The sequence below is a fragment of the Amia ocellicauda genome, chromosome 12 (genome assembly GCF_036373705.1).
Source record: "Amia ocellicauda isolate fAmiCal2 chromosome 12, fAmiCal2.hap1, whole genome shotgun sequence".
In the NCBI taxonomy this organism is placed as follows: Eukaryota; Metazoa; Chordata; class Actinopteri; order Amiiformes; family Amiidae; genus Amia; species Amia ocellicauda.
In genome coordinates this window covers 37,261,224-37,333,312 of record NC_089861.1, presented here as the reverse complement: position 1 = coordinate 37,333,312, position 72,089 = coordinate 37,261,224, and the positions used below count along the sequence as shown (strand labels likewise).

Genomic DNA, 72,089 nt, shown 5'->3' with positions numbered 1-72,089 from the left:
CAAACAATGCAACAAGGGAGAGACAGAGTCGTGGTCGGAAAGTCAGGCGAGGGTTCAAGGAAACATGTATATCAGGCACAGAGATAAAGGGCTCTAGGAAAGGACACGGGAAGGCTCAGGATTGCAGTGACTATTGGCAAAACGTCGCCCTGAGTGAGGGAAGTGAGGGGATTATATAGGGCACAGGAAACCAGGTGGGAAGGTGCAGGACGAATAGGAACATAGGGAGAGTGAACAAGTGCACATGGGAGACCGGAATGTTAATAGACTGATTGACAGGAGCTGGGAGAAGGGAGAGGGAAAGACGGGGTGATAGCGGCCTCTAGTGGAGAGAGAGGGTGAGTACTGGGGAACCGTGACACTTACATAGTACTGCCGATGTATTTGTCGAAGTCAAAACAGCAGAGTCCTTGACCTCATTCCGGCACTTAAGACGCATCTTTTCAGACAGTATTTGTAATATTAGTCCTTTTATCCCCGCGAGATAGCACTTCACAGTTTTATTATGCTTCTTGTGTTTTCGATTTGTTTTCCTCCTTGCTCCCTTTCCCATAGCCCTTGACTGTGACTGATCTTGACAGCACTTAGCTTTTAGTTTCCAGGATGTATGACCTCACTTACTGTACTTAACTGTGTAAATTGGAAGTTGTAAAATGTATTATATTTTGAATTGCTATGTTTAATGTAAATTTGAATTTGTAATGTCTGATGCCTTGTACTTAACTGTATTCTTGCACTTTGTATTGCACTTATGTTGTAAGTTGCCCTGGATAAGGGTGTCTGCCAAGAAATATTATTATTATTATTATTATTATTATTATTATTATTATTATTATTATTATTATTATTAATAATAACCATACATTTGTAATTATTTTCATATAATCATTAGGAACAATTCCTATTGTCATTATTATTATCATAATTTTAATTGTTTCTCTAATATTTCCTTCCAACATTGCCATTTTCAATGTGTACCCACTTACAGTTACATTGAAACATTACATATAATTTCACATTTCAGTCATACAGCCAAACAGCACAATTATTTAAATCCAGTAGTCAATCTATAAAACTATGGAAAGGAAAGTTAATGTAATGCCCATAGTCCCTCCAGACTCTGTATCCTTTAGTTGTGCTTAGATTTAAAGCTAGGGTATGCAATCCTTTGAAGCCAGCAGTTCGCAGCTTGTTTTGAAAGCATAGAGCCCGCCCTCGCTTCAGAGGCGTCTCCAAAGCCACGCCTCCTCTATCACACATGCGCGCACACACACAGAGCAGAGTCCACTAAAATTATTGATTGCTATCAGGATGTGAAGAGACTTTCAACCAAGTATAACAAAAAAAAAATCTGGAAAAGATTGCATACCCTACCTTTAAAAGAGGTTGGAGTTGTATGACTATTTCCATAATTATTTGTTAGTATACACAGCATTTCCCTTTTAAATGTATTGTCTTTTTCTGAGATTTCTTTTGGCCTTCCTCCAATTTTCCTGAAAGATAAAATTATGTTATTTTCAGCACCTGAAGAAATTAATTGTTAATGCTCTGTCCATCTATTCCTGGGCATCCGCACCCTCCTGTTAGAATCAGCAGAGTTAGTTTCTTTGTTACTTTTACCAGAGTATGGTATCCCCCTCCCTCCTGTCCGACCACATAGACACTGGCATCAGTGGCCATGGGGACGGTATCTGGGCCGCACCACTATGAGGCCAATGTGATAGGGGAGAATATGCGCTTTAATGTGTCATGGCATGTAGGTAGGGAGATGTGTGAGAGATATTCAGTGTTGTTGGCTCCTGTGAAGACAGATAATAGTAGTTATTTGTCTAATAATCTGTATCAACATCAATAGTATTAACATTAGTAATGTAACTATCCTTTATTTCACAGGACAGTACTGGTTTTAGACACCGTTTCTCTGTTTGTAGTAGAACACTTGAATTTACTTTTAAGGCAGCTCTCTATTCTCTGTCCCTTACACTGTTTTATTTATGTATTTCCTCTTAGAGTGCTGACTAAGGCTAGCATGGGAAGCTCAAGCCACAGACAATTTCACCCCCCCACACCCCCCTTTCCTGGGGGGTGGTTCCTTCCTCTATCTGACTGATAGAGTATTTCTGTTTGTGACAAGACTATATTCATAGAGTTTCAGGACTTAAACTTGCCAAGACTATGTCTCATTCAATTATTTTACATCGTTATACCATAAGTAAATTCCTTATTGTCCCTCATATTCTATTCAATCACCATCAGAAACTCTCGTGCTGAATGTGGCAGCACAATCCTTTCACACATACCAAACTTCCCATTCTTAGCTTTTTAAGCCTTTTAATGTTTCTATTTTGTTGTAATGCAATTTTCTTTTTTTTTCTGTTTTTTTAACTTAATCTAATATCTTTTCCTAATCTAATTTTTTTCCTACTTTTCTCCTTTAAATTATTTAATATTATTTGAGCTCATGTATTCTAAACTTGTAATGTTATGCTTCTACAGCATCCTTAAGGGTCAAACCATTAAAACCAGGGTTTTATTTTATTTCAGGTATTTTATGCTAGGCACCAATAACCAAACATTTTCTGAAAGAATATAATATGTCACTAAACTGTTTATATTCTCCTTCCTGGATTTTACATCAGGCTGTCTGTCTCATATTTCCTGTTTTCACAAGCTTTCAGGGCTATTATTTGTAATAGGTCATTATTGGTTACTTCCGTTCTTAGTCTTATTCTGGGCTATGGAAATATTAAAAATACAATACTTCCAAAACATAGATATATTACCTTCAGACTATACATATACATAAACACACAAAGTACATACACATTGATATCCAAACATAATTCAGATATCAGATTTGTGGCATATTTTATTATCTCAAACAGCCCTTATCATGTTTTATTTATGTATCACTTTATTTATTTATTTAATGAAGCTTCTTATTATTTAGAATCAAATCTAATCTCTCAATCCATTGATCCATGGTGTTCAATTTCTTCTCTTCATTCTTATTATTCTGACAAAGACTTATGGAAACATTGTCGGTTTTATCTTGTTTCCTTGATTTCAGTGCTGTCTATGAGTGTCCATCCAGACCTTGTGCCCTGAGTGCAACTGCACATCGGGCACCCACTCTCTTTAACTTTTCTCTCCACTATTCCTGTCCTACTAACTTGTTTTTACCTCCTTCAATTAAGCCTTGAGCTTCTCAACCTCGGCACACAACACACACAATTGTTTATGCTGTTCGTCTTTCAACACTTGACTTCTATCCTTCAAATTTGCATTCACTTGACATATTATTACAACAGCTTTCTCTAATTTATTCATTTTCTGCTTATTCCACCAGTCCCTATAATCTGTGGAGACCATTATTTTTCCATCCATTCTATAACATTTTCTTTTCAGTTTTCTGTCTTTTATCCTGTAGGAACTCTATAATACTTTTATCTGCCATTCCTATTATCCCTAGAGGATGACTAAGCACTACTGAAAACAACCATTCTGATTCTGTACTCTCATAACACAGTTACACAACACAACACAACAACTTTTACAGTACTGTGGTCACATAACACATCTACACAGTACAGAAACACTTATGATACTGTGGTCTCAGACACCCATCTACACAGTATATCGAAAACACTTATGATACTGTGGTCTCAGACACCCATCCACACAGTACATCGAAAACACCCCAGGGAACAATAGAATATCACTTCTTCTGCACACTCTCCACAGTCTATCAAATTTAGTTTAATTTTATATTGCGTTTATAATGAGTTTGGGCAATCACCCAAATACTGCTTTCTATGACTATTAGACGGTAAATGAAAAATACTAACCCATGATTTAAGCAGTATTTAGGGGAATGCCTTCACTCAAGCAATATCCTGCCGACTACACCAATTGAAGAAAAGGAAGAAACGGATGCAACCGTACAGCCAGGTGTTTCCCTTCAATAAGTCAGACTGGAGAGGTAGAGTGCGTTGATCAGAGTTTATTCATAAACAAGCAGCTTGGGAGGATTTAACACAGAGGTCTCAGTGTAGTTTCGCAAAAGTTTGATTCTACAGTCAGGCATAGTTATACATAAATGCTTGTGACACGACAGACTTCTGTCCACTCCTGAAGAGGCACGGATGGCTGTTTTCAAATGTCCAGAGGGTCTGCTCCACCTGGGGTACAGACAGTTTAGGCAGCCTTGACTCACGTTGGCAATACACGAGGCCAGACACATATATATATACAATCTTTCAGTTCCTCTTTAGCTGCAGACCTCGTAGTACACATACACTTTAAGAAAAACAACTCCATGTAAGGCATTTCTTATTGATATACAATCTTTCATAGAACTTGTCTGTTCCCATTTACCCTCTTTATAGAACAAGTTCCTTTTCCCACCCAAGACTGAGGCACATACATTCTGTTCTTTACCCATAGTCAGACAACTGTTTTTAGTCCTATGATTCTCTGTGCACTTCCTCCTTGTGGTTGCCATGTTATTGCTGGCAGTCCGTCACAGGAGACTCGGTAACCAGATGTAGCATCAGACATTTAACAGTCTACAACGATCCCTGAGCATCCCGTGGTCCCCTCAATTCCTATTATTTTACCCCATCTTCAATTGCCAATGTCAATTGTTGTCATAATTAAATGTATTGCTGCTCATTGTCAATCACCTGAATGCTTTTATTGCCAATGTACATTCTATTGATTAACACCTGAATCTGTGTCTATGTTTAGGAACACAACATACCCAAATACCTGGACTATTTCACTAGTGGGAGTGGTTTCATCTCATAGCGTGAAATATTGACTGATCCTGTTCTGCGGTCTCGGTCAAGTCTCGGCCAAGACATCTAGTCCTCAGGTACTGATTCCGAGACGAGACCGAGACCATTCAAATCCGGTCTCGAGTACTACAGCTCTGATATGTAATCATATATGCTGTGTTTATGTGACAAAATATATTGACAATAAATATATATATATATATATATATATATATATTTAAAATATTTAAAATATATTAAAGCATACTGCAATACATATTTGTATATGTTATTAACCCTTGTGTGATGTTCGGGTCTGTGGGACCCGTTTTCAATGTTTACTAAAATACAAATTATACAGTTATTATATTATAGTTATTTTTTCAACATGAGACTCATTGGCCTTGGCTCATTTTCTGTGAAGAACATGTAAAATAACATATTTTCATTGAGTGCACACTATGCATCCCCCTACACATTTATATTACATATAGGATGTTCGGGTCCACTAGACCCCAGGGTAATAAAACAGGTGAAAACAATTAAAGATGGTGCAATATGAAACAAAAAGGTTTGCCATGTACCTTCACTCTGTCTTCCTCCTACCTGGGGCTGCTGTGTGTGTGTGTGTGTGTGTGTGTGTGTGTGTGTGTGTGTGCGTGTGCAACCCCCCCACACACACACACACTGCCAGTCCATAAGTACTTATTTATATATTTTCCTTTCAAAATCAGAAATCACCTTCCAATTTCTCTGTGGACAACACACACACACACACACACACACACACACACACACACACACCAGGTTTCAACATAGCACCGAGAACCTGTCTGCTCCTGTTTTTCCCGCACTCTTTACCCTCTCTAGTGTAACTACACACACACACACAGACAAGGTTTCAACTTTGTTACATTTCAAACATCGAGAACCTGGCTGCTCCCGTACTCTTCCCACACTCTTCCTCCTCTGTAGTGTGTGAAACTACACAATGTCTTGCGGGAATCTGCACAATGTTATTTCAAAACATTCAATACTCTACCCCAGCAGCCAGCCACAGGACCAGGCCATCAACACCCTACAGGAGAAGAATTTGGTCTTCTTGCCCAAGGAATGAGCCACCCCGCATGGCTGCCAATGTGATAACAATGCAACCAGGGCAGACGCGGATGGCAGTTACTCATGTGCAGGACATAAAGTCTTCTTTTCAACTTTTCATTGCAGACACCATACAGAAAATCATTCTGGACTGCACTAATTTGGAGGGAAGGCGTGTTTTTGGAGAGATGGAAGGAGATGGACCAAACCCATTTACATGCATACTTTGGGCTTCTTATCCTTGCTGGTGTTTTCAGATCCAATGGGGAATCCACAGAATCCTTGTGGGATGCAGAAACTGGCAGAGAACTTTTCCATGCAACAATGTCTCTGGAAAACTTCCACATCATTTCCAGCATTATCCGCTTCGATAACCAAGACACCAGACCAGTTCGGCGTCAGAGAGACAAGTTAGCTGCAATCAGGTCAGTGTGGGACAAGTGGGTGGACCGCCTTCCCCTGTTTTACAACCCTGGGCCCAATGTTACTGTTGATGAGCAGCTTATGTCATTTAGGGGCTGCTGCCCCTTCAGGCAGTACATACCAGCTAAACCTGCAAAATATGGAATCAAGATCTGGTCTGCCTGTGATGCTGCTTCATCATATGCGTGGAACTTGGAAGTTTATATAGGAAAGCCAGAGGGAGGAGCCCCTGAGAAGAACCAAGGGATGCGGTTGTCCTGGACATGACACAGGGACTCCGTGGCCACAACATCGCATGTGATAACTTTTTTACTTCAAGATCGACGGGACCAACACGGGCACCCGGAGCTGGGAGGAGGCCATATCTAAGGTCCAAAAGAAGATCCACGGCTGGAGCACAAGGACCTTGACGATGGCTGGTAAGGTGCTGGTCGTAAAGGCCATCCTCTTCCCGATACTCCTCTACGTAGGAATGATCTTCCCCCCAGACAAGGTCATCGCAAAACTAGTGACCCGAATTATATTTCGGTTTGTCTGGGGGAGCAAAATGGAGAGGCTGAAAAGAGTGCAGATGGTGAAGGGTACCCTGGATGGAGGCAGATGGGTCCCGGACGTTGTGCGGCTGATAAAGGCGCAGGGGCTGGCCTATGTGGTCAAGAACATCCAGGCTGCTGGCAAGAAAGTAAGTTTTATGAACCGCTTTTATTTTGCCAGCAGCCTGAGACCATTCGGCCTCTGCGCCATGGATAACACCAGGCCGCACTCATGGGATCCCCCGCCGTTCTACAGGGCGCTCCGAGCCTTTGCGCTCGAAGTAGGCCTCCATAAAGTCGTGCTGGCCTCCTGGCATTATAAGACCATCTGTAGCCAGATGAGATCTACCCAGGAGACCAGCCGGATAGAAGATTTCCCTCCCGAAACCTGCCGGTTTATCTGGGCTAACGCTACGCACGTTTGCCTCACGAACACGCAGAAAGATGTCTCCTGGATGGCTGTGAGTCGGTGTCTCCCCACCCGAGTGTTCATGCACAGAAGGGGCATAGCTCCTTATGACACCTGCCCCTATAAGGGTTGCCTGGGGAAGGAGACGGAGGCTCATATCTTTAGGGATTGCCCCTCCGCCTGCAGGGTCTGGCTCCTGTTTTTCCCGTTCCTCCGCAGGTTTGCCGTTCCTGTGCGGACGACCGCCCAGCGGATCCTTTATGGCCCTGCCAAAGGAATAACATCTCCCTCCCTGAGGTGCTGGTGTCGTGTCGTCTGCGCAGTGAAGCAGGCCCTGTGGGAGGGACGGAACATCTGCCTTTTTAATAAGCAGGAGCTGGACCTGATTGTCACTGCGCGGAGGGGCATGGTACTCATTCGTGAGTATGTCAATCTGGAGGTCCATCAGAGGGGCCTATAAGAACTGGCATATACAAGATCTGGGGGAGCTTAGGATCCCTTGATGGGACCCACCTCCGGGGACGGTCATCTCCCCCTGCTGGAGCCCGAGTCCAAGATCTTTTAACTCTTTTAACTATTTTATGAATGATTAAATTTTAAAATGAATTTTAAAAATGAATTTTAATTGTTTTTAAAGATTTAGTTGTTTTTAAAAACACTAGTTTGATTGTTTTTTGGGTTGTTTTTGTTATATTTCTTTGTCAAATGCATTGGCCGTTTGGTTTTAATTTTAAATGAATTGGACTGTTTTGGTTTGTTTTTTATTTTTCTTGTTTTATTTTCTTTTTTTGATTTGTCCGATTCATTTTCAGTTATTTTCAATGTATTTGACATTTTTTGTTGGTTAGCAGGTTTGCTTTTAGCACATTTGTTTTTCTTTTTATGCACATGTTCAGTTATTTTGAATTTAATCACTTTGAGATTTAAAAAAAATGTTAAGTGATTTTAGTAATTGATTTAAAAAAAATTTAATCACAAGAATTAAAATTTTGAATGTTTTTATCTGTAAAATGTAAAATACGTTCACCTAATAAACAGTATTTTTTACTTCAAGAAGCTGGGACAGGAGCTCCTCAAGAGGAAGCTGATGATGGTAGGAACACTAAGAAAAAAAAAGCCAGAGCTCCCACCTCAGCTGTTGGAATACACAGAACAGGCCTGTCAATTCATCTAAGTTTGTGTTCACAGCAGACACGTCCCTGGTGTCCTAAATGTCAAAGAAAAGCAAAAATGTGGTACTCCGCAATGAGTAAAAATGAGTACGCTGCATAGAGATGGTAGAATCTGTGGCCAGGAGCATCAAAAAACAGAAATCATAATGGATTACAAAGCCACAAAAGGAGGGGTGGACAATTTAGACAAGCTGGTGACTGGCTTGTGATATTCTTCAACATATTGGACATCTCGGCGTACAACGCTTTTGTCATCTGGATGGCATTGAACCCAGAGTGGAACAGAGAGAGGCTCCAGCGGAGACGGCTCTTTCTCGAGGAGCTGGGCAAGGCATTAGTAAGACCTCAAATCCAGAAGAGACAACACATCCCAAGGACCCCAGCTTCTCCAGCCATCGTGAGGAGGATTCAGGAGGAGGATGCAGGTGCTCCACCAGCCCGACCCACAGAACCAAGTCCAGTACCTGAAGTAAGTGTGAGTGATGTTGTTGCATATGTGCGTGTCTGACTCTCCTACCTTGGCCTGCTGTAACTATGTGTGTGAGTGAGTAAAAGAGATAGAGAGAGAGAGAGAGAGAGAGAGAGAGAGAGAGAGAGAGAGAGAGAGGTGTTAGTAAAATTTCTGAACTAACTAGGTGTTTTCATCATTCTAGGTTGCAGCCGGTAGCAAAAAGAAAAAGCGCTGCGATGTGTGTGGACCCAAGAAGGACAGGAAGACACAGTACACATGCATCAAATGCAAGAAATACATTTGCAACACACACACAGTAAAACTCTGTCCTTCATGTGGTGTGTAGACCGGCATGCATTTGTGTTCAATGGGACTCATTTATCATTTCCATAAAATACTGTATGTAAAATGTGTCTCTCCAATTTGTTCAGTTCAAAGCAAAACATCAATAGTGATGAAAACCTTGTTTCATTTATATTTGTTAAAAATAAACATGATTTATTCCACCATGTGTAGATTATAATTCATATCTTTTTACAAAAATCACATTTTATTACAAAAAACTAATAGCACCTAGCAGAGGTAAATGGCAAATATAAACCATATAAGCTTACTATATTGCTTGTAATTGTTGTAAATCAAACATCTGTAAAGAATTTTTACATAAATTATTATAGCTGTATTGTTTTAAAAAATAAATAATGTTGTGGCTCCACCAGACCCGCGAACATTGGGTCAATAACAAGAAAATGAACATCACACAACGGTTAATATATGATACTTCCAAATGGGTCAATATAACTAAAGGCTGCCCTATCTGAAGCATGTATGCAGCATTAACTGATGGTGCATGCTCATGGTTGGCTGGCGTTGGGCCAGGGGCAGGATAGCCTGGCTAAGTGTTATCTCTATACAATACATTACACACATTAGACCTTTCTTTATTAGGTAGTTTTGTTCTGGAATTTGCTCTTTTCAGTTTTCCCATTGTTTGCATGTAGCAGGATGTGTAAACACAAAATCTAAAGCCTAGCACTCTGATCTGTGTTAAATTATGGATTGATTGTACCACCACTTTGTTTGGATTAATTATTTGTAGTTACCTACAAGTTACCCTGTAGGACGTCAGGCAATTGGTTTGAGACATTATATATTTATAGTGTTTCTGTTGTTTATTTTTACAGGTGTGCACAAGATATGTGTCACGTATGCACACGTATGCACAGGAGAAGACATTAATATAAATATTTTTTCTGCACCCACACAAAATATTAATTCCTACAAACAATTAAAAATCTAAACAAAGATAAAACTAATGAATTAAATACATTGTGATTTTAAATATTAAATTAGCCATACAATTGAAATGTTGTCATTTTCCTTAGATCTGAATACTGTAAAGATTATTACTAATGTATTATAGACTAATGTAAGACTTTCTGCATCTGTTCCTGCATCATTCCAGATATTTTAGGCTTTATGTGTGGGTGGGGGTGGGGTATTTACGGGACAGGATGCTTACAGCTGTATGTCTTATTCTTCAGTTTAAACATCAATTTTTATAATTTCTGCTTATTATTATTATAATTATAGTAGGCCCTTTAAATTACATTTTGTTACCTACTTAACTGAAACAAAAACTAGACCATTATGCATTCATATATTAATGATAAGCAAAAGATTCTGTAACATAAAAGAACGGTCTGCTTTATGTATTGTTAGATTCTGTTGTCCTAGCAGGTTGGTAAATGCTTTTATTTACATGTGTGTAGCCTCTTGCAGTTTCCACCCTCCATTTTAGTTAGAATTACAACTAATTTGATTGTCTCTCAGTGGCTTTCTTGCTGCCTACCCATCTTCCTCCAGTTTGCAGCTTGGGTTAATACAACCAGAAATGGTGCCACAATATTCAGACACAGATTCAGACACAGATTCTCACAGATTCTCACATTTGCGGCATGCAAACATTTTTGATTTAGAGCCGGATTCAATGAAAACTTTGACCCACCCGTTAATAGCAAACTACGAACCTATACATGATAGCGGTTACATTTATGATTAGAATAATGTGTGATCTTACTGAAAATGAAGCCGTAACTGAGTACAATTGTGTAGTTTTCTATTAGCGGGTGGGTCAAATTTTTGATTTAATCTGGCTCCATGTCAATAATGTCAGTAATACAAAAAGTTTTCCTCATCTATGCCCATTCATATTGCTCTATATTATTTGTTTTAAACTTGTTTTTTATATACTTTTCTGATTTGTACTTGTCCCTTCTCAGGTTTTGTAAGGACGAGGATCACCGGGTGTGTGAACCCAGGTGCAGAGCACACTGGACAAGTCAGGTCGGGCAAGGGGTCGAATGCCGGCAAACGGGAACAAGGGCAAAGCAAAACTCCAGGTCAAGAGCACTAGCGGGTGGTGAAGAGATCGGGCAAACAGGCTGGTCAGGAAAATCCAAGGCATTTAGCGGAGATCCTGGGAACTGTCAGGTAGCGGGTGTAACAAGTTTTAACAAGTATTTGTTTTGTATTTTATGGGTACAAATATTGCACTAATATAACATTCTTTCATGTTTATATGTACAATTAAAAATACATACAAGGGTTACAAGGGTTGTCCCTTAGTTTTGCTGTCATTACCATCATAATGCACAAACTACAGAATAATAATGTTGTATCAAGATGTATCTATTTGGTCACATGCAATTGAGGAAGTCCCAACAAAGCACATGGAGATGATAGAGGGAGCTTCTTGATACCATGTAATTAATAGGTAAATATTTGTATGGGGTTATGTTTATTATGTGTCATTACCAATCATGTCATAACTTGTGTACATTAATTAGAATTAAAACATATATGGTATATTTATTTTGATAAAATTAAAGTTTACCAAGAGATACTTATTCCTAGATTTTAGGCCTAAAAAAGTGTTAAATGTCATTACCACAATGTGTCATTACCATCAAAGTTTGGTAATGTAATGGTAATGACACCACCATGCTGGTAATGACAATAATATAATTAATCACTGTTTTTATTGTGAATTAACTTTACTGTGGAGAAATAATTATGCTTAAAAGGTGATTCAAGGTATCAAAATGACTTATATAGCAAATCCATGCTAAAATCCAACAGGTAAATAATTAAGGTAAAATAAAATAAATAAATAAATAAAAATCTAATTATATATTTTTTTAAATAATGTAAAGGGTTATTAATAAAAAAAATAATCTTAGAAAAACACAAAAAGTGCCATATTTAATATTAAAACAATATTTTTTTAAAGCAGTATCCCTTATATTTGAAAATAATTAAAGTTTCATTCTTTATTACATTGATTTTAACTTTATATATTTAATTAAAACAGATGTTTTCAATTGTGATGGTAATTACTTTTTTCACATAGACTTCATGAAAATGTTTTAAAATGTATGTATGTAGCTACAGTAAGGGAAAAAAGTATTTTATCCGCTGCCGATTTTGTACGTTTGCCCACTGACAAAGAAATGATCAGTCTATAATTTTAATGGTAGGTGTATTTTAACAGTGAGAGACAGAATAACAACAAAAAAATCCAGAAAAACGTATTTCAAAAAAGTTATAAATTGATTGCATGTTAATGAGGGAAATAAGTATTTGATCCCCTATCAATCAGCAAGATTTCTGGCTCCCAGGTGTCTTTTATACAGGTAACGAACTGAGATTAGGAGCACTCTCTTAAAGGGAGTGCTCCTAATCTCAGCTCGTTACCTGTATAAAAGACACCTGTCCACAGAAGCAATCAATCAATCAGATTCCAAACTCTCCACCATGGCCAAGACCAAAGAGCTGTCCAAGGATGTCAGGGACAAGATTGTAGACCTACACAAGGCTGGAATGGGCTACAAGACCATCGCCAAGAAGCTTGGTGAGAAGGTGATAACAGTTGGTGCGATTATTCGCAAATGGAAGAAACACAAAATAACTGTCAGTCTCCCTCGGTCTGGGGCTCCATGCAAGATCTCACCTCGTGGAGTTTCAACGATCATGAGAACGGTGAGGAATCAGCCCAGAACTACACGGGAGGATCTTGTTAATGATCTCAAGGCAGCTGGGACCATAGTCACCAAGAAAACAATTGGTAACACACTACGCCGTGAAGGACTGAAATCCTGCAGCGCCCGCAAGGTCCCCCTGCTCAAGAAAGCACATGTACAGGCCCGTCTGAAGTTTGCCAGTGAACATCTGAATGATTCAGAGGAGAACTGGGTGAAAGTGTTGTGGTCAGATGAGACCAAAATCAAGCTCTTTGGCATCAACTTAACTCGCTGTTTGGAGGAGGAGGAATGCTGCCTATGACCCCAAGAACACCATCCCCACCGTCAAACAAGGAGGTGGAAACATTATGCTTTGGGGGGGTTTTTCTGCTAAGGGGACATGACAACTGCACCGCATCAAAGGGACGATGGACGGGGCCATGTACCGTCAAATCTTTGGTGAGAACCTCCTTCCCTCAGCCAGGGCATTGAAAATGGGTTGTGGATGGGTATCCCAGCATGACAATTACCCAAAACACACAGCCAAGGCAACAAAGGAGTGGCTCAAGAAGAAGCACATTAAGGTCCTGGAGTGGCCTAGCCAGTCTCCAGACCTTATGCCCATAGAAAATCTGTGGAGGCAGCTGAAGGTTCGAGTTGCCAAACGTCAGCCTCGAAACCTTAATGACTTGGAGAGGATCTGCAAAGAGGAGTGGGACAAAATCCCTCCTGAGATGTGTGTAAACCTGGTGGCCAACTACAAGAAACATCTGACCTCTGTGATTGCCAACAAGGGTTTTGCCACCAAGTACTAAGTCGAAGGGGTCAAATACTAATTTCCCTTATTAACATGCAAATCAATTCATAACTTTTTTGAAATGTGTTTCTCTGGATTGTTTTGTTGTTATTCTGTCTCTCACTGTTAAAATACACCTACCATTAAAATTATAGACTGATCATTTCTTTGTCAGTGGGCAAACATTCAAAATCAGCAGGGGATCAAATACTTTTTTCCCTCACTGTACATATTTGAATGGATATATTCTATTTTGAACCATTTGATTTGTAATCATTATGTGTTGGTCAAAATGCTTGTAGTTGAAGAATCACCCAATGACATACACTGAAACACACATATACATACACACAAATGTAATTGTTCATCTCACTGCATCTGAAACTATTATAATAAATATTTTTTGTAAATCTGGGTTTAATTCAAAACAAGTACAAAATGCAAATAACCTGTATGTTGCCACACATCAGATTTGAAGGACAACTGAATCTTAACACATATGGAGCACACAAATATAATTGATTGTTATACAATCTCTTAGTTCAGTTTGGTAACTGTCTTTCTCATTGAAGAGGACCAAACAAAGCGTAAGCTCAGAGGGGATCGTGCCTTTGCTGTGGCAGCTCCTAAACTGTGGAATGATTTGCCTTTGTTTATTAGACAGTCCCCATCATTGTCTTTTTTTAAACATTTCTTAAAACCCACCATTTTTCTTTGGCCTTTGACAATTGACATTGATATATATTTTATGTGTATTTATATTTCTGTACAGCACTTTAAAACAACCAAACTAGACCAAAGTACTTCATAAATAAAGTTTGATTGATTGATTGATTGATTATTTGTCTTGGAGAAATTAACAATTTCTTATGCAAAATGTACAAAATTCAACACAAGGTGGTAAACTCTCTTCAGGCACATGTTTGTGTGCTGGAAATGTATATATTTGTACCTACAATTTTAAGAAATGCTCATTAACAAAATTACAAGTCCATTAATTCTGATTGTGGAATCATTGTTGACAAAAGCTGAGTTCGTCAATTAACCGTTTTTAATTTTAGGGTAACCAAAAGAAAGACGAAAAGCTGACTACAATCATCCAAGATGACGACTAAATGTTTAGCCTTTTTTTTTGCAAAAATGTGACGAGAAGAAATCGTCAGTTTGACTAAAACTCAGAAGTTCTGAGTTTGTTGACAAGATTGATGATGAAAATTTTACCATTTACCTCCCCCACCCGATTGATAATTCATCAGCTCCCACCACCACCACCCCGCTTTACTTAACTAAAATGAAATTAAATGTATGCAGGTTTTTGATCAATATGACAAAATGAGATAGCATGACTATATCTGATTGACATTTTAGTTGACCTGACCTAGACAATGACTAAATCAAAAACGTAAAAAATTGATATGAAGTCACCATCCACAGCAAATCATGTAACATGTGAAAGGTTGTTGGGTCATTGTTTTGATTTCAAGCCTACATGTAAAAAATCCACATATCAGGCACAAATGAAAAAGACAACTGGCCATTTGAAAGATAGAAAAAGAGAATACAAGTTTTATTAATGCAAGTAGCTTTGATTAGTCTCTTTTATTTGAAATATTCCATGTTAATATTCAATCAATGGCCTCCTTTTTGCAGCCACTCTCCTCAGTATTCAATGTGGAATGGATAGTCCTTGTGCTTTACACCCCTGAAAAGAAAAAAAAAACTTGTAAGGTCACTTTCCTGGATTAGAATAGACTTGCTAGACTGTCAGGAGGTATTTGATGAAAAAAAAAACAATTTAAGTGCTTTAATGTGGCGTATGCCCACTTTGCACACAACATTGTTTGGTCGGGGTCCAATGGCAAGTTGTTCCGTGACAATTCGTGCCCATGACAATTATTATTAATTGTTGTTTCCTATGGGATTTGTTTTGGATACGCTGTTAAAAAAAAAATAAGACGCTGATACAATGGTCCCAAACAGATAATTGTTTTCATTGTATTCTTCTGTCACATAGATAATAATTTCCCAATATTCACAATTTGACATTTCAGCTTTAGCGGGAAAGATATAAGTAAAGTATTTTTTTATTTTTTTTTGGAGAAAGACAGTTACCACTTTACAATTGTATAAAGTCTAGAAAACAGATTTCAGTTTTGTTTCAATATTCAACATTGAAATATTTGTAAATTAAACTTGAGTCAAGTGAACCTTTTTGCCCTATGGCTAGAAGTAAGTACACATGTAAAACATAAAAATTTATATAAAATAAAGTACACCTACGTCAAGTGAAAATAAAATATTGTGCCTGGATATAGAGCCCAGGTATAGCTTTGTCTATCAAAACTGTCCTATATAATGTTGCATACATTGTTGTTTGTTTTTAAATTATACAAAAATAATAATAATTGAAATCACACATTTCTGTTAAATAGAATCTCTAGCTTCTTATTTTTTGCAAGAAAAAAAAATATTGTTTTGTAAATTACACATTGTTAATAATTACACTTAAATGGCAATATCTGAATCTAAAAATAAATCTAGAAATAAAAAATGTCCATGCTTTGAGTCACTTGCAGAAGCATTAGTGGCATGTCTGTGAATGGATATCGTGCTGCTAAACTTTTGTGATATTAAATCTTACCCGATTTGCACCGCATTGCACGCAAGTGAATAAAACACAACTTTCACATAGCTGTTATTAGAAATCTACTCAACTGTACTCAGTCGCGGTTTCATTTTTAGTTATATGCTACTTTTTTCTAATTTTTAATGTAATCCCCATGATGTACAGTTTTGTAGTTTGCTATTAGCAGCTGGTTAAAGTTGTAGTTATTCCTGTCCAACAATACAGTAGGAGTTGTCACATTTTTGCTGTATTAAATCAAGAAAATATCTGCAAGAAAACAACCTGAAAATGCTTCTCACTATTTTTAGACAACTTCGAAGTTGTCTAAAGCCTTGTGTAGTGATTGCAAAATGTAAAGAAAGCCCATTCGGCACAGGTTTACACAGGTTTACACAGGCACTGCTCCATGGGTTTATTCCCACGCCTCTGCATCCCATTTGTGTCCAGTGGAAATAACTGTGTATTGCTACAGTAACCGCAATACAGGTGTACAGTGTACATCCATGCAAACGAAATGTTGCCTATTGTTCGTGCACAGAGAGAAATAATATTGATATTGAATATAATTTTATATTATGTTTTGTTCGGCAATGTGTCTGTTCGTTTCGGTATTTTTTTTTACGTATCTGTTTACGACTTGCTCGTTTATTCTGCTCTTGCTTTTGCTCATTGGGCTTTGTTCCTTTCAATTTTATAATGATAAAATGCACTCAACAGTGATTGTGAGTCTTTTGTTGTTACACAGTACATGCCCTTTCAACTCTACAGCAAAGACCAAGTGATTCTGCACAGATCAGTATATAATGTCACCATAAGTTACGATTTCACTGAGAGAGAAGAGAACAAAGTTATGCCCCCCCCCCCCCCCCGGGGTGCATCATTAACATTATATAAACAGGATGTATACATTTTTGGTTATAAATCTTTTGTCACTTGAAGTTTGTATTTCAATGTCAGGGAAGCATAATATTCATTTATTGATTGCATGCATCAATTTTGTAAGGTACCATTGTATTTTTCTCTTAATTCTAGCATATATGTGATGTTTTCATTATTGTGTCATTTAAAATGCTGAATGCAAGTCTCAAGTTTGGCCAAATGATGGAGGTAGAGGTCTACATAAGGAATGTAATGATGTGGCTGACATGGAAGCTTTCATGTTGGTTGGTGTACAACAGTCAGATTTTGTGTCCTATCAACTTGGCTTCATCAACTTTGACAGATCTTTCTACTAGTTTAATCACTGACAATTTAAGTTCATTAGGCTATAGTCCTGAATATATCTGCTGTCATAAGTGACATACTGTAACACAATTTGGAATTTTGCTGATAGGTTTTTCTGGGGTCAATTTCATGCTTCTATAAATATGTGTATTTTGCATTCGTGCACAGTCATTTTCTTGTGGCTGCCATGTTGTTGAACACAGTCACTTGCCTCTTGCAGATGTGATAGATAGCAGTATTTATGTAATACATGCAAAGTTTCAGGGCACTGGGCTTTATCATTCTGGAGTAGTAGCCATTTTCATATTCGCACGCGGATTCATGTTAAATCCAACATTACGGCTAAACCATGTACCCCACATTCTCTTCATTCTCTGGTTTTCTCTTCATGGCACAGGCATACACACATGTGCAGAGTTTCATGTGTGTACTGCATTCCAGTGTCCAGGAAATGTGTAACTTGTCTGATGCGGCACGTACGTTTTTTTTCATTGGCCCACAGAACTCATGTTTTTTACTGGGGCAACTCGCCATTAACAACCTTGGTAGTACTCTGTAGTACTCTCATGCATACCAATTTGTGGCACAGCGGAGTAGAAGGCACCAAAGCTTGAATCAGAAAACGCAGCCTGGCGGACAAAGCGTGAGACCGAGCAACTTCTGATGAACAAGCGTAACAGTAGGCCATAAGGTATGCATGTGTATGAAGTGGCATATGCATGTGTCGCATTTCACAATTTCGACACTCATCGCAACATGGCGGCGGCACCATGTGACCGACACGTGTAGTTTTCGCTGCATTTGTAGGTATAAGATGTGTCTACAACACTTGCGAGTTTCGTGAGTTTTCATGCATGTATGAGCGTTTTGAGGGGCATTAGAAGTTTTGGCAGAAGAAAAAATAAATAAAAAAAAATTAAAAAAAAAAAGAATAATAATAATAATAATAATAATGCATGGAAGCCTAATAATAATAAAAATCCTAACAGGAAAAATAGGCTTCCAGCACTTTGTGCATGGAAGCCTAATAATACAAATCCTAACAGAAAAAATAGGCTACCAGCACTTGTGCATGGAAGCCTAATAACTAGACGTTGCAGGCAACTTTTGAGGCTTCCAGGTGCTTGCAGTCGAGAAATGTATGGTTTCAGACTCATATAAATATTAATCAGATGAAGACATGTTGACAACAGTTTTTACTTGGTTTTGGTAAGCGGAGTATTCATGGCCAAGTTCCCCTTCTTGTGGTCAGATATTTTAATGCAGTTAAAGGCAGTTACAATCTCAAGAAACCAACTACACTTATTTGATTTAAATATATCAATTGAATTACATTAGTAATACCATCAATACCGCTAATATCATATTAGTAAACACTTGATTCTCTAAGTTTCATTTTGTTTACTTTAAAACACAATCTAACAATTTAAGTAGCTTAAGATTGCTGCTGCTCTTCAATTTGCAGTTACCTTCTTAAGCTTATTTAGTTGCATACCTGGCATTTCATTTAGTTATCACGTTGATTTCTGACGTGTGCGTTATATATATTTACAGCTGGAAAAGCAAAGTATATCTCTAAGGAGAAAATAGCAGCAATTAGTTTTTACTATTGTGCCTGACCGTGTATGTCCGTTTTTTTGGGTGTAGCTCACACAGTACACGTCTTATGTTCACCCTTTCAACTCTACTTTATAGAGCCAGCGATTCTGCACAGATGAGTATATAACATGTTACCATATGTTACGATTTCACTGAGAGAGAAGAGTATGAAGTTATGCCCCACCGTGTTGCATCCTTAACATTAAACAGGAAGTCATGCACTCGTTGTGATCTCAGTTTGAAATTACTTTCAAATCAAAGCAATAACCCACCGCTACAGATCCAGCAACGTCACTGCTCTGGTACCACTGTCCATTTTCATGTATTTATTTTCTAAAATGTGTATTCATGTTTCTTATGAATCACATTTAATTCTATGTTTTAGTTTCACTTTCGGTTTGTCTCGCTTCTCTCCACAGCTTCTCTATAGCTGAAACGATCCCTCACTATAACAAATCTCAGTTTACACTATTTGTATTTGCTTGCAGAAGTGTCTGTGTGCTTAAACATATACTTTCCATTGTAATACTGTTGCAAGTGACTGATAGTTCTTAGTTTTTACGATGTACATGCCAAAGATGGCACCTGAATCTTGTTTTCTCAGTGAAAAATATGATATATGCTGCCACAAGTGGTGACAGTGTGTCATTACAGTCAGAAAATTGGACAAAATTGACTTCTTGTCTCAAACATTTGTTCATTGCTCCCATATTTGTTCATGTAGGAACTTTTCTTATAGAATATTTGTAGAGAACAGTCGACAGATGCTGTATACCAAAGCACACATCAGCCGGTCAAATGGCCTATGAGGAGTTGAGGCTGAAGTGTTTTCAGCATAATCGAACATTGTGGGCACATCATGTGACTTATCAATTTTTGTGTTATATCCAAATCAAGTATTGACATAAGCGCACTATGTAGAAAAAGTTTCATAACTCAACTCTTTACCATTCCTGAGAAAATGATGTTTGAAAATTGTTTTTTTTTTGGACTACAGTCAAAATGACTGCCAAACCATGTGACTTTAGGCCACCATATTGGATTTGAATGACCATACCATAGACCCTTACACTCATACCAAGTCTGGTGAGTTTTCACCAAGCGGTTCAAAAGTTATAGGCATTTGAAAATATTCTGGTGGAAGAAAAGGAAAATAATAATAATAATATAAATCCTTACAACAACAATAGGCTTCCAGGCATCTTGGACCTGGAAGCCTAAATGTAGCTGCAAGCAGCAATGTAGGGGACCAAGCATATGTGGAGGAATATGGCATATCTAACAGACTTTAAGGTTTCAGCTATGATGAGATTCAAACCCTGGTCTCACCCACCACAGTGCAGTGATCTCACCACAATGACAAACAGCCCAGGCTGCAATAATATGTCTTCAGAACTGCTACAGTATGATAATGCTAGTACTTGAATATTGAAACTAATAAAACTATAAGCAGCCAAACACATCTGTAGCGATACATCATGTTTAACATACTTATGAGTGGTACTCAAACCCAGGTGTTTTGTGCTATAGTGCTGTGACCTTACTGTCTGAACCATATCCAACTTAAGAAACAAAACTATCCTGTGAGAAGGGAGTACTTAGATCATAACTTCATCGTTTGTAATATGAGTGTGATATAATATGTGATATAATATGCATAATATTGTGGTGGAATAGTGTGTAATATGAATATTTATAATATGAGTGTGATATGTTATTCATATATAACTAAAGTCATCTTACAATGAATACATAGACGATATAAAAATGTTAACTATTTCAATATTTGTAAAGATTACTATTAGTTAAATTAGTATTGGTAGTACAGCTCTGAAAGACCTGAGGTCTTGTCAAATTTAAATACAATAAATGACATATCAGCTCTGCATAAATATTCAAATGTATATGAATATGTATATATATTTATTTGAATGGAATATGTAAAATGTTGTTGTATAGTTCTGTCTGTCTGTCTCTCTCCCTCTGCACAGCCACTATTTTCTTTGTCTGGTTCCACATGCAAAACACATCAAACCACTCTCTCCCCCACAGTCCTTTGCGCATCCCAGAATGCTTTGCGGAGGAAACGGTGACGTCACCCCTGGTGTTTGGTAGCCCTACACTCCAAAGGAGGAAGAGGAAGTAGAGAAGCGAGGGCTAAGCCAATCCACATGCACATCCGGGATTATTCACTTTTTGTTTACTACTGTATAAAATGTAAAACCCGGAAGAGATCTGTAAGAAAGATGTTTGAAAACGAGTTCACTCTGTTCTTCTTCCAGGCTGGCCTGAATAAAAGACTTATTTTCCATTTGCAACACAACTCCTGCGCTGCCGTTTTCGTCAATTTAAGAGGGTTTCTTCAAGCTCTCTATCTTTTTCAGGTACACATGAATGTATAACATGTATCGCTTCATAAATGTACTCTATTATAAATCCAAGCCTTAATAACAAGCTCCCCAGTGGTGCAGTGGGTAAAGGCATGAAATACAAGACTAAGATGTTTTTGTATGTTGTATATATCAACACCTGTGTGTGTCTGAATTCTTGTGATTGAATCCTGCTGAAAGCTTGGCATGATGGTTGAGTTTCAGAGTATGTGATCTGTACTGGAAATCCCTACAAGTGGTGGCATTGTCAGTGATTGATAGATGTCCTCTCTAAGTGGATTAGATTAAGTTTGAGAAAGTACAGACAGATTTAGTTTTATAAATCTTTTTTATGAATTTACATTTACAAATCTGAATATAGGTCATAACACAAAGTCATGCACCAAATTTCACATCTGTCCCATTAGCGGTTTGGAAGGAGAAGAGGTTTGAATATGGTCTTATAATTGTCACTTAATCTAATATTGGCACCACACCATATGACCTCCAAATTTCTTGTGGGACAACCTGCTATAGGTATCTACCAACACACCAATTTTGGACGTTTGAAATGTATGGAAAAAAAATTATAAATTGATTTGGTCTTAGCAGACAGGTTATTTGGTGAGATTCTGTCCAGTAGTTTTCATTTTATGGCAATTTGAAATATATGGCGGAATAATAATAATAATAATAATAATAATAATAATAATAATAATAATAGAATAATAATAATCATTCTCACATTTGTAACCACTGCAAAGTACAGGCTTGTAGTTTTGTATCAGCAGGGGGAGATTAATGTTGATTTACAGCACGGAGCGCCAGACTGCTGTGTTTATATGCTTTAAAAAACAATTGCTGTCTCTTGCAGGACCATCTGCCACTTCTGCCTTCTGGTTTCTCTTCAATTTCAAACACTGTGATTGGCTCGTGGTGCCTCTCATGCTGTATAGCTGTATAGCTGGGTTATCAGATCACTTACCATTCAAAAGCAACGGCCCTCCAGTTTCTATTGAACTTGAGAATGGTTTCCATCTCATTCTCAGTAAGTTGGAAATCAAAGATCTGCCAGTGATAAAAGAAAAGATACACATAGCACATATCACTATAGCACACATATTCTCTCATAAGGCTTACTAGTAGACCAGCCATGAATGACAATGTAATCCCTACTCCATGCAATTAGTTATATTCAAATTAAGCAAAATATGGAGCTTTTACATTCTCTAAAATGTCATCATTACCTTGAAATTTTCCTCAATGCGCTTAGGAGTGGTAGACTTAGGGATGACAATGACATTCCTCTGAATCTGGAAGCGTAGCAGAACCTGAGAAGACCAAGACAAAGTAGATGGAGTTACACAGATTCTTAACAATCTTCAGTCTTGATTGTGGAGAGGTATATACCAATACTGAGAATAATTCTAGGTATTGTTACCTGAGCAGCAGACTTCTTGTACTTTGCAGCTATAGCTTGGATTTCTGGATGTTCCAGCAGAGAGGGATCATCGGCCTTGGCCCTGTGAAATATGTGTATAGACATTTTTCAAGGCAAAAATTATATTTTAATATAAAAAAATATTTTATTTTAGCAAACCACTTCACACTGGAGGACTATGGCAAGCCAAATTATCATTAGAGATATCTTGAATTAATTTAAAGACATCTTCAAATATTTAAAGATATCTCTATATCATTTAAAGATATCTACAAAACATTAAAGATATCTGCAAATCATTTAAAGATATCTGCAAATGACGTCCTGTGTATTTAGAGATATCTTTAAATCATTTTGATATATCTGCAAATGACATCCTGTATGTAGCCCAAGATTATCACTTCCTGTTCACTTGTACATTCATGTCTATGGCTTCGTCCCAAATCACATATTTGTTCCCTCGTTCCCTTCCCTTGTGGGGCAGAATTACTACGGTGGCCATCTTAAGGGGTGTCCCAAACCCTTAGGGAACGAGTGAAGGGAGCCTAATCGAGTCTTTTGCGCCCTTCAATGCTCCCTTTGACGAAGTGCACAAAAGAGCACACTTATGCGGAAGTGTTTTAGCACTTAAAGGGGTCATGAACTGCCTTTTTTTAATTTTGTACTGTTCTCCGAGGTCCACTTATAATGTTATCAAGATTTTTACATCAAAAAACATCATCATTTAGAAGTAATAGGCTTTTCTGTCCTGTTTTGACCCCCCTCATTGGAACACCGTTTGAATAGGCGTGGCGGATTGTAGACTCAGAAGTAAACTGAAGTGAACAGAGGACCAAGTTCTTTCTGACGCGGTCTGGAACTTCATTAAAAATAAAGTTCATCCACTCTTTCCTAATGTTGGGATCAGAAGGAAGGCAATGCAAAGACTGTGTTTTTCCACAATTTGGCAATGCACAGCATCTTGTTGTCTTCGGAGCCATCTTTATCGTTTGTTTTCTGCATAGACCTGCGTTTGCCTCTCTCATTATTTACCTACTATATGCGTTAATCGGTGGGCGGGGCTAAGCAGGCAGTAATGTAGAAGCAGGCGTTGATCTTCTTCTGCGGAGGCGGGGTTTAGCCACACTATTACGTAATAAAGTGGCACATTCCAAATCCTGTCGTTTTTGCAGATTGGCTTCAATATAAGCTGCTTTTAGACTAATGAGAAAGTTTTGAGTTCTGAAACTTACAGGATGTTTTTATAGATCTTATATGTCAAAAGATCAAGGGAATTTTGATTTCTCAGTTCATGACCCCTTTAAGTCCCAGAACTCTTTGCGTTAAAGGTGGAGACAAGTCAACTGGGAAAATATAGCAGCGGTGGGTGTATATAAATGTAATGTTAGCTAGTCAGTTATAGAAATTGTTACATTATGTATCAAAGAAATAATACATAGATAGATAAAATAAAATGACTATATAATCATGTTTTAAATATACAATTAGAAAGTTAAACCAAAAAATGTTTTGGAAACTATCATTTAATTACTGAAGTAGTATCCTATAAAACTAGGAGGTGATATTAACGAACAGTGTATTTCAAAATTATTATTATTATTATTATTATTATTATTTTAATTAAATACAAGAAAAGACTGCGTAGGTACTTTTTCAGACAAAGGCAAAGGCGCTGAATGCTGACACTGAAGTGTCACCCTACACCGTAACGTAACGTAAGCACAACGTCACACAAAGTGTACACTTGTCGAAGGGTGTAGGGAGCAAGTGTGCGATGGGACGCAGCCCCTGTAATTGAATGAGGAAACAGGAAGTGATAATCTCAGCCAACATACAGGATGTTATTCGAAGATATTTTGAAATGACTTGCAGATATCTCTATATGAGCAGGAAGTCATTTGAAGATATATCAAAATGATTTAGAGATATCACTAAATAAACAAGTAATTTGCAGATATCTCTAAATAATTTGCCGATATCTGTAAATGATTTGCAGATATCGCTAAATAATTTAAATACCTCTCTAAATCATTTAAAGATATCTGCAAATCATTTAGAGATATATTTAAAAAGCACCCACATTATATATATGTAAATCGTATAAAGATAACTGAAATTCAATTCAAGATATCTTGAAATAATTTAGAGAGATCCCAAAATATTTAAATGTATAATTTGGCTTGCCATGGAGGACAGCCTGGTTTTATCCTATAAATGCTAAAAGCCTACATTTTCTAATGATTTGCAAATGCTCTAGATAACTGGATGTTTTTGTGGTCACAGGAGCCTGCTTTTATCCTGTCTATCTACAAGCCTAAAGTAAAATATGTAACTGCAATAGCCTTGCAAAACACACTTTTCTGCAAACTTGCTAACATAGCCTGGCTTGGGTAGCTATTGCTCTTTTGACCTAATATTAACCATTAACTGCATTAAAACTTAACATAAGTATCAGAAATATAGACTTCAGTGCATATTTTAAAATACCCTTCATTTTAAGCCTGGATGCTTTTTTTATATTTTGGAATGAGAAAAAAACATCCCAGAGATGTTTTTCAATTCAAGTTTTTAATGCAATAAATTAAAAAGTGACCATTTACCATGGCCTGTCTGGGGATCCAAGTGGACTATAAGCTGTCACAGCAATTTCTTTGGAATGGCAGTAGTTTATGAGATTTTCCTGAGTCAAGTATGGATGGCACTCAATCTAAAATAGAAAAGAACATTGGTAACAGAATCATTTACATTTTCCTGCAATTTAAATGGAAACAATAACTTTCAATTCACATTTCAGCTATTTAAGTTTTTAAGTGATATTTAATATTAAAGGCTCTTGAAGTTATTTACCTAACATAAACCACACAGGACCACCCAGTCCCTTACCAGGCATCTGCTCAAGATACACCCTTTCAGACTGCACCTTTAATACCTCAGTTGCCCCCTTCCTTCACAGAAAATATGACACTAACGTTAATGCACTATGGGCTAGATATTCATAGGGTTTGCGCACCAGGCAGAGGGGTTTGCACGGTGCACATGGCTATTGCGCAAAAATGTACATTGTTTGCCATATTCAAAACCCTGTTTTGCGTCGCAATCCATTCACCCTTTAATTGTATCCAAGGCGCAAAATGGAGGGAGTGGCTGAAATTCCTGCTATTTTCGTAGCAAAAAAATGGTTTGCGACATGCAAAATAACGTGTTGAAAACCATGGCGTTAACTTCGCACACAGCAATATTTCTGGGGACAGCGACATTCCAGCGCACATTCAACAATGGGGCTGTCTGTTTTTATTTATGGTTGTATGTGTGCTGCACCAGAACAAGTTCCTAACAGTTATTTTTTATTGTTTGTTTTTTGACAGAATGACAATATATACATAGGAAACGTAGTTGGTAGCATGCAGCTTGTGCCTGGTCATTGCTAGTACTGCTGTTGTCTATGACTATATCTTGTCTACAGTTATTAGCTCACAAATCTAGGATGTAGGACTTGTATTAACAGTATATTTTTTATGCACTTATGTAATTTTGAACTTAGTTTTAATCTGTAATTTTAGACTGTATTGCACTTTTATAATGCTCTCATGTTTTGTAAGTCACACTGGATAAGGGTGTCTGCTAAAAAAAAACAATAATAATAATAATAATAATAATAATGTGGACAGTAATTTTGCACTCTACACCCAGCAACAGTAACCCCGACATAGGCGAAGATGCTGCAGGGTGACTGGGCTCACACAGACACAATTCGCCCCCTCATGCCTTCTCCACATGAGCTAATAAAACCATGTCATGGAGCCACAGAACATACATATATGTATACACACACACACACACACATTTGTTCAAATTTCTTATTATTTCCAAATTTATCTGTGACTAATTCCAATAAGGGAGTCATATACAACTAATTTAGACAATATTCATCTATATATATTAGGGCTGGGCGATATGACTTAAAAATAATATCTCGGTATTTTTAGAAGTTTGGGCGATACACAATATATATCTCGATATTTCTTGTTTTTATCCAATCAAGACACAAAATAAGACCAAAGACATTCAAACTACAAGTATTTCGTTAATCCTTCAATAAGCAAAATAAACAAATACTACATCCAGGCTGTCATGGTAAATATATGCAGAATGCAACACATTACACGGCAAGTGGTGTGTGATCACTATTACGTGTGTTATGTTGTTATGGGATATATATATATATGTACGTACACACACACACACATATATATATATATACATATACATAACTTTAAAAGCTGGCGTTACAATAGTTTTAATAAATCTTAAATGCGGGGTGCCTTATCCCAGGGATTTTATATAGAACAATTATCCGTATTATATTAGGATGGTACAGCAGCTCCCGTCTAAAAACAGTCCATATTCACCGATGTCTCAAAAATTATTTATTAGAGAAAAAGTGAACATCATAATGCTTACGCGTTTCGACTTATCTTCCTCAGAGCACATACATACATATACACAGTATGATTTACTGCCACATAACCACAATAACACAAGTAACAGTAATCACGCAACACATGCACTGTACAATGGTACAGATTCAGGTAGATTTAGCACAGCCGGGTTTACAGTGGCGCATTAACATCTCCTAGACAGAGACATTTCTTTCTGACTGTCGCGTCTCGATTCTGCTTACAAGTACAGCACATTGTTAATACAAAATAGTTATAATAATAATAATAATAATAATAATAATAATAATAATAATAATAATACAACTGTTGAACCACTTCACCATCTTAATAAAAAGAAAACGATACTTTGCATGTGTTTGCATTTCCAATTTATTAAAATGCAAACAAACGTTATTATTAATTTTATACAAATTATATTAGTATAAATTAGCGGGGGTGGGGGTGCTGGCAGATCGAGTTTAGCCCGGCGACGAGCGGGGCGGACCGTGTGCGCTTGCGCATTAAAGTGTCTCTTGCTTGTGTTGGTTATTGTGTGTCACTTCACTCTCCTCATGTCTGTCTGTGTTTCTGATGCTCATTTCTTGCCGCATCCGACACGTGTGGAAGAACCGGGAAGAACGCAAAGCATCCTAATGACGAAAAATACTGCCGTAAAGATTGCGATTTGCGACACCTCGATATAAACGATATAGCATTATGAAACGATAGACCTTTTTCTATCGTCATACGATATAAATCGTCATATCGCACAGCCCTAATATATATATATATATATATGAGAATGAACAATTAAAAGGCGATTAATAAGTCTTTTACACAGCTTCTCTTAATTTGAATTGCGTTTCAATAACATGGTTTCAATAACATGGTACAGGGATGTTAACTCCTAGCAAATGTATGGCAATGCAAGGAAAATGATCTCATTGATATCCAGTTAGAGTGGATCATTAATCGAATTCAGCCAAACTAAATGTAATAAATATAGCTCCAATCAGCAATGTTGGGGGCCAATCATATAGCATATTTTACAGACTTTAGGGTTTCAGCCATGATGAGATTTGAACCCAGGTCTATGAACCCATACACCAGAGTGCAGTGAGCTAACCACAACTACAAATGGCCAAGGCTTGATAATATGTCTTCAGAACTAATACAATATGATAATGCAAGTACATGAATATTGAAAGCTATAAGCAGTCAAACACATCTGTAGGGATAGATCATGTTTAAGATACTTCTTAGTTCTGGCCATGGTGGGACTAAAACCCAGGTCTTCTGTGCCATAGTGCAGTGACCTTACTGTCTGAGCCATATCCAACTTAAGCAATGGATCACAAAACTATCTTATGCCTGTGAGAAGGGAGTACTTAGATCATAATTTAATCGTTTGTAATGTGAGTGTGATATAATGTGTAATATTGTGGTGGAATAGTGTGTAATATGAATATTTATAATATGAGTGTGATATGTCATTCATATATATTACAAGATATGTTTTGTACTCTGCAATATACTACATTAACTAAAGTATTTTTTATTCTTATAAATGACTACATAGACAATATAACATTGTGAACTATTTCAATATTTGTACAGATTACTATTAGTTAAATTTGTATTGGTAGTACAGCTCCCTCTCTTTTTCAGGTCCATATGAATATATAACATGTATCGCTTCATAAATGTACTCTATTATAAATCCAAGCCTTAATAGCAAGTTCCCCAGTGGTGCATTGGGTAAAGCCATAAAATGCAAGACTAAGATGTTCTTGTATGTTGTATATATCAACATCTGTGTGTATCTGAGTTCTTGTGTTTGAATCCCACTGAAAGCTTGGCATGATGGTTGAGTTTCAGAGTATGTGGTCTGTACTGGAAGTCACTACAAGTGGTGGCATTGTCAGTGATTGATAGATGTGCTCTCTGGATTAGATTTTTTATTAATTTACAGATCTGAATATAGGTCATAACACAAAGTCATGCACCAAGTTTCACATCTGTCCCATTAGCGGTTTGGAAGGAGAAGAGGTTTGAATATGGTCTTATAATTGTCACTTAATCTAATATTAGCACCACACCATATGACATGTGGGATACGTGGGACAGCGTGCTATAGGTATCTACCAACACACCAAGTGAGTTTGGTGAGTTTCTCTTATGATGTTTTAATTTCATGTACGTTTGAAATGTATGAACAAAAAAATATAAATTGATTTGGTCATAGCAGACAGGTAATTTAACAAATCAGCATGTTTTTAACAAATCTCATAGAGGACCAAGCCAAGGTCATGTGTGCCGAATTTCACTTCAGTCCGCCTAACGGTTTCAGAGAAGAAGATGATTGAATATTATTGACCAATCCAATATTGGCACCAAGTCGCATGAACTCCAAATTTGGTGAGATTCTGTCCAGTAGTTTTCATTTTATGGCAATTTGAAATATATGGTGGAATAATAATAATAATCTTAACAATTACAATAGGGTTCCAGCAAGTTCGTTGCTTGGCCCCCTAATAATAATAATAATAATAATAATAATAATAGGACATCCAAATATGCACTGAATTTAATACAAACGCTTAAGTAAAATAAATAAATAAATCATCCCTTTGTGTAGTGTAAGTAAGCTTACTTATGGAAATCAAAAGGATATGGCGTACACTGCACTAGGTGCTACACACCTGTTTTGGACACACAGCAGCAGAAATGTACATACATACTATTATGTTTGATTCTGTGACGACCTACATACATACAGCCAATTATGGGTATCTGGGTAATATTTATTACTACTACATCCCCAATATTGTGTTTGTAGTGCAATACTACAAGTATGAGCCTCATTGTTTACCCTGTCAGGACAATGGCATAGAGGTGTGCACTACTATCCCAGATATCACAGGACGTTGGCTCTACGTCAGCATATGGTTAGCGTGATTGGACAAAAGTCACTGATGGGGGGGTGACGTATAGCCAACGTCGGATTATGGTTGGAATGGTCGGACAGCAATATGTCAGGGAGGTGGAGGATATGACCGATGTCGGCTATATGGTTGTCATGGTCGGACAGCAGTTACAGTCGGCGAGATGGATCATTGTTCCACTAAATGCCGACAGATGTGATATCAGTGCAACTTGTTTTACTAAATGGACCTATACAACTTTAAAATATTATACGTATGAATCATAATCATTATAACTATGTTTGATACTGTCAAACATGTTCCCAGCTTCATTATTTGAAAGCGCTCGAGCGTATATTCAGGAAAGGCGTCTCCTCAGATTACCTCACACTGAAGAGCCTGCTAGAAAGTAAGTTCACCTTCACGACTTAAATGTACTGTTTAAATGTACTGAAAATTAGAATATTTAATTGTCTGAATTAACAGGTTGTATGTATGACTGTGGTTGTTTTCAAAATATCAGTTTTAAAATATCAAATGATAGGCTTTTAATTTTCTGTATCGCGGAATGGTTTAAAGTTTTAATTTAAATGACAATATATAGCCAGTTGGTTAAATCATTATGTAGGGAATGTATTTAAATTTGTAACTAATTTGTCAGAAGTGAAAAACAGAAGTGTTCATATTTTCTTCGCATTGTATTTTTCTTCAATGAGCTGGTTTCATTCTTATATATAGGTGTAGTGTGTGAAGATGCCACAGAAACGACCCACTGGGCACACAACGTTATAATGATTTAGTTTTTTGGTTGTATTTGAGTCACGATGTCTGGCAACCAAAATATAACCAACCTACAACGTCTTTTTGATGACGTTCAGCTGTGTTTGGCGGCCTGTGTATCGGAGCTCTGTCAATGTTGGCCAACTTCCTGAGAGCCATAGGATCAGGCACTGGGATTTTGCTTGCGGTTACGATCATCTACCAGTACTTTGAAATCTTTGTCAAACAGCAGGCGGAAGTCGGGGGAATGGGAGGCTTGTTCTTCTAAACACGCCCTCTCTGTGCTAAAGGAAATCTTCTTGCGTTGTACATCTTCAATTTCCCTGCACAAATGGGGGGTTTCCCCCAATCTAAGAACCCTGAGCTGGAAGCCAGTTCAATCAGCCACAGTGTTATGGTGAATAAAAACTATTCTGACATATTATGTCACCGTTTTACAACCTAAGTTTTATACTTATTTACCAACTGCTAATACTTGGTTGGTTCAGGTGACCATAGCCACAGACTAGTCACAGGCGGCATAGAAGAAAAAGGTCTGTAAACATATGATAAATTGCACACAAAAATGCAAAATAAAAAACTGGAATATTAAAATTAGTGACAGCAATTTTATTTGTGATATTTACCTTGTATCGAACATGAATATTTTGTGGTTGGGGTATCGCAAAAATAAATAAATAAATAAATAAAATGTATAATATATTAATATATATATATATATATAAGATGGACCACATATAAATAATAAACATAGGTATAGGAAGCAATGTACAGTTCACACGGGTGACATTTAATAATGTTGGTGACTTTAGATTGTACTGCCTGTTTTTGTTACATCATTGGTGATTCTAGACCCTGTTTAGGCCTTAAAATGTTAAGTGATTATTTTCTGAATTTAAGCCCCTCATATTTTGTGACCTCCCCTCCAAAGCGTGAGGGCGTGATTGACTGACAACAGCGGCGGCAGTAACCAATCAGCAAACTCTCCTATCATCCACTCAGCAACGTTGGGCTTACTGTGAACGTGAATGTCACACACCTGAGCTGATCTAGACAGGCATTATCTAATGTTAGAGAATAAACTTGCATGTGTGTTATTGTGTATTATAGAGGCTCAGGAAAAACAATTAATCTTTTACAATTTAACTAACGTTAACGTCACCTCAGCTCACAAGCTGATAATACCAATACCGACAAAGACTAGGTGAGCTCTTCAGTCAATAGGTATGCACAGATCGATTGATGCACAAATAATTATCAGCACCAGAACCTTTGGTTTGTGATGATATTATTATACACAGATCACGTTTTGCCCACAATCCCACATCGACTTGCTTTAAGAACTCAAATGCGGCGCGACGACAGATGAGGAAAGCTTAGGTGGACTTGCGTCATTTAATTTAGTTCAGCATTAAAGATTAAGATGCATTAAGATGCAACAGTCTAGCAAAACTCACTGCATTGTGATAAATCACAGGTGGAAAGTTTGTATTTGTTTTTAATTGACTATATGCTGCTCGCCAGGTGGCAAGTGATTCATATTTGCAACTTGCCCTGCCTTGCCCAAAATACTCGCCAGGGGCCCTGGTGCCCTGGTGCCCGTTCCATCTCTGGGGCAGTGAGTGCCGTCGTCTCCACACAACCACGCAACCCTGCCGCCAGCAGCGGACAGTACCGTTTCCAATGTCAGTGTCCAGACAGTGTTTATTGTGTCTGTGAATTGTGAGGACCAAGACAATTGTGAAAGCAAGCGAGCGAACCACACCACGGACCTGAAATGAACTGCACTGAGAGCCCCTCCCGAGATGGTCTGAGTGCGATTCGCTTTAGAGGGTCTGAGTTTGTGTGTATGGCTAAAAATAACCAAGTGTGAAAACAGTGTATTTTGTTGTTTTTACTATTTTTTAAATCATAATTTAATTCCTTAATGAAATGATGGATATACATACATAAAAACTGTAAATTAATTATAACAAAGCATATAATTTTATATTGATAATAACCAAAATACCATGATTATTATTGTTGTTATTACTTAACATATACACATGCAGATATTTAATTTTAACATAGTTATTCACTGGTGGTCTGTGTTCCCAAACAACAATAGTGCAAATGGTAAGTGGACTGAGACCACATCACATCTGAAGTGGACCAGAAAGAGATCTGAGTCCTCTTTGAAGGCTAGGCCCACAAGTAACTATCTAAGCTATTCAGTAGATTGGAATACATAAAGGGATGTTGAAACAAGCTAGTATCATTCCAGTAATTATACAATTGTACATGTATTATAGGGAGGCTATCTTTACAACTAGTTGTTTCAGGTGCAAAAATAAATAGTTTTTCCACTTCTTACACCCTTTTACAAAAAAAACTTTAGAGCAATACACTTACCAAGGTATATTGAGAAAAGGTAACATCATTCCAGTTATGAGTCCCCTTTACATTTAAAATTTTTATTTTCTAGTAAATGGTCTGTTTGCTTGTGATTGTTAGTACAAAGAGAGGGAGGAGGAGGGAGTGGCCACTGGTGAACTGAGAGAGAGGGGGATGGAGAGGTCACAGATGGAGAGAGAGAGAAAGCACCAGGTGAGAAAGTTAGCAGGTAGTCAAGACAAGATATCTGAAATAATTGTGGCGTTTTTGTGTTGAGGAATGTAACATCTCACATTCTCATTTGGGGCTGAGCCCCCTGAGGGTCAAATCCTAGAATCGCCCCTGTGTTACATACTGTGTGAACTTGAATTAGTACGGGTGAGTGAGCTGGTTTACTGGTTTATCTCGTGCTCCTCCCCCCGGGTCTCGCACACAGCGATGGTGATGGTCTGGCTCATCACAATAACAATACTCATGGCACGTATAGGCTAATTATTTGCAATCCTGACCGATATACAATTGTAGCATATGGTATTTGATGTTGTGTTGAAAACCTCCAGTTTCACATTGTCTGGTGGACAATGTTTTTTCTCCAAAGCCGAAGAATATAATAAAATTGTCCATTACAATAATAATAATAATAATAATATATATATATTTTTTTCCAATGCATTTTTGTATCCCTTTTATAAATGAGATAACCAACTAGGAGCTGGTTGCATACTTAAATCCCAAGCAGGATTTTAAATCCACTCACTTTAAAAATAGATTCTAGTTAAAACATGATCTGAAATGTGCTTTGAAGTAAGTGGATTTTAAGTCCTGTTTTGGAGTTAAATCTAGATTATGCATTAATGCAACTGGCTCCAGGTCTTGTAGGTTGTGTTATATGAATTAATTTGCGACAAGAATATTTAATCTTGAATAGGTCAGCTGGTGAAGTTGTTTAAAATGTGTTTATCATATTCGGGCTGCAAATCAAAAATTTACATTTTCCAGTGACCTTTTATTTGCAGTGTCCTCCCTTCTGAAACTGAAAATGGCATATATGAAACAAGGAAGAAAATGTCATGCTTAAGTCAGAGCGCTTGCTGAAATTCAGTAGCAGCAATGAGGAACAAGAAGACAGTTGCAGTCGTCAGAAACAGAAGTGATGTTGATGAATAGAGTGATGTGGAGAAAGTATTAGGACATTTTGGGTATGTTGTTTCTTCAGAGTCAGAATTCTGATTTTGTAGGCCTGTATCTTATATAATATTCCAATTCAAGTTTCTTATAACATATTATGCTTAACTTGAAACCCCCTGTTTAAAATGATTGTAAGGCTCAGATTAGGCAAATTATTTCAATTAAGTAATTGAGAGCTCAATTGGAACAAGAAACAGAATGGGTAGTGGGTCCTCCAGGATCAGGGTTGAGAAGCACTAGCCTAGCTAGTTCTGTGATGTGCACTATTGAAATGTTTGTGTCTCTCTTAGTTTTACCTAAACATTTTCTCTCTGCCATAAAGATGGGCACCACTAAAATGTTTTGTGGCAAGGTGGGAGGCCCCACAATCATATCTTGCCTATGGCCCCCAAAAGGCTAGGGCTGCCCCTGCCCACGACATACAGTACTGATTTAAATACTAATATAAATGTGTTGTTAATCAAAAAAATGGTTTGATAAATTAACAATACAAATAATAAGTTACCATATTTATTGCAATTTTAATTTTAATCTGCCAAAGTTCGGGGCTCCTGACTGATACTCTTTCATTTAATTTTGGATTCTCGCTCAGAATTTTCACTTCTGGCACATTTTGAGCACTTTATAATTAAAAAATGTAATTTGTTTTTAAAATTAGCAATTTTTTTAGAACTAAAATAATGAAGCTATAAAGATTTAATATTGTCAACAATGTATTCAAGGGGAGGGGGAGTCAGTCTGATTGCAATTAAGGTTCATGTGCTTTGTTTGATTTTTGACTAACTGAATAATCTTGTTTTTAAATTACTGAACATAGCTGAACACTTTTTTAAATAGCTATTCCATTTATCTATGCAAGACGAGCATTTTAGTTATGCTAACGTTAAATGTAATACATGTTTTTTTCTAATTTATTTTTTAAATGAATGAGTTTCATAAATGTGTGGTATAACCAAACCATCAAAACAGATCATGCAAAGCGATTTATACCTGTACTGTATATAAGTTACTTCTGAAATGTTTTCATGAATTACAGAGTGATGGTCCCTGAGATGTGCAAAATGTTTGAATGTGTTTCCACAACAAGCACAAATCAGTGTTCTGCAGTATCTAAAAAAAGGAGCTCTATCTTGAAACACAGTCTTTTCTCATATCCAAAATATATCCATTCAGTAGATTGAATACTTTGGGAGCTGCAAAAGATCTTCTTCAGCCATTTTTATTTTTTATTATTATTGCTTTGTTTGTAAGCAGACATTGCTTAGTTATGACTAAGTGTATATCACAATTGACACAGAAAGGACACATCCCTGATGATTTTTGAGGACCCCCTGTATGGTATCTATTAAGGATGTAATGGTATTATCAATTTCGTGGTATCGCAAAATTGTCTCGATATCATCGTGGTCACATGACTGTATGAAACGATAAGTCTTCCGGGCAAAAAGTGTAGATTTTTCATCCCAGTGGAGCTCAGTGGAGGGAAGTGGGAACTACAATTCCCATCGACCCATGCGTGCCCATCATCCTTTGCGCTCTGCTGCCTCTACAGATCCAGTAAAGCGATAATGGCGGATGCTGCTAGTGGCGAAGGAGAAGAGAGAGATTTAGAAATTGTGGACGCTTAAGCGAATTTTAAATCTGAAGTGTGGAAGTATTTCGGTTTCCCCGTGACAAGAAACGAGAAAGGAGAAAAGGTGACGGACAGACAAAAAACGATATGCAGACACTGCCAGACTGTGGTGAAATACTCGTCGGGTAATACGACTAACATGAAGAGCCACTTGTTAAATCATCACCCCGAAAAGTTTTGTGAATATATGAGGAACAAAATCCAGCCGGGCCAAAAGACTATAAAGGAAGCGTTTACAACCTCACTCCCCCATAACAGCGCGAGAGCGCAAGAATTCACAAGGTTGGGCCTTAAAATAGGTCAATTGAGGGAGTGACTCATAATCCTCAAAACCTGTCTGATTGTAAGTGAGTTCATTTTTGTTTGAGTTGTTAAAAGTTGAAAAACTAAACTGAAACACAGTTTTTTTTATTTTATTACAGGATCTGATTATTTTTTCCTTGTTATGAAAACTGAAAACACTACACTGGAAGTTCCTGTTATAAGTTGACTTTAAAATTAATACCTAATCTACGAGGTAGGTAGATAGGTAGTAGCATAGAGAATTTTAGAAAAAAATAATAGATGTTTTTGTCAAGGTCCAGCTGGTGCAATTATTTTATTTTATAAAAGGGAGTTTTAGGTCATTCGACCCATCTCATACTATACTTCATACCTCTAAGCAACAGTTATGATTAGAGGATAAAGAAAAGGACAGGGTATGGCATGGTTAATTTGTACATCATTGTAATGTTCAATCATTGTTTAATAAACACTTATGGCACTTTTTTCCAAAGTCTTCATTTGTCTTTTTTTTTTTTTTAATATTGCAATAAATACCGCACCGTGGACTTTATATCGAGGTATTATCGTACGGTGAGATTCTGATATTGTTACATCCCTAGTATCTATACCTTGATATATATATATAAACCACAGTAAACCATAAAACTGTTATACTGCACATCCCTAGCAATAACTATAAGTGGTTCTGGATAAGGGTGTCTGCTCAGAAATGCATAACAATGTTTTGGCAAGATCAAAATCCTGAATAGTTAAAAACAGATTTTTTTTTAAAGAATGCTAAAATGTATTAATTAACTTACCTGGTTAACGGAAGGCTTGTACTTTAAGCCAGGCTTATTTAAGATCACCTCAATCTGTTCATGGTTGAAGTTAGAAACTCCAATGGCCTTTACCTTTTTACTGTCTACCATATTCTCCATAACCTGAAGAAAGAGTTCACATATCAGGAATTCATCCATACGGAAACAGTTATATACAGAACGACTTTTTATGATATGAAATAGCAAGCACCAAGTGTTGTTCTGGCAACATTGTTTGAGGTTGTAATTTGTTTCTGTTTTGATTTTGGCAAAATATGTCACAGACAATGTGGAAGAAACAAATTAACCTCAATGTACATATGCAATGTTTTTCAAATGTTCCACAGCAACCTAGACAAATAGACATCAATACACATCTAGCACAATTCTCTTATTTAACATGCTTATATACACTATATTATTAGTCATATTAATGTTTTGTGTTCACTTTATTCTAAGTCAGGTGAAAATTGTTTCCTTTAAAAAAACAAATAGCAGCACTTTTTTGTTCTTCTTACATTCCAGAGATCCACGAAGTTGGTGTTGCCTGGCATTACCAAACCATTTTTATCCAAAGGAAGATAGTCATTGCCAACCTGAAATGCAAATGAACCATAGAGTTAGTACCATAATGGTTTTGTGATGAATGCAAAAATCTTTTTTGCCTGATATACATGGTGGATATACACTGTGGTAATCACTTCTGCAAATATTCAGTGATGTACAGGGCTTAATTTGTGCCAGAGCAGAGCACCGCTCTGGCACCTCCTAGTGACATGAAATGTAACGTGTGCATACAATTTAAAAGTAAATTTGAAGATGACAACTGAAATTGACTGCCATATAGTGCACAGTGGGAACAACACCATTTATAAGATATTTGCATTGGACATTAATGCCATCTACTCTCATCCACATGCCCATGATCAGTGATGCGAGTAAGTTTCAATCAAACCAGATGCTCAGTGATTCTGCAGCAAAAATATGAATGCCTAATTAATTGAAAAGTCAGCAGTGTGGGAAATTGGTGACATCTCCAGATTTCCCAGCCAAGACATTGCAGTTATACCCTTGATTAAGGTACTTTTCCCAGATTAATATTAAATGGTACCCATGTAAGTTGCTTTAAATAAAAGTGTCAATCAAGTTAATTAAACATGTTATTCTTAATAACGGACACATTTAACCTTGACAACTTACTGTGCAGTCAACAGCAGGTCATAGCTGGATTAAACAAAACAATTAACTTGAAAAGATTAGTACATTTGGTAACTTTGGATCCTGTAAAAACTCTTACAGACAAATGCAATTCAATATTATTGTCAAAATATCACCTTGAATCCCATGGGATTGTGAATCAGAAGGAGATCCAAGTAGTCAACTCTTAGGTCACTCAAGGTCTTATTTAAGTTTGCCTTTGCCCTCTCCTTTTCGTGGTTGGTAGACCAGATCTGTGGAGATATGGTGATACAATTTTGTACAGTAAACATAGTGGGTATAAAAATGTGAATTTCTGCTAATTGCATGTTTGTTCTGTATGGACTTCACCATACAGTATTCATAAATCAGTTAACACAGATTCAAATTTAGCTATAGTTTGGAAGAAAGCTGATATATATACGGTGTATTTACACATACAGACATGCACTCTTACATAAGGGGAATAAAACAGGGCCTATTAAACAAACTGTACAAATCATTGCTACTGTACACCTTTAAGACTTTTCTCCATCTTAACTCCATCTTTAATTAAGCCTAACCTGAATCTAATTAACACAGTGCAAGCAGGCAATGCATTCCCATGGTCAGATTACCACACGGGCAAGTGGGGCAACTGCCAAGGGGCCTCCGAACACCAGGGGCCCCCGACCACAGTTTTATATGTATTTGTGCCGCGCCGAAATAAATTATAATGAGAAACCATATTTACTAGCACATATCGTGATGAAGAATACAATAATAATAGTAACTAGAAGTTGCATGCAACTTTTAAGGCTTCCATGCTGTATCAGTAGGTTTCAGATTTTAGCACGCATTTGTAGTTTAAATGCATGTGTTATGAAATGTGTTATTTTCAATTTCAAATCCAATGTAGTATACATTTGCGGTTTTCATTTTTTTGTAATTTGTAGTGCATATTTCAGTGTCACTGGACTATAATATTAATTTCTTGCTTGCATGCATCAATTATGAATGGCTCCATTGTATTGTTCACTTAATTCCAGCATATATGTGTAGATTTCATTATTGTGTCATTCAAGATGCAGAATGCAATTTACAGGTTTGGCCCCATGCTGGTTTGTGCCCTATCAACTTGGCTTAATCAACTTTGACAGATGTTTTTGCTAGTGTTAATCACTGAAAATGTAAGTGCCTTAGGCTTGACGTTCTGTAGCTATTCACTGCTGGATGTGACATGGCCTTAAGCATCGTGGCCACCATGCCTTGTCACCATTGGTGACAAAACTTACGACAATCAAGCACAACATTGTAATGTATTATTGTACCAAGTTTGGTGAGTTTTTGAATATGGCTCATGGGTTTTTTCAGGGGTAAAAATTCAAGTGTTTATAAATACGCGCATTTTACATACATGTACAGTCATTTGCTTGTGGCTGCCATGTTTTTGCACGCAGTCACTTGCCTCTTGCACATTTAATAGATTGCAATATCTATGTAATACATGCACAGTTTCAGGGCACTGGGCTTTATTGTTCCGGAGCAGTAGCTGTTACATCATTATGAAGTCTTGATTTACTAACAGTATCATTTCTGAGCCCTATATCCCAAGTGTTGCCATTCCATGTCCCTTTTGACTAGTGCCTGTGTATTTTGACCCTTGATTCTTGGATTTCCCTCTTGGAACTGTTTGCCTGATCGCCTGACCCTTTTACTGCCTTTTTGACTACTCTCCTGCCTTCCCTCCATTGTTCCTGTTGCCGGCTCTTGACCCCTTGTTTGCCGGACCTCTCTATACAGCTCTGCGCCTGGGTTCACCTCTCCTGTGCTAGGCCAGTGTGGTGGAAGAAAGTTTTGGAGTCGGGAGCTCTAGTCAGAATTTATTATGTGCACGGGAAGAACAGCGCAACACAAAACCCAAAGGATTTTAGGCAAGCATGACACTGTTCCCCAAAAGTTTTAAGACAGAACAAAGCTTTTATACCACCTCTGCGACATACGCCCAAGGGACATTTTACAAACAGTGTCTGAATGGTCATTTCTGATAACTAGCAATGATTTCATATTGGACACACTGGTGTATTGCTCGTATTGAGCGGAGATTGTCCTGCACCAACAGGAGAAGTCTGCACGCCACACGATGTAGTCTGGGGGAGCGCAGGCCCCCCTGGTGGTTGATGTAGCCCACCACCGACGTGTTGTCTGTCTGAACCAGGACATGACTGTCTGTCAGAACATGGCAAAAGTGGTGCAGCGCCAGCCACACTGCTTGTAGCTCCTGTACGTTGATGTGAGCGGACGACGAGAGACTGCTCCATATCCCTCTGACTCCCATCCCGTTCCAGACAGCGCCCCATCCTGACTTCCCATCTGTACGGGTGTTACGACCCCGCACTTGTGCAGTCTGTGCGGTGTCATTGTTTTCTTGTTGGCACTAAGTGTGTTGTCTGTGCTGTCTAGAGCTTTGTGCGTCTGCTATTGTTATAGCTGCGGGTTTCATGTGTATTGTTGGTGTGTATCTTATCTGTGTCAATCCCACTGTCACCCATCCCTGTAGTCAGCCTGGGGACGGAGAGGTAGGTAGGTAAGATGCCCCAGGGCTTACATATTCATCACGCAGGATTGGGTTTTGTTGAAATACACCAGGTTAGTCCATCACAGGGTGCCGCAGTGTGTATTTTTGGGCTAGACTAGGTGGGTTCTGCCGTAAGGGCTTAAATAGGTTGGGGTTTTGTTTATTTCTTTGATTTGGCACCCGTGTGTTCGTCCTCCCTTCGGATCTGTGCAATTGTTCATTATTGTGTTTTATCTTGGGTAATTGTTATGCCTCGGATCCTGGGTGCAGGCTTGCCATTGGTCGAGTCCGGTCGGTCTGTTAGGGAGTGGGGATGACGGCCGCGTCCCTTCAGGGACACTAATGTGGCTTCGCAGGGGACTCCAGCCAGAGAGCCTATTCTTACCCCTCGCCTGCAGCTGGCTTCTGCGGAGTTGTTCAGGCTGCGGGTCACTGGTCTGTTGTGGCCTTGGAGGAGGCTTCGCTAGTCTCGGCTACTACCTGTTGGGCTGCTGGTAGCTCCACTGGCGCTGATGTGGCTGCCTCCTAACCTGCTGGAGATCCGCATATTTCAAAGCTGTCTCCTTAGCCTTAGCTGACCGCTCAATCGAGAGGTCTACCGTCTCACCAGACATCTGGCCAGGGGTGATAGGAGCATCGAGAAGCACCGCCTTCTCCGTGTCCTGGAGCTTGGCCTGTGTGAGCCAGAGATGGCGTCGGGCTGTTACCATGGCTGCGAGGGATCTCCCCATGGCTTTCCCTCCCTCATGCAGCAAATTTGTCATATATGCCGACACAAGCTCCAGCTCCTCCACATCTCCTGCAGAGTGTCGCTCCCTCATTCGTCCTGCACGGTGTCCCATGTAGAGGACTTGGATGGCCTGTGCATTGGCTGCCCGGACCACTGAAGTTTCAGCGGAGTAAGCTTTTTTGAGCATAGCGTCGGTGGTCCTGCAGTGTTTGTTAGGACAAAAGGGTTCTTTGCCAAACAATGCATTAGCCTGTAGCAGTCTCACCACTGAGTCTCCTATTGGTGGGGAAGGATCCCAGGCCCTTCTGGTCCGCCCCTGCCATTGTGCACATCGCGTCTGCCTGCCTGGAAGTCACAGGAGCAGATGCTGTCCAGTTCCAGGTGGACTGGACAATACCCACATAATCCTCAAAGAGGGTCTAGAAGCCTACTTCTCGGTACCTCCTCCTGAGGGGACCAGGGAATCTCCACTGCCTCTGCTGCATGCCTTATCAGTGCTTTGAACTCTGCGCTCCGGCCTGTGAATTGTTCAGATACTGAACTTGCCTCCTCGGTCTCCCCAGTGTAGGATGGGGGATCCGAGATGTTGGAGCGAGAAGCTGCGTGGGAGAGCATCTCCTCATGTGGTGGCAGTAGCTGGGGGGGGAGCAAGGTCTACTCTCCTGACAGCATCCGCGCCCAAATGTTGTTCAGCATGCGCTGCTGACTGGCCAAAGTCTCCGTCACTTCCCCAAATCGGCGGATCATAGTGCTCTTCAACTCCTCCTCTTCCTCTCTCCAGGAGGGAGGTGCCCCTTGCCTTCTAGGGGGAGGGGACCGGCGTGGGGAGGCCCTGGATGAAGATGATCACTGTCTGGCTTGTCGTCAGTCACTCGCTGGGGGACCTTCGTGAGGCTGAACCTGCAGAAGAGCGACGGGTAGAGCTTCCACTGTGATGGCTACTTGAGGCTCTTGAAGACAGCAGGAAGTTCCTGGCCCTCTTGCGGTGCGTAGCCTCCCGTGAAGGCAGTACAATGCTCGCAGCCTCCTTCGCCTGTTAGTGCTTGTTGGGCGTGTTCAGCACCCAGGCATCAGACACAGAGATTATGCCCATCATCAAAGGGGAGGTGCTCTGGTATCCGGAGCACTGATGAAATGCCCCTTTAAGCTTCAACCTGGACTGCAAGAGGTCTGTCCTGATGTCCTCCTCGTCCAGACCTTCAATATAGAAGGACAGTTCCTGGGGTAGGAGGACTTCACCGAAGCCCTCGAAGTTGTCTAATTGAACGTCATCTTTGACGGGTTGTCTTGGCACCTCGATATCAATCGATAGTTGTCGACGTCGAGATGTCGACAGGATCGTCGATGAAAGGTTGAAAGTCGACGATGTTGAGAGGTCGACAGAAGTGAGAGGTCCACAGAGTTGGATGAGGTCGACAGCTGTGGTTGAGGGGTTGACAGCGGCAGTTGAGGTCAACGAGAGATGGTCGAGAGGTTGACAGTGGTGGTCGAGGTCGACGCATTTGGTCGAGAGTTTGACAGCCTGGTCAAGAGGTCAACAGATGTTGATGTTGAGGGAGGTTGGTCGTCTTGATCTCGATGTACCAAACCGTTTAGACTCCCGCCGGCAGAGATCGAGTCAATGTGGGGATTTCCCCGACCGGGAGATGGGAAGAGAAGTTGGCAGGACGGGAGAAGTTGGCAGGACGGCCAGCTGACCGAAACTGCAGGAGGCTGCATTGCTTTCTCACTCCTTCTCATTCCTTCACTCGAATCTGTAGGAAAAAATGGTACGAGAAGTAATGATCTCAATAGAGGGACCGAAGTCGGCCACGAGTGAGACTCCTGCTGTACACTTACCTCCGAAGAGAAGCAAAGCTCCAAGAGTAGTAGCTGATAAAACTCAGAAGAGCGCAAGTGGATAGTTATCTAGATAATCCAACTCTGAAGAGCAGGAGAGCACACTTCTCCGACTTAATACGCACACAAGCTAATCGAAACTAAAAGCAGTATCACTGGCAAGGTCAAAGAAGAAATGGCAGGCAACTGCAGTCAGGAGTAGACTTTTCACAGATGCCGGGGGCGGGTCTTCCTCCTGCCAGCAGTGCCCCTATTGGGCAGCTTTGGTACATGTTTTCACTGATTGGCAGGTCGGAAGGCTCTTCCCATTTGGTAAGGTCTTTCAATTTGCAAGGGAACGAAGTATTTCCTTAGTGGGTGTGACAGATGCTTACGCCCACGTCTGGCACCAGATAGTTAAGCATTGAGAAAACGCTTCCAGACACTTATGCCAGTGCATCCTAGAAGTTGTCGTGTGTTGTTCTGGCGTGTTATTGTTGCAGCGGTTGTTCAGTGCTAATATACTTATGTATAGCAGAATTTATTTTAGAATAATTTATAGCAGCAATGTGTTTTGTTAGTATACGCTACATACATTTAATTTGCTTGTATATTTTATGTAAAGGTAAAGCCATAGTTTTTATTTAATATATAAGCTTTGGAGGGGGTTTTCCTGTTGGGTTGTAGAGGGAAGAGCCAAGATAGCGAAGTAGTGGAATGCTGGACTGTATCAAGAGATTGTATACAAATACCACATTCCTGTTTAAATAAAACCCCACTCAACTGAGTTACGTTGATTCAGAGTTCTTTATTCATTAACCACACTTACATACACCAGCCCTGGTCAAATACCATTACATATTTGTATTTCTGTATTTTTAGTTACATCAAATTCCGTTTCAATGTTGTATTTGAAAAATTACTAATTTACTGTATTTGAAAATACTTTTTAAAAGTATTGATATGTATTTGCAATACTTAAGTATTTTCACTAGTATTTAATATTCTCCATTTTCAATAATTTGTATTTGAATCAATGCGATGTATTTGAAAATATAAATCGTATTTGTACATCACAACATTAACACAATATAAGAAGATTAAAGATGTAATGTGTGAGTGGGAGGAAAATATTGGTCTGTCCCAAGTCTAAATTGGTCACTTTTCAGACGAGTTAATGCATGCACTGTTGGGAAAATATGTACCTTGCACACATAATACATATAGTCAGTGCCAATATCATGAAACTGTTAAAAGTTTAACTACAACACAATTGTGGGAATAACATGACATCGAAGTTTAGAGACTGCAATTCAACAATTACTTTAAATCAGAGTCGTGATGTGTTGGCACTGTTAGACCATATTTGTTGTTGAGCTGAGTTGTTGTGATGAATACATGATTTGTATTTGAATACAACCCATAAATTGAACACATTTTAAACACAGACTATAAAATAGTTGTGGAAATACATTCAACTAGTAATTGTGAAACAGGATACAATGCATCATTTTTTAAATAATTTGAAGAAATTGGAAATACAGAAAAAATATATTTGACCCAGGTCTGACACACACACTCATATATAACTAGCAGAGGCGGAGTTGGGGAGATGGGGCCCCATAAGGCATCTGTGTCTAGGGGCCCAGAATTTGTTAATCCAGCCCTGTGCATACAGATTCTGTTTGGTATTACAAGCTTTATACTAGTCTAAGATTGTAGAAAGCAGTATAATTTTTTTTTTTTTTTTTAAATCAGTACCTTATTAGTTTCTCATTTAAGTGGCTTATGGTTGCTGTAAAGTGCACCTTAGTACAGTTTTGATACCAGAGCTTTGGAGAAGCAATGCGAAGAACTTAAAACCAATGCATGTATTTAACTTGCCACATTCGGTGTATTGCAAAAATATTAATGCGTGTAAAATAAACTAGCTGTATTAATAGCAAGACTATGAACATACAATGCAGTGTATTTGGATGCGTCACTAATTTACAAATAAAACAAAACATATTTGTTTAAACATCCCAGCAGGCACTACATTATTACATTATACATTACATTATAAGTTTACATCTTGTTGTCCCAAACCACTACATTTATCAACATGATTGCATTGACTATTCCTAGTTTATTTGGCAATATCAATCCAACATGTATGTCCCACATTTAAAGTGTCCAATTTTCACTTTTCATTGGACCTAGGAATCCTTTATCCATACTTCAGTGCTTATGTGATGACAAAGCCCAGATCCTTTGAAAGCATCCCCAGATTGTATGTCTTATGAGTTTAAGATGTTAGGAGAATGAAGCTATGGAGCATTATAAGGGTCAAAATTAAATCTTGAATTCTTAAAATAATTCATAAATTAATTCAGTAATGTATTTTGCCATATCCAAGTGATCTTTCAATTTCATTTGGCAAACAAACATTTTAAAGGTTGTCAATCATCTGAGGGGGCAGGTTTTGACCTTCAGGAGGCACCAGTTTTGAGCCAATCACACATAGGAGGGCAGGTTTGATTGATGGTGTAATTGTGAAGCGGTGCTTGCTGTGGTGGTGGGGAGGGACCATTAGTTTTGAGAATATTTAATTTCAGACATTCAGCATATATAATTTGGATATTTGATATAAATGTAATTTCAATGTTAAAAGTTTTGGCTGGCGAGATATGTAGCCTACTCACACATTAATTCATAAAACCCACTTGCAAAGAAACTCGTATCCACATGAGTGCACAGATTCTTGAAGTGGATTTGTAATGACTAAAAATATGCCACAGTGGGTTTTATGAATATCTGTTGTTGTTTAATAGGTTTTAACTTTTTTTGATCATTCGTACCCATCCCAATACCATGAAATGTATGTTCTTTTGGAGTCATAGTCTTATATGATTACAGATCTTTAACACGTATACCGGTACTTATATTTTTGACAGCAATTTTAAATAATAAACAAACTGCACCTTAACAGTTACTCTGACTTTTATCCATCTGTTGCAAGATAAATATTTGCATTTATATATTGTGGTGTATGCCGGAGATTTGGATTGTATGTGTTCGTTTGGCATATGTACAGGATGGCATCATACTACTCTGTAAGATGTTCTACTTTGTTATTCTGTAATGTTAAGTTAATTTATGTTTATTTCTTTGTTAGTTTTGCATTTCAAAGAACTTGTGTTTACAATATTTATTTTTACAATTACACAGTTTACAATTACAGTTTTTTTTCTACGGTTAGTTCTCATCACTCAAAACCACCCATGGGCATGTAACCATATCTATTTACTCATACACAAACACAGTAGGCTTGTTTGCATTACTTTTGATACACTTAATGTCACATGGTAAATGTGACAACAAATTAGTCACTCCTTCAAACACAATGAAACAGTGAAATATAAATAGATTGGATGTGCTTGTCATGTAGAAAATTATAGCCTGTACTTTGCAATATAAATTAAAGGTGCAGCTGGTCATAAACAAAACAACAAATCCAACAAATATATAATTCACCAATGTATTTATGAGGCTTTACCTTACTGACAAGGAAGAGGTCCTCTCGCTTTACAACCCCTGCCTTGATCTTCTCCTGTATGGCTTCTCCCACTTCATTCTCATTCTCATATAGAAGAGCGCAATCCATGTGGCGGTATCCAATGTCGATGGCCACCTTGACCGCTTCAGTTACTTTGCCAAGAGGAGACTAGCAAATAATAATAATAATAATAATAATAATAATAATAAATAATAATAAATATTATTATTATTAATTTACTTATTTATTTCTTGCTTTCTTAGCAGATGCCATTATCCAGGGCATCATACAAAATACGAGCATTACAAAAGTGCAATACAGTATAAAATTAGATCAAAACAATACAATTTCAAAAGTGCAAAAGTTAAATATACAGTTCATACAAGTCCTACATCCTACATTGTGAGCTAAAGATTGCAGAGAGATTTGTGAATCATAGTTTGAGCTAAGGGAAGGGAACATAATAATAATAATAATAAATTGAACTTCATTGAAAAATTTGAGGAATCTTGCCAGTGCAAAAATAAATAAATAAATAATTGCTAAAAAGTTATAACTCTGAAATGACTGCTTATAAACAGAACTTAGGATGTATGCAACTTGTGGTATTGCTTTTAAAATACAGCACAGAAAGTAACATGGCTAAGGAGAATAACAGCCTATTTTATGTTTGAGAAAACAGCATTATTATTATTATATGCCTATTTGTTCAAAGTCCATGTCTACACAGCCCTACAGCTTCAAGCTGCATAGTTTATTTTGTATTTTGCATTAATTCAATTTTGCAATGATTTTTATTAGGCTAAACATTGTCAGAATTACCTTTTATACTGCAGCTTTCCATAATTTAATTGTTTCTCTAACATATATTTATCCTATATATTTAACACAAATCTGATAGAATAAATAAATAAACAAACAAACAAACATTTAAGGCAAAGGCTGTAAGTAATTCTTAATTTTACCTTTATATTGCACGTGGTTAGAAAAGTCTAGGGGAAATGTTTGCAGATTAATCTTGCAATTAATCTCGAGAACATACTTATTTTCTAGAACCATTACATAACATCCAGCCATTGCATGCAGTCCAGCCGAGACCGTCCTCTTAAATCTGAATACATGTAGTCACAATATATGTGATATTGCCAATCTAACATTAAACAGCCACTTAAATTACAAAAGTGTACTAACAGAATAATGGGGAAATTTGATTAGATGAAATGCTAGCATGCAAAACCCAAATACAAAAAAATACTGCATCAATTTTATCACAGACCAGCACTATTCAGTTTCAGAAGCTTAAAAAACCAAACAATTTTAAACAGTTTCAAATTTAATATCCCCTACCTTCCATGTTCCGAGACCCACAAGTGGCATTTTTGCGCCAGTATTTAGCAATACGTAAGTTGACATGGTAAATTATATGTCAAAATTGAAGTTTAGACTGCCTGCGGTGTTCTTCTAACTTTTATGGCAACCTTTCTTAAATACACACTAGCTGGCTATGCACAAAGCTTAAAATTACAACAGGGGTGGATTTGATTGGTAGCTAAAACTAAACAGGAAAAGAGATCAAGAAAAAAATGTTAAAGTAAACATGTGCCCCACGCCCTGTAACACAGCCTACTTGTACATTGCACAAACCAACTAACAGACGTTGCAATTTTAAAGGTTTGTAGTAAAGTAGTGGGGCTTCATATCTATTGAAATTTGGATTGTCAGCTTACTTACTTTACTGAATACAATAATTAATCACACCATTAATAAGACGACTCTGAAAATCCTGTAATTATTTTTTAAAAGCAGATTTATAGTGTGAAAACCTGCAGGGGCATATTTTTATTTGATGTATCAAGGCTGTAAAAATTCACAAGTAACAATATATAACTATATATTGACAGCACAGCACAGCACAGCACAGCACAGCACAGCACAGCACAGCACAGATCAAAAGCATTGTACGAGTGACTTTTTTATATGCAAAATCCTGTATCCATGATTAAAAAAAAAATCTATAGATTTGTTCTTTAGGCATAAACATTGTACATTATTGTAAGATATATTGCACTAAAAAGCTATTTATATCAGAATAAACTTTATAGTGCTAACATTTTGTGTAATTCATGCAATTATTATTCCCTTGATTCTCTCTCTGCCCTCTCACCTCGTTTGTCCTGCCCATCCCTCCCTTCCTCAGCCCTGGATCACCTCCATTGTTTCTCCCCTCAGGTAGATATAATCTGCATTCTGCCGACAGAAATGGAAGAGGTTCAAACTCCCTGCAACCCTTGACCTCAACTACTCTCTTCGGTCTACATTCTCTTCCTCACTCACTTTAGCCAATAACTTTCAATCACGCATTAATCCTGTGTGAATAACCCACACAAACTCTTCTCCTCCCTCTTTGCTGTCCCAGGGGTGGACTGGGACCAAAAACTGTCCCAGGAAGTTTGGCTCCACCGGCCCATATTTATGTCAGTGCAAGCATCCCTGTCATGATGAAATACTGGTTTTGCATTGTTAGGGTAAAACCTATTTGACTTAATAATTGGAGCAAGGGGCAATTTCAACATACTGTCATGACAAAGAATGCAGTCACTCATCCTGGCTGTTACTTTCTTTCAAAGTTGAAGGTGGCGAGTTGTGAGGCCCATCTCTGCTCCAATGCCCCCAGCTTTGCAGTTTGTAGGTGGCTGAAAGTGTTATTATCACTATATACTGTTCATTGATTGAATAGCAAATACTCTCAGATTTTTTTTGAGACTGCCCACTTCAGTGTTAAAAATTTCAATTTCATGGAACTATAGTTATCCATGTTGCACTCAGACCGCCTCAGACCCCTGATAACAAAAGCAATGGGCTACATCTTTCCCTCATGCTCTAGGGAGAGAATAGCACCAAGCATATTATGACTTGCATCAGTCTCCAACACAAAATTATTTTTAAAATCAGTATAGACCAGAACAGGCACTGTTATTAACTTGGTTTTAAGAGCCTGAAACGTCTGTTCACATACCTCAGTCCATGTTCCCCAAAGAGCTGTTTAGGTCCCCTCTAACCTTTCTGGTCACGAGTCACTTCTGCCACTAGATGATGTAACGGGCAACCAGTTTGTCAAAACCTTCCACAAAACGCAGTAGCTGATAAAACCCAGAAAAGAAAGATCGAGGCTCCTGTATGTTCTAGAGTGGTCTCCAATCAGCCTCTGAAGAAAGCTTCTCTGGATATGTAGACACTCCCTCTGCAGAAACAAATTGTGCGATCTTGAGTTTATTGTTGACGGGTCTCGATCCTTGTTTCGCATTTGTGCCATTTTGTTGTTCATCTCAGGATGTCTACACAGACCAGCGGTGAAGTCACCTACCTCAGCTCAGCTAAGTAGTGGTTGTTTTAGCTTGTTTCATTGTTATCTATCTATCTATCTATCTATATTATATATATATATATATATATATATATATATATATATATGTATATATTGCACCTGTACTGTAGTATGGCAGCTACTACTTGTTTGTTAGTTACTTAACACATTTTGACCATATCTTGATGCAGTTTCTGTAATCAGAAATGGTTACAGTGCATACTATCGTTATAATTAATTATTCTTTAGCAAATGAACTTATCCAGGGTGACTTACAAAACATAAGTTATAAAAGTGCAATACAGTCAGAATTACAGGTTCAAAATTACATAAGTGCATAAGAAAATATACAGTTAATACAAGTCCTATATCCTAGATACATGCACTAGAATTGCAGACAAGATGTGAAGTCATAGTTAATAGCTCAGGGGAAGAGGACATGGGGGCAATCAACATAAATAACACGAGTACTAGCAATGTAAAAGCACGTTTTATGATAAGAACTAGGAATAAAGTGCAATTTAACAGGATAGCTGAACCACACAGGGGCATAACAACTAACACCCCATTTCCACTGGCCATGTTTAGGTGCACCTCCGCATGGCCAGGCTGTAACCATACACCTAAACTTTGCTGCCTGCAAACAAAAATGTTCAATGATAAATAGTTGGAATAACAAAGTGATCACAACAACCAAATACCTTAAATTTAAGTTTAGGTATACATTTGCATATTATTCTCCCCTTAGTTGAGCTCAACATAACCTGAAAAACATGTGTGCAAGCAGGCACAAAATAGAAGGAAAAAAAAGAGGGTGTAGATCAGAACCTCAGCCCCACGTTGGGCGCCATTTTATGTAATGGTTCCACTCGGTTTGGCGCCAGTTGTGGAAAGAGCACACCAGAAAAAAATAAAATAAAAGATCGACCAAAAAATAAATAAGTAAAGAGGACAGCTAACTTGTGGAACGTCACCAGGGCACAGGTAGTAAGAGCACTAACATAGAAAGTAAAGATAGAGAATAAAGATCACATAACCTGGACCTGTGCCAGCTAGCCTGAGCATAAGATCCACAGGGTCAATGTCCACAATGATCCACACCATGCACTGTATAACAAACAATTAATTAAGTGAAACAAAAAGCACTAATGCAATAAATACAATATCCAAGAATCCAAATCCTAACAAAAAATGTCCCAGTCAAAACAAACAAAAATGTTCAATGATAACAAAGTGATCACAACAACCAAATACCTTAAATTTCAGTTTAGGTATACATTTTCATATTATTCTCCCCTTAGTTGAGCATAACCTGAAATACCCATACAAAAGATTAACAAACTAAAAAAGGCAGCAACAAAAAACAAAGGATAGTTGTCAGACAAGACATACAAAATTGGAAAATATGAAGAAAATGAAACCAGATTACACAGAAGAAAGTACTGAAAATGATGGGGGAAAAAAAAAACTAGTTAAGCTTCTGGGGTATAGTAATAAGGAAAGTAGCTGGACTCCAAAGAATACAAACAAAATAACAAAGGAAAACCCGTTGCAAACAAGTTAGAAAGTAGAATATGCACTGTAAAAAGAAACAAGGAAGACGAAAATAAATAGAAAACAGCAAAAGAGCCCAGCTTGCCCAAAACTAACCGATAGCAATAATAACTAGACTATAAACCAAGCAAGAATAGAAACGAAGGTATAGAAAAATAGCAATAACCATAATAACCGCCATTGATAAACGCTAATGACAATGGAGTGCCAGGACTGGTAGAGGCAGTCAGGGAAAACAATACAAAAAGAAAAAAAAAATAACCAGTCACCCAACTGCAGCAGGAGCCAGTCCAGAATTCCGGTCCAGACATAGACAGCACAACAGCAATCCTCTTCACAAGACTAGTAGTAATGTCCACCGCAAGCAACATACGCAATAGCACATCTCCAAGAAAAGAATGGAAAAAACACTCCCGACAAACACTGCAGCCACCTCACCTTCTTGCCTGCATGTCCATGAACTAAACAGTCCATCTGGAAAAAAAAAAAAAGTTCCCCAGTTCCCATCTCCACTTACTTCTTAGTTCCCCCTTTTCCTTTACCCCCAAGATCCTTTAAAGATTTTACGGATGATTGTTTTTAAAAAGATTTTAAAAAAACGAATCTTAATTGTTTTTAAAGATTTAGTTGTTTTTAAATCACATTGTTTAGGGTTTTTTGGTTTAAGTTTTGTTATATTCTTTTGTCAAATACATTGACCGTTTTGGGTTTAATTTAAAATGCATTGGACCTTTTTTGTTTGTTTTTTATTTTTACTTTTTTAATTGTTTCTTTATTTTGTTCAATGCATTTTCAGTTATTTTCAATGTATTTGACTCTTTTGTTGGTGAGCAGCTTTTGCTTTTATCACGTTTGTTTTGTTGTTTTGGGCACGTTTATTTTAAAGTTAATTGTTTTAGTTCTTGTTAAAATCACAAAGATTTTAAATTTTTTTAAGTGATTTTAAGGACTGATATTTTAATGATTTTAATCACAAGCATTAAAAAAAAAATTGAAATGTTATTATTTTATGAAATGTAAAATACTAAACCAAATAAACAGTATTTTCCTTTACCCCCTCTTTTTTATAGGGTTAACCCTAGAGGACAATAGCAGCATAGCAGGTACAGTTGTTTGTTAAAGGAAAAATGATTCTCCAGACTGTTACAAGCTGCCCTAGGAAGTGAATGTGAGACATGAAAGGTCAAAACGCATTGTGGGACACTCAGCATTCTGGGAGTTAAGTGTTTAAAACTGTAGGCTGAAATATCTCAAACATTAAAGTGCAATAAACTTTGGACCGAAATGTTTTTACGATATCTAACAGATAGTCTTATAGGGTGACCAGATATTCAAAAGAAGGACATACTGAAAAATATTTATAAAACAAATTACATCACTTAAAAATATGATAGTATTTGTTAGAAAATTAATTGTTAATTTTGACGTATCTTCTCCTGTTTCATCTAGTATATTTTTAGGCAGTGTGTTTTAAAAAAAAAGCCTTGTGTTTATTCTCGCTATATCATGATCGATTAACATTGACAATATAGCTTAACTTAAATAGCCTAGATATGTGTCCTTATTATTTGTCTACGGGAGAATTAAACTGCGTTGCATTATTAAATAAAGTTCTCGTGTGTTTAAATTTGTCCTGTGTAGCTACTTATATGTCACAGACTATATATGTAGTTTAAGAACAACTCATAAATGCAGCAGTACAACACTCTGGGATCCATAAGTAACTCAAACAATTTTTCACAAATTCAGTATTAGCATTTTCTTTCTGTATAACCTACATAAGCTTAATCAATGTCACAAAATAAATTAATCACACATCAGTAAACATCATGCGCAGCATCAACTTTTATTTTGTATGGAATTCCTTTAAAAAATACCTTGTCCTGACACCATAATTAAGTAGTGGTTGTATTATTAATAAAAAAAAATCAAGGTAGTAATGTATTTCTGCAGTCTGTAAAGTGTCTATACTAGGATTACCATTATTCTAGTAGTAGTATATATATAGTTACATATAGTTACCGGTCATGAGGGTTTACAAATATATTTACATGCGATTGATCACATAAAAACATGCCTCTGTTGTTAAGATTTTAATAGTTTTAAGAGAGTGTAAACGGGAAATCTAAAAACCTGGACATTTAAACTATTTTGAGAGAATTGACAAGACATCATGACATTTAATTTAAATCCAGGACAGTCTTTCATGTTTGCATGTATTTATTTCCTTACCAACTACTCAACTCAGCTGCTCATCCAGTCCCTAGTCCTCTCTCGCCTGGACTCCTGCAATTCCTTCCTGGCTTGCCTGCCTACAACTATCACCCGCCCACTCCAGCTCATCCAGAACTCTGGGGCTCTGGCCCCTAAGTGGTGGAACGACCTGCCCATTGAAGTCAAGACAGCACAGTTCCTGACCTCCTTTCGGCGATTACTCAAGACACATCTGGTCAGACTGTACTTGTAATCTAATCATTTATTATTATGTAAAATTACACTGGTTCAACCTAACATTTTGACATACCCCTTGCTTTGCATTACTAGTACTCGTATTGTTTATTTTGATTTTCCCTATGCCTCCTTTCCCTTAGCTCTTAACGATGCCTGCACTTACTAGCTTTTACTATCTAGGATGTAGAACTTGTATTGTTTATATTTGTAAATCATACAACCTTATTTTGGCAAATATTTACACAAATTCATATACCTTCCTAACTGAGAAATTTAGGATTGTGGTAAAGGACTTAAGGAGACAGCTTTGAAGTTCTGTGTTTTAAGATCCAGGCCTGTGCTCACCAAAGCACGACAGATAACACGTCCATGCTGGAGACACCCCCCAACTGACATATGGGCTGCCATGCCCGTCTCCACAGAGCCTAGCACTAGGTACTTTATATATTCCATAGACCAGGGCAACAAAACCCAAATACAAACTACATGCTGGTAACAGAAGTGTTACCCAGCTTCTTCTTAAGTTTGATAACAAACAATAATAGGTGACTTAAAACTAACTTAATCAATCAATCAATCAGTCAATATTTATTCGCAGGGTAGCCACAGAGCGCTTTACAGACTGGCAAACATACAACAAACGTAGAGCAAAATAAAATACATAAATACAATAAAATAAAATATAGACCTGTAAACATTTTACATGATCTAGAATAAAGTAAGTGAACATTTACGTAAATAAACCATTTAGACACGGAGGAGAGAAAAACATAAAAAACTCCTATGGATGGCATGTAGCAGAAAATTAATCTCTGGGGGTCCATGGCTTAGGGCCCAGGCCTAATGGTTGCCTCCCCTCCAGGCAGTATATTTATTACAGCAGCAAGGAGATCAGAAAGTTCTTTATCGGTGCTGCTGGCTGTGCTCTTCCCTCTGGAGGAGGCCTCTCGCTGGCCATCGGGGGTGGGGAGGTTGGACCATCAACAGACTTTGGGTTGTGATGGCTTGTCGGACCTTGGGTGTGGATGCCCCGTTGACCCTCCGTGGTGAGGTGCCTCTGGGGTGGGTTGAGCCTCATCAGACACTTAAGTAATTCTACCTCAGAACCAAAACATACTCAAGCCATGTTTGGTCTTTCTTAAGAAAGAGTATTGGCTAAAACAACCATTGGACCATTTATATTTCAAATACAATGCAACATTAACATTTGGTAACAGAATTATTCACATATCCTAATTTATCCTCCACTGACATGGGCATCAGACCAGCCCCCCTGGAATTCCAAGAAGACTCAAATTTAACATTACCGAAAAAGAACACCTGGCTTGTTTGGTATCAACTGTAAGGTCATGCTTTGAGGGACTTGAAAATGTAACTGATAGAACTAAAATTGACAATATAGATAGTTAGAAACTCTAGGAAACATTTGAACCATTTTTCACATTCCTCAAAGCCATCACGCCCCCAATACACATTCTGTAGGAATCAAGGGAGAGGAATGGCAAAGACTGCTTCGATTCAAATTTCAATTTTATTACCTCAAACCTGACCAATCAGAAGTTTGGAAGGAATGAGATTAAAATCTCTTTGTCTAAAATGTATAGAAAATGAATGTTAAAACTAGCAATTCGGATGGTACAATTTGGGAGTGGTACAATTTGCAGTGGAACAACCTGGGATAAGAAACCAATGAGACGAAATCCAGGAAGACTGAACGGAACCAGAACCAGAACTTCTTCACCAAAAATCTGAAAGCTTTGCAACCTTCCTCAAGTTGACACAGTCTGCCAGCCCTCCCCACTAAATCACAATTACATAAAACCTAGTTGTGTATGAGATCTAAATTGTAGAAACAATACTTGTAATTTTAGTCCTTTACTCTCCTGTTGGATAGCACTTTACAACACTTTACAACATTTTAACATGATTCTTGCGTTACTTGTACTCGTATCATTTTGATTTCCCCTTGCTCCCCGTCCCGTAGACCTTGACTGTGATCTAACATCTTGTCTGCACATAGCTCCTACTATCTAGGATGTAAGACCTCATTCATTGTATTCACTTGTATAAACTGGAATTTGTAAAATGTATTATGCTTTGAATTGCTTTGTATCATGTAAATCTGAATTTGTAATGTCTGATGCCTTGTACTGAACTGTATTTTTGCACTTTGTATTGCACTTTTGTTTTGTAAGTTGCCCTGGATAAGGGCATCTGCCAAGAAATAAAAATAATAATAAATAATAATGATAAGACATCTCTTGAAAATAATTCAATTAGGAGCTATTGATGAGTTGTTTTACATGATCTTTTTAAACTTTTTAAACTTTTTTGTCATCCTTTAACCCTCCATGCTGTTTGACCCAATTGTCTATATCTGAATTATGTGATTAGAACAGAAGATGTTTGGGAGGTTTTGGTAAACTTGCTAAATGTAATCCACAATTCCTCTTTCCCTGTCACTCAAGGAACAGCATGTATTTTCTCACCATTCAGCAGGTTCAAAATATACCTCAGAAAGTTCGGATGATGAACTCTTTGAACTTTCTGTCATGTAACAAGGAAGGCAACTAGAAACACTGGATCCCCAATCAAAGATACATTGTGAATTACAAAGGGTGATATGTAAAAATTGCCCGGATTAAATTTTGTATCATATGACATCAGCTGAGGAAGAGCAAGATCATTGCTGCAGATGTCAATGAGGACCTGAGAATCGTTTATGAGAGTAGGGTGCCCAAATTAAACCAAAGATCTATGTAGAGTGTTATGTTCCACACATAATCCTTCAGATGCCCTGCAAGTTCAAACAAGCAGAATATTTCGTCATTGTAAATTTGCTGTTTTTTTGTTTCTTGTTTTTTTTTTTTAACTTGCTTCAAATTACATGGGCGATCCACAGCTATGTGCTTGTCAGAGCCTGTTTTGGACTATACTGAGAACGTTTTGGGGGGGCGGACAGTGTTATCCGCAGTTCCACCCAGGGTTGTGGGGTGGGGGGATGCTGACAGTGTTTCCTTCATGCTACTGGGTGGGGGGGGGCTGACACTGTTCGTCAGGGGTGCTGGATAGCACCAGGCAATTCTCATGCTGGAGGGAGACAATTGTCAAAATGCTGCCTCAAATTCAAGTGCCGTCCTAGGCCTAATGGGAGGGCCTGCCATGGATGAATGGTTTTTCCGAATATTTTATATATTTTTTGGTTTGTACAAAGCCTCATTTCCCAAGTAGTGCATGACATACATTTGTCTGTTTTGTGACTCTCGTAAACAGTAAATATGATGGTGAAAACCATTGCTGTCTTTTAAATAGTACCATTTTAACATAGCGGAGGCATTTAGTTGTCTAGGATGATAGTTTGATCCTTTGGATACCCATCTATACTGTTCAAAATGGACATCAAATCAGTAGAAGAGGATACTGAACAATGCACATACACTGCATGGGAGTCAGATTTATGATTCTAGCATCATTAAAATCTGTTGTTGTAAGAATGTCATGCACCTGTTCCACAGACAGATCCCTGCCTTGATTGAACATATATGGAGTATTAAAATATGTAATTGTGCATGCAGATGTCATACATACATACAAATGCATCAATAAAATACCTTGAGCGGGTTAACTGAAATGTGTTTATTTTCTTTTTTCTGTGAAAACATAATCTTAGAATATTTTATATACATTATAATGTGGAGAAAAGTACAATACAAAAATGTATAACTTTGTATTATTTTGTTATGGGGGGGTTCTATTAAAATTTTAAAACAGTAATTCTTAGGCTTAAAAAATAAAACAAAAATATATTCACTGATTCTGTACAATTTGATAATGTGAATTGTTACAAAATATATATGTATAACAATTTATAGAATTAAAATAAACTAAGCAAAGGTCCACAAACTCTTCAATACCCTTCACACACCCCCAAACACACCTCCAAACACACACACAACCCTTCTCCTCCATATCTCCTTACAGAAGGATCAGCTTCCTCCGGGTCTCCCACTGACCTACCTCCTTTTTCTGATTCAACACTGTAAACCCACCATGTACACCATGGACCCCCTCCCCACTCACTTCTTTCTGGCAACTGCTCCTGCTCTTGTCCCCTTCATCTTCTCCCTCCACAAAACATCTGTGTTTTTCCACTCTGCTTTCAAACAAGCAAACAGGCTTAAAAAAACAAACCTCGACCCTACCTCTCTTCAGAATTACCATCCTGTCTACCTTCTTCCCTTCCTTTGTAAAACCCTTAAGGGGCAGTTTACCACTCACTCCTTGATTCTCTGCAATCTGGCTTTTGCACTATGCACACCACCGTAACTGCTCTGCTATCTGTCATTGACTTGCTTAACTGTGCTCATGGGGCTTCTCTCTCATCTGTCCTAATCCTGTTTGATCTCTCTGCAGCCATTGACACTGTCAATCACACCATTCTCCTGTCCTCCCTTGCCAACCTTGGAATCTCTGCCAGTGCTCTTGCCTAATTTTCATCCTACCTCAAACGGCCACACATGTCAGGTGACATATCATGAATCTATGACCATACCTCAATCTCTCTTAACAGGTGTACCCCAGGGTCCTGGTCCTGGACCCCTTCCTGTTCTCTTTCTACACTCGCTCTCATGCCCCCTCATGGCATCCCATGGGTTCTCCTACCACTTATGCAGATGATGCCCAGATTTTCCTTTCTTCCCTTCTTCTGACCCTCTCATCTCCTCTCATATCCTTGTCTTTCTGCTATCTCCTCCTGGATGCACTCACATTATCTCAAGCTTAACCTTTCCAAATCTGATCTTCTTTTCATCCTTTGCTCACCAATTACTTGTCTCAGCTGCTTGTCTAGACTCTGGTTCTCTCCCACTTGGATTAATGCAACTCCCTCCTGGCTGGCCTGATATGTCAGCACTTGCTGTTTATTGGTCTCAACCTCAGATCGACTCTGCACTACCTTTTCCATAAGAGGTATAAGGGCAAAAGTTTTTCAACAGCCATACAATTCAGACACAAGTTTTAAAAATAGGGCCTGGGTCCTCTCTCTCAGTCTGATATATGTGTTTTATTACAGCTTGTGTTTCTCCTCTCTATTATCATGCAAAAATGTTGCCTGTTCTATATGGGACAGATACTAAGACGTGTCTCTTCTACCCATTCTTCAGTTGGCCAAGAGTGGGGAGATTTGGATTTACTTGAAAACAGGGCATTTCTGCTATCAAGGCATTACTTAAATCATTGTCACGCTGCACGGGCTCGGGAACAGGGGACCCAATTGCAGTGCGTGGAAAGGATGGTCGGACAGGCGTGGAAAGGGTGCTGGCAGGGTAATGAAGGCAAGGTGAAGACGTGGTCGTGGTCACAGGCGATGGTCGTGGGATCAATCAAACAGATAAGCAAGGGAGAGACAGAGTCGTAGTCGGGAAGTCAGGCAGGAGGTCAAGGAAACAAGGGAAACCCAAGGGGCACGAGGAAACAAGGCTACAAGGAGCGGGCTCAAGGAGAATGCTAGAATTGCAGGGTGAACTGACAGGAAAGGCAGGGAAATGGCCTCTAGCGGGGAGTGCTAGAGAACCATTACAATCATATTAAAAATTTAAGCAAAATCACAATGTCTCAGGTGCAGCTTGCAATAGAGAAAGCTAAAAGTTTAAAATCATGTTAGTAAATAAATAAATGTATGCAGTTCACCCTACAAATACAACACAATTCTCTTTTTTCAAATTATATAATTTCGTTGAGCCTCACCCATGGTTTCTTTATTCGTCACAAATTGTTGCACAACTGGTTTTGCAAAGTCATTTATTGAAATGTCCTACAGACGCTACTGTTCTTAATAGCTTTATTCAGCCTCCCTAAGAAGGCCACTGTTTCACAAAAAAGAAAAGCAACTATCATGATAGTGATTTTGCTTTTACAAATGTAATTCAGTAACATACCATAATATATAAATAGGGATACTAAGCCAAAGACAAAAAATAAACTAATATATAATACAAATTACATTTAGTGTCCTGATACCCACCCACATTTGTTATGTATTTTGCTATCAGTTAGCACCTGTGGACCTGCTATGGTCAAGTCTAAAACACAACCAGTGCTTGAAACTGAAAAAAATAATAAAGTGCCAGTGTTACATGCTGAAAAGGCCATAGGTGTGTATTGTGTTACAGTACATTCAAAATGTTGCATCATTTGCATACATTCCAGATGCTGTAGTAATTAAAATGATGTATGGGTCAATAATGTAGAACCCCCTCTCCAGCATCTGTGGAGTCACAGACAACCTGTGGGGACCAGGAGATAAAGAGACCATCCCCAATGTGGCAATGGACATGGTGGAGGGCCCTCTGAAAAAGGCAGAAGACTCCCAGAGCCTTGTGCAAGTAGTGTGTCAATGAGAACACTTTTTTTAAATGACACAGAACAACATGAAATGAGCACTAACAGAGTTAGTACAGAGTTGCATACTACTAGCTAGTACTGTATCTCGGGATCATCCCCCTATATATATATATATATATATAAATGTTGCTTTGAAAAATGTAAATGTATCTGTGAAGCTACAGGTAATAAAAAAATAGTGGTAGTATGGAGTCCTGCATGCATTCTGATTTTCTGGCAGTGATACTACTAATGCTGGAAAAGTGTAGGTGTGAGTCTCCCTTGTAACGTTGGTGGATACCTTTTTCAAATGTAAATAAAGTGTAGAATACATAACATTTTTGAAAAGTTGAATCTCAGACAATACTACAATGCACCCCACAGCAAAACCCTGTTTTACAGGCTGGGCACCCTGAATTTAGCCTTTGGCTAGGTTATCCCTTCCCTGGCCCAACACCAATCAATCAGTCAGTTCAACAATGCACTTTTTCAATGTCCCACGTCATACCTGTAAAGGATTGCATGAACTTAAATGATACCAGGTGCTTATTACAACACAAACTTGTTCTAAAACTGGTTTTCTTGTTAATCTTGGTCATGAGAAGGAGCAGGGGGAGGAGCTCTCACCCAGGAGGAGCCAGCAGACTCAATAGTCCCCACAGAGACTGGAGGACTTGTTTTGCAGCCTGGAGGGGTTGTTTGGAGAGCTGGGATGGCAGACCACTGAGTGGGGGCAGTGTGGAGCCATCTGTTGGAGAAACGAGACTGCATAGAGGCTGCAACTGGTGTAGGATACAACGGTTCCCGGCCATACAAAAGTTCCCAGCCCCCTTTCCAGTTCCATCACGTAGGTTTCTACACAATGCTACACATGCGACCAAGTGGTCCGGACCTCTGCATAGTGGTATGGACCACGGCACAGTGGTCTAAGTAGTGGTCTGGACCACGACACAGTGGTCCACGAAATGGTGCAGACCACTTTGAGCAAACTGGCATGTTTTTTTTTTGTTTTGTTTTTTGGACACAGCTTCTAAAACCCGTTTTCTGTAAAATATGTAGACGACTTGCGTGAATAGCCTATATCCAAACTACAATAACATTAATCATAAACATGTTCATATTAGCATATACTGAGGGTGCCTATGTATTTATTGTTATTACTTTATAATTATTATTAGGCCCTACTGTTACAATATTATTATTATCAATTAAAAAAAACATTGCTTCATCACAAGCCCTGTTACAAAGGCAAGTATCAAAGCCACACAGGAATGTATATTTTCTTAATGGGCTCACACATTGTTTAACAGATTAGTATTTTAATGTATTTATCTTTTTTAAACTATTTTATATACTATATGTGTGTTTCTTTTCTGAATTGAATGCTTTTAATTATGTATGGTTTCAGCCTAAGTGATACAAGTGAATTCAGAAAAATTCGAGAATATAACTAACCAGGGGGGAGTGGTGGGTCAGAGAGAAGTTAAATTGTGTTTTAATCTTTCTTTAGACAGCTAAACCAATTAGCATACACTCATCTTAAATTGTGGTATAACTTTCTTCCAGTTGGTTATTGGTTTCCTGCTCTCTGCATATTTCACAAATATTTAGTTTTTGGTATATTTTGATTAAGGTTAATATGATGTCAGGTAGGAATTATGGTAGAGAACATTGTTAATTTTGCATCACAGTTGGACACTTTATGTAAAGCATGTATGTAAATGTAAGGAGGTTTAATAACTAGCTCTTGGTATAGAATGCATTTAAATGCATACACCCATCCAACTGATAAGGTTTCAAAATTGTATAGATTAAAAACTACAGTCCAGTATTTTTCCGGCTTCTTATTATTCTCGTTTCCAACCACTTAAAGTAAATGCAGTTCTTCACCAATCTAAATGACACTGTGTACACTTTTTGCACTATATCTGAAAATGGTTGCTATTACTTTTTGTACTGATTGGTTATCCAGATTCTCCTGAGGCCCTCTATGACCCCAAAACATTCAACAGCTAATAATTATTGATAGGTTACATTTAGCACAATAATTACAATTGAACACTAATAGGAAATCATAGATTTCCTTTCTGATCATGTCATTACTTCTGATCTTTGACCTTTTCTGTGCCAGATACGGCAGGTTGGCAACATTAGAAAGTGTCCTCATCTCATTACTCCTCCAAGGAAGCTGTTATGAGTAATGTTACTATTGAGCATAGATAGGAAACTATGTATGAAGTTTCCAAAACTGCTAACTGTTTTCCGATTGGAGCTATGGATCATGGGATATTGCCAAAACAACATCTTGATATTTGAAGGCTTATAACTCCTTACGGGTGGGAGATACAATGATGGTCACTATAGAACATGTATAGGAAACCATATATGCTCTATCCGTGCATGACCTTTAACTTGACCTCTGACCTCTCCTTCAAGGTCAAATCAGATTTTCTTCCATTTCAGGGAATATCCATCACAATCATCATGAATCATGTCATAGGGGTCCAAATGTGTTCTTTTGAAAAAAATATGTTTGAACTTTGAACTTTCTTTCAGGGTTCAAAGGTCAATTAAAAGTTATTTTAACTGCTTTCAGATTGAGGATACACTCACATTTAGTATTGGACATACAGTATTGGAAACCATAAGTGGTCTATTTAAAAATGTCCATAATTTTGACCTCTGACCTCTCGTTTCAAATAAAATGTAATATTTTTAAACTTTTTGCTCTATAACGTCCCACAGAGAGGAAATAGGCCTTTAGTCTATATGGAACACATATAGGAAACCATATATGGTGTTTCAAAATATGCCCCTGAGTTTGACCTGTGACCTTTCCTTCAAGGTCATGTTCACTATGAGTAATATAAAAACTCATATTTTCCCCTAGACGCAAGGCTTAAAACTGATATCTGACTTCAGATTTGTAATGAACATCATATGTTTACAGCTAAAGTAGTCCAAGCACCTTCATTTTGACCTTTGACCTCCCCTTAGTGGTCAATCAATGCCTAAAACTGCTTATTTTGCCTGTAGATAGGCTAGATGATTGTAGATGATTGCTATAGAACTCAGATAGGAACTCATATGTGGTCTTTTTGAAAATGTCCTCCATTGTGACCTTTGACCTCTCCTTAAGGTCAAACTGAGAATTGGCTCATAACTCCTTACAGAGTGCAGTAAGGCTCATACTTATTATGGAAGACATATAGGAAACCATGCATGATTTATCTGAAAATGCCCTTATACGATGACCTTTGACCTTCTTGTTCAGTCAAATGAAATACACTATCATAACTCCTTCCAGAGAAAAGCTATGAAGCTGCATTATAGCTACAATTCCTTAAAAGGTGTTTAACATGCTGAACTACTTATGTTCATCAGATACTCTTTTAAACAGTCTTAAAATGGCAGTTTTACAACGCAGATGAAGTTTCCAGAAACTTCTAAATCTAGTTTATATAGTGTTATTATTATATATACTAATAATAATACCGTGCCTGTGCTTACCACATCCCGGTGCTCTGGCTACACGGGATGGGATGGGATAGGAGTGAAGCTCACGGAACAAGGCGGGACTGGGACAAGAAAAAAAATAAAGCTCTAGGGACGGGACAGGATTTAAGCTAATGGTAATGGGCAGGAACAGGACTGTTCCCCGCAGACAAGAAGAGATTTTTTCTTCTTTTAAAAGTTATTAAACACTACATGCTGAACACTGATACTATAGTTTACACAGTTTTCCTTCTAGCCAATCAATATCTTATCTCGTAATTTTAAACCAATTATTTTAACCAATGAAATACAGCCTTGGATTTTCAACCGCACCACATTATTTAAAACTGTCGCAGTGATGGTTATGTGCATAGTACAGAAAATAATGGCTGTGGTAACAAAAGTGACAGCATCACATATAAAGTAATACCGAGGACATGTAGTGTTTTTGAGTAATTTCATCTGATATTTGTGGATGAAAAGCAGTCTGAGTACATTGGCTGCAGCAGTTTAAATTTAAAATGGATAAAGGGACGAGTTGTCTTAAGAAGCATACATGCTGTATCTCCTCATCAGACACGAATAGCGGAGTTTGCACAGGAAAGGTGTTCCCTGCATACCAAATCAGCCATAGACGACTAATTTCTCAAAATGTGTGCCGGAGATCTTTGTTCATTTAATGTTGTGTTTACATGCCTGTAAACAGACTCCCTACAGAAAACTACCATGCCCAGAATGCATCACTCTGTCGGCGAGTTCACATGAGGTGCGTTCATGTTGCGCAGAATCTGCGCATATTCTGACCATTAGCCAATGAATGCTCAGACTTTTTGCAGATTCTGTGCAGAATGACTAAAGTCTGCGTGTCACACCCCATGTACAGTGAGGGAAAAAAGTATTTGATCCCCTGCTGATTTTGTATGTTTGCCCACTGACAAAGAAGGTAGGTGTATTTTAACAGTGAGAGACAGAATAACAACAAAAAAATCCAGAAAAACGCATTTCAAAAAAGTTATAAATTGATTTGCATGTTAATGAAGTGTATAATTAATTATGCACAGCCGGTAGCCTATTGAAATTCACTATATCGATAGGTTATTATTTATTTTAGAAAAGTAACAGTATGGGATGGGACAGAATTGGGATAGGAATGAGAAAAAAAAAAAAATAATTAAAAAAAAATATATATATATATATATATATATATATATATATATACAGGACAGGATGGTACAGGAAATATTCTGAGGGGACGGGATTGAAAAATGTATGTCTGTCATAGGAAGGGATGGGATGGGATGGAATTTTTTTTGACGGGACAGAATGGGACGGGACTCAAGAATCAGTCCTGTGTCACTCTCTACTCTGGTCGATAATATAATACAATTATTATTATTATTATTATTATTATTATTATTATTATTAGACCGGAGTGCTGTGGTTGTTTTTCCGCAGGGTTTCTTATAGAGTCTGGGATGGAATACCAACAGTAACATCGACAGCCTGGCTGCTAACCCAGCCTGTGGCTCACTGGTGTGCTGTGAAGAGATCTTGAACATGTGAGGGACTCCTCCTTAGGCTTGTGCCCGCTCTACAGTCTACGGCTTTACCCTCAGTTGCTCTCCAGCTGAACAGCTCACTGTTGCCCTCCTCGCTGAGTCTGCGTTGCCGTGTGGGGATGAACATACAGCGTCCAAGTCCCACTAGTTGCTCCACTCGCAGTGAAAGTGCCCTGGTTGTTTGTGTGCCTTGTTGTGCCCACACCGATCGGCACCGCAGCCTGCACGCTTTGCTTACAGTTGTTGTGGCACACTGCAAGGATGGAGAAGGCTCGTATTTCCTCCTCTTGCTTCTAATGCTGTGCAACGTGTGGCCACCGCACACTAACTCCAGAGCATGGACACACCTCCAGTGCCACCTGCTTGGGACCTTACCATATGCGCAGGGCCTTCTGCGCCATCTGCGGCGTTCATCTTCTCTGAGTGAGCCCACCTCAGGAACACCAAAAGCCTTTTGTCCCTCTATGTGGCCAGCCTAGCTGAGGCCCTGGCAGCAGACACAGTGATGCCAGATGTTCTGCTGCCTATCCAGGAGATAGCAGTGTCAGTGGCAGACTTTTTGGTGACTGTAATGCGCAATGGTTTGCAGGTAAACAGTCGCTCTCTGGCTGCCATGGTGGAAGCTCGCAGTCAACTGTCCTCCTCCCTCCCCTCTACTCCTCTCTCTGGGGGCCTGTGGAACTGCCACTCAGCTTCCAACAAGGCTGACTTCATCTCCGCCTTCGCCTCCCACCACTCTCTGGATTTCCTCGCTCTCACCAAGACATGGATGTCCCCAGATAACTCAACCACCCCTGCTGCCTTATCCTCTCTCTTTGTCCTGTCCCACTCCCCTTGTCTTGCCAGGCAGGGAGGAGGAACAGGGCTCCTGCTCTCCCCTTCTCTCCTCTTCTCTGTCCCCCCCTCTCTCTCCTCTATCACGATCCACAGCTTTGAATTCCATGTAGTGGAACTCACCTCTCCCTTTCACCTCTTCCTTCTAGTTCTCTACCGTCCCCCCAGTCCACTCGCCTCCTTCCTGGATGAACTGAACTTTCTTCTCTGCTCCCTCCCCTCGCTGTCCTAACCTACCATCCTCCTGGGAGACTTCAACATCCACCTCTCCAAATCCTTCCCACTGTGCCAGATTTCTTCCTCTCCTTCTTCTCTCCCCGTCTCCCCCAACTCACAGGGCAGACCTCATCTTCTCTTGAGGCTGCTCCCCTTCAACACTCTCCGTGACACCCATGGACATCTCAGACTACCACTTCATCTCCTTCTCCCTTTCCCTCCCCTCCCTCCGCTGCACAAACCACCCATCACCGTCAGGAATTAATTTGCCTGGGGCCCCCACATACCCTAGAATCGCCTCTGCTTCCACTGCCCTCACCTTCTTACCTTCCATTGACTGTTTTGCCCATCTATCTGTCAACTGTGCCACCTCCTCTTTGTTCTCTTCCCTCACCTCCTTCCTTGACTCTCTCTGTCCTCTCACGTCTCGTCCAGCCCGTCCCTCCCCTCCTCAGCCTTGGCTCTCTGCTGTTCTCCGCACAACCCAAACTAGTCTGCGTGCCGCCGAACAGGACCAAAAGGAAAAGGACCAAACTCCCAGCTGCCCTTGAACTCTACCGCTCTCTACTGTCTACATTCGCCTCCACACTCACCTCTTACTTCCAATCACTCTTTGAATCCACTGTCAACAACCCCTGCAAACTCTACTCTGCCTTCTCCTCCCTCCTTGCCCCCCCTCCCCCTCCTCCTCATCTCTCACTGCTGATGATTTTGCCTCCTTCTTCTCCTACAAGATTGCAGACATCTGCAAGCTCTTCAACAGTCCTCCCTCTTCTCCCATCACACCCAAACCTCCCACCAACCATACTTCCATTTCTTCATTCTCTTCATTCTTCTCCCTTCTCGCCTCCTCCAAGCGACAGCTCCTGATCTACTCCCCTTCATCTCCTCCCTCCTCAACTCCTCACTCACTCTGGCTGTTTCCCCTCTGCATTTAAACAAGCTGCAGTCATCCCACTCCTCAAGAAACCAACCCTTGATGCCACCTCTCCTCAGAACTACCGCCCTGTCTCCCTACTCCCCTTCCTCTCAAAGACCCTTGAGCATGCAGTCCACCGTCAGCTCTCTGACTTTGTGTCCCAACATTCACTCCTTGATCCTCTGCAATCCGGCTTCCGCACAGCTCACTCCACTGAGACGGCTCTCCTGGCAGTCATTGACTCCCTCAGCTGTGTTTGGGTGGCCTCCCTCTCCTCAGTCCTCATCCTCCTTGATCTCTCCACAGTATTTGACCTCCTCTCCTGCCACGCTGACCTTGGAATCTCTGGGACTGCTCTCACCTGGTTCTCCTCCTACCACAGTGACTGAACCTACCAAGTGACATGGCGAGGTTCCTCATCCACCCCCCAGCCTCTCCTCACAGGCGTACCCCAAGGCTCTGTCCTGGGCCCCCTCCTGTTCTCTCTCTACACTCACTCCCTGGGCCCCCTCATTGCATCCCATGGTTTCTCCTTCCACTTCTATGCTGATGATGCCCAGATCTTCCTGTCTTTTCCCTCTTCTGACTGTCTCATCCCCTCTCGCATCTCTTTCTGTTTGTCTGCTATCTCCGCCTGAATGCACTCGCACCACCTCAAGCTCAACCTCTCCAAATCGGATCTCCTGTTTTTCCACCACTCTTCCTCACCTTCTGCTGACCTCCCCATCTCGATCCCCTTGGAATCCACCACACTCTCTCCTTCTTCTTCCGCTAAAAATCTAGGAGTCACCCTGGATCCTGCGCTCTCCTACACCCAGCACATCACCATGCTGACACGCACCTGCAGATTCTTCCTGAACAACATACGCCGGATCCATCCCTTCCTCACCGACTACTCGACTCAGCTGCTCGTCCAGTCACTGGTCCTCTCCCGCCTGGACTACTGCAACTCCCTCCTGGCCGGCCTGCCTGCATCTACTACCCGCCCACTCCAGCTCATTCAGAACTCTTCGGCTCGTCTGATCTTCTCTCTGCCCCGCTTCGCACACGCTACTCCACTGCTCCGCTCCCTTCCACTGGCTCCCTATACCAGCACGCATTCAGTTCAAGACATTGACCCTCACCTGCCTCTGTCTTGACCACACTGCACCAAGCTACCTTCAGTCACTCGTCTCTCCATACATCCCCTCCAGACCACTGTGATCTTCCAGTGCCAGACGACTAACTCTACCTCCTCTCCACTCTCCTACCTCCAGAGCCCGCTCCTTCTCATCCCTTGCCCCTAAATGGTAGAACGACCTGCCCACCGAAGTCAAAACAGCAGAGTCCTTGACCTCATTCCGACGTTTACTCAAGACGCATCTTTTCTGACAGTACTTGCAATATTAGTCCTTTATCCCTGATAGATAGCACTTTACAGTTTTATTAGCTTCTTGCATTCTTGATTGTTTTCCTCCTTGCTCCCTTTCCTTTGACTGTGATCCTACATCTTGACAGCACTTAGCTTTCACCATCCAGGATGTAGGACCTCACTTACTGTACTTGTGTAAATTGTAAATTGGAATTTGCAAAATGTATTTTGAATTGCTATGTTTTAGTTAAATTGAATTTGTAATGATTGATGCCTTGTACTTAACTGTATTCTTGCACTTTGTATTGCACTTATGTTGTAAGTTGCCCGAGAAATAAAAATAATAATAATAATAATATATTGACGGTGATGACTTGAAACAAGACATTCTTATGTCTACCAACCTAGCCACAACAACAACAGGCCAAGATATTTTTATAGCTATGATCTCTCGTCCAACAATCTGCCCTACAAGAATATTGTTGCATGCTGCACTGATGGAGCTGCAGCGTTGATGGGCAAAAACAAGGGATTTTACAGCCAATTGAAGGAAAAAGCCCCGAGGTGCACAATTTTCCACTGCATGCTACATCGCCAAGCATTGGCCAGTAAAACATTTTCGGAAGAACTTAATAACACCCTGGCAACTGTTGTTAAAGTTGTAAACTTCATTAAGGCTTGCCCTAATAACAAGAGACTGTTTGCCCAGCTGTGTGAGGATGAAGCATATCAAACACTGCTGTTACACACAGAGGTGCGCTGGTTGTCGCGTGCACAAGTGCTTGTGCATTTTATGGAACTGCAGGAAAAAATAAAGGAATTCTTGCAAGATCACAATCGACCTCTGTGCGAACAGCTGACTGATACGTTTTGGATAAAAACAGTATACTTAGTGGATACGTTTACTCTCTACAATGAGACAAACAAGCGGATGCAGGGTCCTGAATCAAACATCATGCAGTGCAAAGACGCTCTCGACAGCTTTGTGCAGAAACTGGAGAACAGAGTTGGAAAATTGTCAAAAGGGGAACTACAACAATTTCCACTGCTGATGAAACAGTCTGGTGGCACTGTGCCTGCGTCTTTACGCACTGAGTTTACCCAGCACATGAACATTTTGGATTGTCAAAGGACACACTGTTGCACCCAGACTGGCCAAACACGCAGCTACAAGGGTTATTCTACCATTCAGCACTACGTACCTGTCTGTAACAATAAAAACAAAAGCCCGTAACAGGCTTGATGTCCACCAGGACTTTAGGTTGGCTGTCACTAGCATCACACCTGACACCCCATCCCTGGTCAGAAGTATGCAGGCCCAAGGTGGCCATTAGTTTTTTAAGGAAGGAAAAAGTTATGGATTGTAACTTACTGTTTGTTATTGTTACTTATTGTTATTTTTATAACACATACATTATAGCTGTGTGAAAAACAGTGTTCACATGATGTGCATGTGTGTATGCAACAAACTGCCCCATTTCAGTTAATTGGTCTGAGGGAGATCTAGGACAGAGCTATATAGGTGCTGTTTATTTAAACTTCTGTTTATTATGATAAGAGGAACACCCAAACAGATAAATAGCCCACAGATACTAGTTTGCTTAGTGTTTGTTTGGGGTTTCCTGTTCTGTTGAAGATTACATTATAGTAATTGTTAAAGAGAAACTGTGAGATCGGGCAGTTTCTATACCATAACAGGAAGACATCTGCTTCCATGATGACTCCCTCCCTTCGGAAGAGTGTCCTACAAACTTTGCAGAGCTTGCACCTTTTGAAGCTTTTGATTGGATGAACGGCCACAACATTCCACGTCTTCTTCCTATAAAGCTGCACTCATGTTTGTAAACATTAAGAGTCTCTGTTGGAGAGCTTCAATCTTGGGCCTTTCAGGCCTTGCATGTTAAATAAATCCATGTAATCATCTGTGCATCAAGACTGGGTTCTTCACTACTTGTAATATTAGTCCTTTTAATCCCTGTTAGATAGCACTTCATAGCATTGTATCATGCTTCTTGCATTATTGATTGATTTCCTCCTTGCTCCCTTTCCCATAACCCTTGACTGTGACCTTACATCTTGACAGCACTTAGCTTTACTTTCCAGGATGTATGTCTGCACTTACTGTACTTAACTGTATAAATTGGAAGTTGTAAAATGTATTATATCTTGTATTGCACTTATGTTGTAAGTCGCCCTGGATAAGGGTGTCTGCCAAGAAATAAAAATAATAAATAATAATAACAAAAGCGAAGCGACCCATCTTTCTTTTTGACTAGGAAGACGGGGGCGTCCCAGGGACTGCTGCTTTCGGAGATGATGCCTTAGGTCCTCATTTGTTAAATCAGCCCACGGAGCTCTTGAAACATCACCGGGTGCATGGGCCAGTAATGTTCCCTCAACGTGGGGGCAGCTCCGGTAGGGATGTGATGGTACACTGCCTCTGTCCGGCCAAAGTCATCATCATGGGCGACGAATACAGAGTGCCATCGCCATTGCAAAGTCTCTAGTCAGTCCTGTTGTTTGATGGACAACCCTTCGGCTCCTTGGGCCCACTCTACCGTGCCTCCCATCTCAGTGGAGCGGACTGGGCACACGTCCACCTCCACTACATCAGGGTATTGGTAGTGGAATACCACTTCTCCTTCTTCATGTATCTCTGTTGGGTCAATACAGGCCTAAGTGGCCGGCACTGGGGCACATCTACGGGGTAAGCACAGAGGTTAAGTAATTTTACGTCTGGTTGCCACACCTGTGTCCTC

The 72,089-nt window shown here is 38.9% G+C and overlaps 1 protein-coding gene and 2 pseudogenes across 12 annotated transcripts; 2 read left to right on the top strand and 1 right to left on the bottom strand.

Annotated features, from left to right (window-relative positions):
* The first annotated feature begins 5,330 nt into the window (after positions 1-5,330).
* Positions 5,331-7,701, top strand: LOC136764094 (piggyBac transposable element-derived protein 4-like; annotated as a pseudogene).
* Positions 7,702-8,250: 549 nt separating this feature from the next.
* On the top strand, positions 8,251-8,921 carry LOC136765024 (uncharacterized; annotated as a pseudogene).
* Positions 8,922-15,219: 6,298 nt separating this feature from the next.
* Positions 15,220-54,438, bottom strand: LOC136765022 (aldo-keto reductase family 1 member B1). 12 transcript variants are annotated; one of them, XM_066719489.1, is made up of 12 exons: positions 54,357-54,438; positions 50,223-50,447; positions 49,371-49,453; positions 47,207-47,374; positions 38,701-38,817; positions 37,885-37,962; positions 37,367-37,489; positions 25,542-25,648; positions 22,942-23,023; positions 22,748-22,831; positions 22,486-22,568; positions 15,220-15,384 (listed from the first exon to the last, which is right to left on the bottom strand). In XM_066719489.1, exons 3-12 carry the CDS (start codon positions 49,386-49,388, stop codon positions 15,342-15,344), a joined length of 903 nt encoding a protein of 300 aa, XP_066575586.1. In that variant the 5' UTR covers positions 49,389-49,453; positions 50,223-50,447; positions 54,357-54,438; the 3' UTR covers positions 15,220-15,341. The 12 variants fall into 12 exon arrangements, with proteins under 12 accessions (XP_066575586.1, XP_066575588.1, XP_066575585.1 ...); XM_066719491.1 differs by lacking the exon at positions 54,357-54,438 and adding an exon at positions 52,563-52,581; XM_066719488.1 differs by lacking the exon at positions 54,357-54,438 and adding an exon at positions 52,394-52,546.
* Between the last annotated feature and the right edge of the window lie 17,651 nt (positions 54,439-72,089).

What these genes read in the sequence shown, in the direction of transcription:
- LOC136765022 (XM_066719487.1), bottom strand. Translation starts at nt 48,619, where the DNA reads ATGTCAACTTACGTATTGCTAAATACTGGCGCAAAAATGCCACTTGTG. An exon ending in ACAATCCCATGGGATTCAAG is followed by an intron (nt 37,963 to 38,700) that starts GTGATATTTTGA and finishes TTTGCATTTCAG; the next exon opens with GTTGGCAATGACTATCTTCC. An exon ending in ACTTCGTGGATCTCTGGAAT is followed by an intron (nt 37,490 to 37,884) that starts GTAAGAAGAACA and finishes CTCTTTCTTCAG; the next exon opens with GTTATGGAGAATATGGTAGA.